The 71,526-nt window shown below is 47.3% G+C and overlaps 3 non-coding genes across 3 annotated transcripts; all 3 read left to right on the forward strand.

Annotated features, from left to right (window-relative positions):
• The first annotated feature begins 22,893 nt into the window (after positions 1-22,893).
• Trnai-uau (transfer RNA isoleucine (anticodon UAU)) lies at positions 22,894-22,965 on the forward strand. Its single transcript has one exon. It is a non-coding gene; the product is annotated as a tRNA-Ile (tRNA).
• A 409-nt stretch (positions 22,966-23,374) lies between these two features.
• Trnai-uau (transfer RNA isoleucine (anticodon UAU)) lies at positions 23,375-23,446 on the forward strand. The gene has a single exon. It is a non-coding gene; the product is annotated as a tRNA-Ile (tRNA).
• A 2,832-nt stretch (positions 23,447-26,278) lies between these two features.
• Trnai-uau (transfer RNA isoleucine (anticodon UAU)) lies at positions 26,279-26,350 on the forward strand. Its single transcript has one exon. It is a non-coding gene; the product is annotated as a tRNA-Ile (tRNA).
• Positions 26,351-71,526: the final 45,176 nt, after the last annotated feature.

Consider the following 71,526-nt stretch of genomic DNA (forward strand, 5'->3'; position numbering starts at 1 on the left):
AATATAAATACCCCAGAAAGTGAAGCAGAACACAGTCGCCCAGATAGCCGAATTGGTAAGGCATTCGAGATCTAATCGAAAGGCGTGGGTTCGGTCCCCACTCTGGGCGCGTGTTTTTCTTTCTTTCTTTCTCACGTAATTAATAAAATTTATATTAATGTAACGTCACTAACGGTAAAAAAAAAATAGTCTAACCTTCCCCTATGCCTTCTTTGGCGTTGTAGACGTTCGGCATTTCTTTCTGTATTTCCTAACGAGCCCCTCATTTCCAAACCCTATTATCGCGCGAAAGCTTAGCGAGGGCCTCGCTTCTGGCAGCCTTGATGCCAAGGTAGCATAAGAGGGTTTCCCGCCAGTTGACCGCTCATGACAGGCTGTAGACGTTCGCGTCACGCCCCGGGGGTTGAAAAAGAAGGTCCCCTTCTCCCCGTGTAGTCTGAGTGGCGCTGGCTACCACCCTCAAGCGTCAGATACAGTTGTAGCAAATATAAATACCCCAGAAAGTGAAGCAGAACACAGTCGCCCTGATAGCCGAATTGGTAAGGCATTCGAGATCTAATCGAAAGGCGTGGGTTCGGTCCCCACTCTGGGCGCGTGTTTTTCTTTCTTTCTTTCTCACGTAATTAATAAAAATTATAATAATGTAACGTCACTAACGGTAAAAAAAATATTCTAACCTTCCCCTATGCCTTCTTTGGCGTTGTAGACGTTCGGCATTTCTTTCTGTATTTCCTAACGAGCCCCTCATTTCCAAACCCTATTATCGCGCGAAAGCTTAGCGAGGGCCTCGGTTCTGACAGCCTTGATGCCAAGGTAGCATAAGAGGGTTTCCCGCCAGTTGACCGCTCATGACAGGCTGTAGACGTTCGCGTCACGCCCCGGGGGTTGAAAAAGAAGGTCCCCTTCTCCCCGTGTAGTCTGAGTGGCGCTGGCTACCACCCTCAAGCGTCAGATACAATTGTAGCAAATATAAATACCCCAGAAAGTGAAGCAGAACACAGTCGCCCAGATAGCCGAATTGGTAAGGCATTCGAGATCTAATCGAAAGTCGTGGGTTCGGTCCCCACTCTGGGCGCGTGTTTTTCTTTCTTTCTTTCTCACGTAATTAATAAAAATTATAATAATGTAACGTCACTAACGGTAAAAAAAAAATAGTCTAACCTTCCCCTATGCCTTCTTTGGCGTTGTAGACGTTCTGCATTTCTTTCTGTATTTCCTAACGAGCCCCTCATTTCCAAACCCTATTATCGCGCGAAAGCTTAGCGAGGGCCTTGGTTCTGGCAGCCTTGTTGCCAGGGTAGCATAAGAGGGTTTCCCGCCAGTTGACCGCTCATGACAGGCTGTAGACGTTCGCGTCACGCCCCGGGGGTTGAAAAAGAAGGTCCCCTTCTCCCCGTGTAGTCTGAGTGGCGCTGGCTACCACCCTCAAGCGTCAGATACAGTTGTAGCAAATATAAATACCCCAGAACGTGAAGCAGAACACAGTCGCCCAGATAGCCGAATTGGTAAGGCATTCGAGATCAAATCGAAAGGCGTGGGTTCGGTCCCCACTCTGGGCGCGTGTTTTTCTTTCTTTCTTTCTCACGTAATTAATAAAAATTATAATAATGTAACGTCACTAACGGTAAAAAAAAACAAATAGTCTAACCTTCCCCTATGCCTTCTTTGGCGTTGTAGACTGCCGGCATTTCTTTCTGTATTTCCTAACGAGCCCCTCATTTCCAAACCCTATTATCGCGAGAAAGCTTAGCGAGGGCCTCGGTTCTGGCAGCCTTGATGCCAAGGTAGCATAAGAGGGTTTCCCGCCAGTTGACCGCTCATGACAGGCTGTAGACGTTCGCGTCACGCCCCGGGGGTTGAAAAAGAAGGTCCCCCTCTCCCCGTGTAGTCTGAGTGGCGCTGGCTACCACCCTCAAGCGTCAGATACAGTTTGAGCAAATATAAATACCCCAGAAAGTAAAGCAGAACACAGTCGCCAGAAAGTAAAGCAGAACACAGTCGCCCAGATAGCCGAATTGGTAAGGCATTCGAGATCTAATCGAAAGGCGTGGGTTCGGTCCCCACTCTGGGCGCGTGTTTTTCTTTCTTTCTTTCTCACGTAATAATTAAAAATTATAATAATGTAACGTCACTAACGGTAAAAAAAAATAGTCTAACCTTCCCCTATGCCTTCTTTGGCGTTGTAGACTGCCGGCATTTCTTTCTGTATTTCTTACCGAGCCCCTCATTTCCAAACCCTATTATCGCGCGAAAGCTTAGCGAGGGCCTCGGTTCTGGCAGCCTTGATGCCAAGGTAGCATAAGAGGGTTTCCCGCCAGTTGACCGCTCATGACAGGCTGTAGACGTTCGCGTCACGCCCCGGGGGTTGAAAAAGAAGGTCCCCTTCTCCCCGTGTAGTCTGAGTGGCGCTGGCTACCACCCTCAAGTGTCAGATACAGTTGTAGCAAATATAAATACCCCAGAAAGTGAAGCAGAACACAGTCGCCCAGATAGCCGAATTGGTAAGGCATTCGAGATCTAATCGAAAGGCGTGGGTTCGGTCCCCACTCTGGGCGCGTGTTTTTCTTTCTTTCTTTCTAACGTAATTAATAAAAATTATAATAATGTAATGTCACTAATGGTAAAAAAAAATAGTCTAACCTTCCCCTATGCCTTCTTTGGCGTTGTAGACGTTCGGCATTTCTTTCTGTATTTCCTAACGAGCCCCTCATTTCCAAACCCTATTATCGCGCGAAAGCTTAGCGAGGGCCTCGGTTCTGGCAGCCTTGATGCCAAGGTAGCATAAGAGGGTTTCCCGCCAGTTGACCGCTCATTACAGGCTGTAGACGTTCGCGTCACACCCCGGGGGTTGAAAAAGAAGGTCCCCTTCTCCCCGTGTAGTCTGAGTGGCGCTGGCTACCACCCTCAAGCGTCAGATACAGTTGTAGCAAATATAAATACCCCAGAAAGTGAAGCAGAACACAGTCGCCCAGATAACCGAATTGGTAAGGCATTCGAGATCTAATCGAAAGGCGTGGGTTCGGTCCCCACTCTGGGCGCGTGTTTTTCTTTCGTTCTTTCTCACGTAATTAATAAAAATTAAAATAATGTAACGTCACTAACGGTAAAAAAAATAGTCTAACCTTCCCCTATGCCTTCTTTGGCGTTGTAGACTGCCGGCATTTCTTTCTGTATTTCCTAACGAGCCCCTCATTTCCAAACCCTATGATCGCGCGAAAGCTTAGCGAGGGCCTCGGTTCTGGCAGCCTTGATGCCAAGGTAGCATAAGAGGGTTTCCCGCCAGTTGACCGCTCATGACAGGCTGTAGACGTTCGCGTCACGCCCCGGGGGTTGAAAAAGAAGGTCCCCTTCTCCCCGTGTAGTCTGAGTGGCGCTGGCTACCACCCTCAAGCGTCAGATACAGTTGTAGCAAATATAAATACCCCAGAAAGTGAAGCAGAACACAGTCGCCCAGATAGCCGAATTGGTAAGGCATTCGAGATCTAATCGAAAGGCGTGGGTTCGGTCCCCACTCTGGGCGCGTGTTTTTCTTTCTTTCTTTCTCACGTAATTAATAAAAATTATTATAATGTAACGTCACTAACGGTAAAAAAAAAAACAAAAAGTCTAACCTTCCCCTATGCCTTCTTTGGCGTTGTAGACTGCCGGCATTTCTTTCTGTATTTCCTAACGAGCCCCTCATTTCCAAACCCTATTATCGCGCGAAAGCTTAGCGAGGGCCTCGGTTCTGGCAGCCTTGATGCCAAGGTAACATAAGAGGGTTTCCCGCCAGTTGACCGCTCATGACAGGCTGTAGACGTTCGCGTCACTCCCCGGGGGTTGAAAAAGAAGGTCCCCTTCTCCCCGTGTAGTCTGAGTGGCGCTGGCTACCACCCTAAAGCGTCAGATACAGTTGTAGCTAATATAAATACCCCAGAAAGTGAAGCAGAACACAGTCGCCCAGATAGCCGAATTGGTAAGGCATTCGAGATCTAATCGAAAGGCGTGGGTTCGGTCCCCACTCTGGGCGCGTGTTTTTCTTTCTTTCTTTCTCACGTAATTAATAAAAATTATAATATTGTAACGTCACTAACGGTAAAAAAAAAGTCTAACCTTCCCCTATGCCTTCTTTGGCGTTGTAGACTGCCGGCATTTCTTTCTGTATTTCCTAACGAGCCCCTCATTTCCAAACCCTATTATCACGCGAAAGCTTAGCGAGGGCCTCGGTTCTGGCAGCCTTGATGCCAAGGTAGCATAAGAGGGTTTCCCGCCAGTTGACCGCTCATGACAGGCTGTAGACGTTCGCGTCACGCCCCGGGGGTTGAAAAAGAAGGTCCCCTTCTCCCCGTGTAGTCTGAGTGGCGCTGGCTACCACCCTCAAGCGTCAGATACAGTTGTAGAAAATATAAATACCCCAGAAAGTGAAGCAGAACACAGTCGCCCAGATAGCCGAATTGGTAAGGCATTCGAGATCTAATCGAAAGGCGTGGGTTCGGTCCCCACTCTGGGCGCGTGTTTTTCTTTCTTTCTTTCTCACGTAATTAATAAAAATTATAATAATGTAACGTCACTAACGGTAAAAAAAAATAGTCTTACCTTCCCCTAAGCCTTCTTTGGCGTTGTAGACTGCCGGCATTTCTTTCTGTATTTCCTAACGAGCCCCTCATTTCCAAACCCTATTATCGCGCGAAAGCTTAGCGAGGGCCTCGGTTCTGGCAGCCTTGATGCCAAGGTAGCATAAGAGGGTTTCCCGCCAGTTGACCGCTCATGACAGGCTGTAGACGTTCGCGTCACGCCCCGGGGGTTGAAAAAGAAGGTCCCCTTCTCCCCGTGTAGTCTGAGTGGCGCTGGCTACCACCCTCAAGCGTCAGATACAGTTGTAGCAAATATAAACACCCCAGAAAGTAAAGCAGAACACAGTCGGCAGAAAGTAAAGCAGAACACAGTCGCCCAGATAGCCGAATTGGTAAGGCATTCGAGATCTAATCGAAAGGCGTGGGTTCGGTCCCCACTCTGGGCGCGTGTTTTTCTTTCTTTCTTTCTCACGTAATAATTAAAAATGATAATAATGTAACGTCACTAACGGTAAAAAAAATAGTCTAACCTTCCCCTATGCCTTCTTTGGCGTTGTAGACTGCCGGCATTTCTTTCTGTATTTCCTAACGAGCCCCTCATTTCCAAACCCTATTATCGCGCGAAAGCTTAGCGAGGGCCTCGGTTCTGGCAGCCTTGATGCCAAGGTAGCATAAGAGGGTTTTCCGCCAGTTGACCGCTCATGACAGGCTGTAGACGTTCGCGTCCCGCCCCGGGGGTTGAAAAAGAAGGTCCCCTTCTCCCCGTGTAGTCTGAGTGGCGCTGGCTACCACCCTCAAGCGTCAGATACAGTTGTAGCAAATATAAATACCCCAGAAAGTAAAGCAGAACACAGTCGCCAGAAAGTAAAGCAGAACACAGTCGCCCAGATAGCCGAATTGGTAAGGCATTCGAGATCTAATCGAAAGGCGTGGGTTCGGTCCCCACTCTGGGCGCGTGGTTTTCTTTCTTTCTTTCTCACGTAATTAATAAAAATTATAATAATGTAACGTCACTAACGGTAAAAAAAAAATAGTCTAACCTTCCCCTATGCCTTCTTTGGCGTTGTAGACTGCCGGCATTTCTTTCTGTATTTCCTAACGAGCCCCTCATTTCCAAACCTTTTATCGCGCGAAAGCTTAGCGAGGGCTTCGGTTCTGGCAGCCTTGATGCCAAGGTAGCATAAGAGGCTTTCCCGCCAGTTGACCGCTCATGACAGGCTGTAGACGTTCGCGTCACGCCCCGGGGGTTGAAAAAGAAGGTCCCCTTCTCCTCGTGTAGTCTGAGTGGCGCTGGCTACCACCCTCAAGCGTCAGATACAGTTGTAGCAAATATAAATACCCCAGAAAGTGAAGCAGAACACAGTCGCCCAGATGGCCGAATTGGTAAGGCATTCGAGATCTAATCGAAAGGCGTGGGTTCGGTCCCCACTCTGGGCGCGTGTTTTTCTTTCTTTCTTTCTCACGTAATTATTAAAAATTATAATAATGTAACGTCACTAACGGTAAAAAAAAATAGTCTAACCTTCCCCTATGCCTTCTTTGGCGTTGTAGACTGCCGGCATTTCTTTCTGTATTTCCTAACGAGCCCCTCATTTCCAAACCCTATTATCGCGCGAAAGCTTAGCGAGGGCCTCGGTTCTGGCAGCCTTGATGCCAAGGTAGCATAAGAGGGTTTCCCGCCAGTTGACCGCTCATGACAGGCTGTAGACGTTCGCGTCACGCCCCGGGGGTTGAAAAAGAAGGTCCCCTTCTCCCCGTGTAGTCTGAGTGGCGCTGGCTACCACCCTCAAGGGTCAGATACAGTTGTAGCAAATATAAATACCCCAGAAAGTGAAGCAGAACACAGTCGCCCAGATAGCCGAATTGGTAAGGCATTCGAGATCTAATCGAAAGGCGTGGGTTTGTCCCCACTCTGGGCGCGTGTTTTTTTTCTTTCTTTCTCACGTAATTAATAAAAATTATAATAATGTAATGTCACTAACGGTAAAAAAAAATAGTCTAACCTTCCCCTACGCCTTCTTTGGCGTTGTAGACGTTCGGCATTTCTTTCTGTATTTCCTAACGAGCCCCTCATTTCCAAACCCTATTATCGCGCGAAAGCTTAGCCAGGGCCTCGGTTCTGGCAGCCTTGATGCCAAGGTAGCATAAGAGGGTTTCCCGCCAGTTGACCGCTCATGACAGGCTGTAGACGTTCGCGTCACGCCCCGGGGGTTGAAAAAGAAGGTCCCCTTCTCCCCGTGTAGTCTGAGTGGCGCTGGCTACCACCCTCAAGCGTCAGATACAGTTGTAGCAAATATAAATACCCCAGAAAGTGAAGCAGAACACAGTCGCCCTAATAGCCGAATTGGTAAGGCATTCGAGATCTAATCGAAAGTCGTGGGTTCGGTCCCCACTCTGGGCGCGTGTTTTTCTTTCTTTCTTTCTCACGTAATTAATAAAAATTATAATAATGTAACGTCACTAACGGTAAAAAAAATAGTCTAACCTTCCCCTATGCCTTCTTTGGCGTTGTAGACGTTCGGCATTTCTTTCTGTATTTCCTAACGAGCCCCTCATTTCCAAACCCTATTATCGCGCGAAAGCTTAGCGAGGGCCTCGGTTCTGGCAGCCTTGATGCCAAGGTTGCATAAGAGGGTTTCCCGCCAGTTGACCGCTCATGACAGGCTGTAGACGTTCGCGTCACGCCCCGGGGGTTGAAAAAGAAGGTCCCCTTCTCCCCGTGTAGTCTGAGTGGCGCTGGCTACCACCCTCAAGCGTCAGATACAATTGTAGCAAATATAAATACCCCAGAAAGTGAAGCAGAACACAGTCGCCCAGATAGCCGAATTGGTAAGGCATTCGAGATCTAATCGAAAGTCGTGGGTTCGGTCCCCACTCTGGGCGCGTGTTTTTCTTTCTTTCTTTCTCACGTAATTAATAAAAATTATAATAATGTAACGTCACTAACGGTAAAAAAAAAATAGTCTAACCTTCCCCTATGCCTTCTTTGGCGTTGTAGACGTTCTGCATTTCTTTCTGTATTTCCTAACGAGCCCCTCATTTCCAAACCCTATTATCGCGCGAAAGCTTAGCGAGGGCCTCGGTTCTGGCAGCCTTGTTGCCAGGGTAGCATAAGAGGGTTTCCCGCCAGTTGACCGCTCATGACAGGCTGTAGACGTTCGCGTCACGCCCCGGGGGTTGAAAAAGAAGGTCCCCTTCTCCCCGTGTAGTCTGAGTGGCGCTGGCTACCACCCTCAAGCGTCAGATACAGTTGTAGCAAATATAAATACCCCAGAACGTGAAGCAGAACACAGTCGCCCAGATAGCCGAATTGGTAAGGCATTCGAGATGTAATCGAAAGGCGTGGGTTCGGTCCCCACTCTGGGCGCGTGTTTTTCTTTCTTTCTTTCTCACGTAATTAATAAAAATTATAATAATGTAACGTCACTAACGGTAAAAAAAAACAAATAGTCTAACCTTCCCCTATGCCTTCTTTGGCGTTGTAGACTGCCGGCATTTCTTTCTGTATTTCCTAACGAGCCCCTCATTTCCAAACCCTATTATCGCGAGAAAGCTTAGCGAGGGCCTCGGTTCTGGCAGCCTTGATGCCAAGGTAGGATAAGAGGGTTTCCCGCCAGTTGACCGCTCATGACAGGCTGTAGACGTTCGCGTCACGCCCCGGGGGTTGAAAAAGAAGGTCCCCTTCTCCCCGTGTAGTCTGAGTGGCGCTGGCTACCACCCTCAAGCGTCAGATACAGTTGTAGCAAATATAAATACCCCAGAAAGTAAAGCAGAACACAGTCGCCAGAAAGTAAAGCAGAACACAGTCGCCCAGATAGCCGAATTGGTAAGGCATTCGAGATCTAATCGAAAGGCGTGGGTTCGGTCCCCACTCTGGGCGCGTGTTTTTCTTTCTTTCTTTCTCACGTAATAATTAAAAATTATAATAATGTAACGTCACTAACGGTAAAAAAAAATAGTCTAACCTTCCCCTATGCCTTTTTTGGCGTTGTAGACTGCCGGCATTTCTTTCTGTATTTCCTAACGAGCCCCTCATTTCCAAACCCTATTATCGCGCGAAAGCTTAGCGAGGGCCTCGGTTCTGGCAGCCTTGATGCCAAGGTAGCATAAGAGGGTTTCCCGCCAGTTGACCGCTCATGACAGGCTGTAGACGTTCGCGTCACGCCCCGGGGGTTGAAAAAGAAGGTCCCCTTCTCCCCGTGTAGTCTGAGTGGCGCTGGCTACCACCCTCAAGCGTCAGATACAGTTGTAGCAAATATAAATACCCCAGAAAGTGAAGCAGAACACAGTCGCCCAGATAGCCGAATAGGTAAGGCATTCGAGATTTAATCGAAAGGCGTGGGTTCGGTCCCCACTCTTGGCGCGTGTTTTTCTTTCTTTCTTTCTCACGTAATTAATAAAAATTATAATATTGTAACGTCACTAACGGTAAAAAAAAATAGTCTAACCTTCCCCTATGCCTTCTTTGGCGTTGTAGACTGCCGGCATTTCTTTCTGTATTTCCTAACGAGCCCCTCATTTCCAAACCCTATTATCGCGCGAAAGCTTAGCGAGGGCCTCGGTTCTGGCAGCCTTGATGCCAAGGTAGCATAAGAGGGTTTCCCGCCAGTTGACCGCTCATGACAGGCTGTAGACGTTCGCGTCACGCCCCGGGGGTTGAAAAAGAAGGTCCCCTTCTCCCTGTGTAGTCTGAGTGGCGCTGGCTACCACCCTCAAGCGTCAAATACAGTTGTAGCCAATATAAATACCCCAGAAAGTGAAGCAGAACACAGTCGCCCAGATAGCCGAATTGGTAAGGCATTCGAGATCTAATCGAAAGGCGTGGGTTCGGTCCCCACTCTGGGCGCGTGTTTTTCTTTCTTTCTTTCTCACGTAATTAATAAAAATTATAATAATGTAACGTCACTAACGGTAAAAAAAATAGTCTAACCTTCCCCTATGCCTTCTTTGGCGTTGTAGACTGCCAGCATTTCTTTCTGTATTTCCTAACGAGCCCCTCATTTCCAAACCCTATTATCGCGCGAAAGGTTAGCGAGGGCCTCGGTTCTGGCAGCCTTGATGCCAAGGTAGCATAAGAGGGTTTCCCGCCAGTTGACCGCTCATGACAGGCTGTAGACGTTCGCGTCACGCCCCGGGGGTTGAAAAAGAAGGTCCCCTTCTCCCCGTGTAGTCTGAGTGGCGCTGGCTACCACCCTCAAGCGTCATATACAGTTGAAGCAAATATAAATACCCCAGAAAGTGAAGCAGAACACAGTCGCCCAGATAGCCGAATTGGTAAGGCATTCGAGATCTAATCGAAAGGCGTGGGTTCGGTCCCCACTCTGGGCGCGTGTTTTTCTTTCTTTCTTTCTCACGTAATTAATAAAAATTATAATAATGTAACGTCACTAACGGTAAAAAAAATAGTCTAACCTTCCCCTATGCCTTCTTTGGCGTTGTAGACTGCCAGCATTTCTTTCTGTATTTCCTAACGAGCCCCTCATTTCCAAACCCTATTATCGCGCGAAAGGTTAGCGAGGGCCTCGGTTCTGGCAGCCTTGATGCCAAGGTAGCATAAGAGGGTTTCCCGCCAGTTGACCGCTCATGACAGGCTGTAGACGTTCGCGTCACGCCCCGGGGGTTTAAAAAGAAGGTCCCCTTCTCCCCGTGTAGTCTGAGTGGCGCTGGCTACCACCCTCAAGCGTCAGATACAGTTGTAGCAAATATAAATACCCCAGAAAGTGAAGCAGAACACAGTCGCCCTGATAGCCGAATTGGTAAGGCATTCGAGATCTAATCGAAAGGCGTGGGTTCGGTCCCCACTCTGGGCGCGTGTTTTTCTTTCTTTCTTTCTCACGTAATTAATAAAAATTATAATAATGTAACGTCACTAACGGTAAAAAAAATAGTCTAACCTTCCCCTATGCCTTCTTTGGCGTTGTAGACGTTCGGCATTTCTTTCTGTATTTCCTAACGAGCCCCTCATTTCCAAACCCTATTATCGCGCGAAAGCTTAGCGAGGGCCTCGGTTCTGGCAGCCTTGATGCCAAGGTAGCATAAGAGGGTTTCCCGCCAGTTGACCGCTCATGACAGGCTGTAGACGTTCGCGTCACGCCCCAGGGGTTGAAAAAGAAGGTCCCCTTCTCCCCGTGTAGTCTGAGTGGCGCTGGCTACCACCCTCAAGCGTCAGATACAATTGTAGCAAATATAAATACCCCAGAAAGTGAAGCAGAACACAGTCGCCCAGATAGCCGAATTGGTAAGGCATTCTAGATCTAATCGAAAGTCGTGGGTTCGGTCCCTACTCTGGGCGCGTGTTTTTCTTTCTTTCTTTCTCACGTAATTAATAAAAATATAATAATGTAACGTCACTAACGGTAAAAAAAAAATAGTCTAACCTTCCCCTATGCCTTCTTTGGCGTTGTAGACGTTCTGCATTTCTTTCTGTATTTCCTAACGAGCCCCTCATTTCCAAACCCTATTATCGCGCGAAAGCTTAGCGAGGGCCTCGGTTCTGGCAGCCTTGTTGCCAGGGTAGCATAAGAGGGTTTCCCGCCAGTTGACCGCTCATGACAGGCTGTAGACGTTCGCGTCACGCCCCGGGGGTTGAAAAAGAAGGTCCCCTTCTCCCCGTGTAGTCTGAGTGGCGCTGGCTACCACCCTCAAGCGTCAGATACAGTTGTAGCAAATATAAATACCCCAGAACGTGAAGCAGAACACAGTCGCCCAGATAGCCGAATTGGTACGGCATTCGAGATCTAATCGAAAGGCGTGGGTTCGGTCCCCACTCTGGGCGCGTGTTTTTCTTTCTTTCTTTCTCACGTAATTAATAAAAATTATAATAATGTAACGTCACTAACGGTAAAAAAAAAAACAAATAGTCTAACCTTCCCCTTTGCCTTCTTTGGCGTTGTAGACTGCCGGCATTTCTTTCTGTATTTCCTAACGAGCCCCTCATTTCCAAACCCTATAATCGCGCGAAAGCTTAGCGAGGGCCTCGGTTCTGGCAGCCTTGATGCCAAGGTAGCATAAGAGGGTTTCCCGCCAGTTGACCGCTCATGACAGGCTGTAGACGGTCGCGTCACGCCCCGGGGGTTGAAAAAGAAGGTCCCCTTCTCCCCGTGTAGTCTGAGTGGCGCTGGCTACCACCCTCAAGCGTCAGATACAGTTGTAGCAAATATAAATACCCCAGAAAGTGAAGCAGAACACAGTCGCCCAGATAGCCGAATTGGTAAGGCATTCGAGATCTAATCGAAAGGCGTGGGTTCGGTCCCCACTCTGGGCGCGTGTTTTTCTTTCTTTCTTTCTCACGTAATTAATAAAAATTATAATAATGTAACGTCACTAACGGAAAAAAAAAATAGTCTAACCTTCCCCTATGCCTTCTTTGGCGTTGTAGACTGCCGGCATTTCTTTCTGTATTTCCTAACGAGCCCCTCATTTCCAAACCCTATTATCGCGCGAAAGCTTAGCGAGGGCCTCGGTTCTGGCAGCCTTGATGCCAAGGTAGCATAAGAGGGTTTCCCGACAGTTGACCGCTCATGACAGGCTGTAAACGTTCGCGTCACGCCCCGGGGGTTGAAAAAGAAGGTCCCCTTCTCCCCGTGTAGTCTGAGTGGCGCTGGCTACCACCCTCAAGCGTCAGATACAGTTGTAGCAAATATAAATACCCCAGAAAGTGAAGCAGAACACAGTCGCCCAGATAGCCGAATTGGTAAGGCATTCGAGATCTAATCGAAAGGCGTGGGTTCGGTCCCCACTGTGGGCGCGTGTTTTTCTTTCTTTCTTTCTCACGTAATTAATAAAAATTATAATAATGTAACGTCACTAACGGTAAAAAAAAAAACAAATAGTCTAACCTTCCCCTATGCCTTCTTTGGCGTTGTAGACTGCCGGCATTTCTTTCTGTATTTCCTAACGAGCCCCTCATTTCCAAACCCTATTATCGCGCGAAAGCTTAGCGAGGGCCTCGGTTCTGGCAGCCTTGATGCCAAGGTAGCATAAGAGGGTTTCCCGCCAGTTTACCGCTCATGACAGGCTGTAGACGTTCGCGTCACGCCCCGGGGGTTGAAAAAGAAGGTCCCCTTCTCCCCGTGTAGTCTGAGTGGCGCTGGCTACCACCCTCAAGCGTCAGATACAGTTGTACCAAATATAAATACCCCAGAAAGTGAAGTAGAACACACTCGCCCAGATAGCCGAATTGGTAAGGCATTCGAGATCTAATCGAAAGGCGTGGGTTCGGTCCCCACTCTGGGCGCGTGTTTTTCTTTCTTTCTTTCTCACGTAATTAATAAAAATTATAATAATGTAACGTCACTAACGGTAAAAAAAAATAGTCTAACCTTCCCCTATGCCTTCTTTGGCGTTGTAGACGTTCGGCATTTCTTTCTGTATTTCCTAACGAGCCCCTCATTTCCAAACCCTATTATCGCGCGAAAGCTTAGCGAGGGCCTCGGTTCTGGCAGCCTTGATGCCAAGGTAGCATAAGAGGGTTTCCCGACAGTTGACCGCTCATGACAGGCTGTAAACGTTCGCGTCACGCCCCGGGGGTTGAAAAAGAAGGTCCCCTTCTCCCCGTGTAGTCTGAGTGGCGCTGGCTACCACCCTCAAGCGTCAGATACAGTTGTAGCAAATATAAATACCCCAGAAAGTGAAGCAGAACACAGTCGCCCAGATAGCCGAATTGGTAAGGCATTCGAGATCTAATCGAAAGGCGTGGGTTCGGTCCCCACTGTGGGCGCGTGTTTTTCTTTCTTTCTTTCTCACGTAAATAATAAAAATTATAATAATGTAACGTCACTAACGGTAAAAAAAAAACAAATAGTCTAACCTTCCCCTATGCCTTCTTTGGCGTTGTAGACTGCCGGCGTTTCTTTCTGTATTTCCTAACGAGCCCCTCATTTCCAAACCCTATTATCGCGCGAAAGCTTAGCGAGGGCCTCGGTTCTGGCAGCCTTGATGCCAAGGTAGCATAAGAGGGTTTCCCGCCAGTTTACCGCTCATGACAGGCTGTAGACGTTCGCGTCACGCCCCGGGGGTTGAAAAAGAAGGTCCCCTTCTCCCCGTGTAGTCTGAGTGGCGCTGGCTACCACCCTCAAACGTCAGATACAGTTGTAGCAAATATAAATACCCCAGAAAGTGAAGCAGAACACAGTCGCCCAGATAGCCGAATTGGTAAGGCATTCGAGATCTAATCGAAAGGCGTGGGTTCGGTCCCCACTCTGGGCGCGTGTTTTTCTTTCTTTCTTTCTCACGTAATTAATAAAAATTATAATAATGTAACGTCACTAACGGTAAAAAAAAATAGTCTAACCTTCCCCTATGCCTTCTTTGGCGTTGTAGACGTTCGGCATTTCTTTCTGTATTTCCTAACGAGCCCCTCATTTCCAAACCTATTATCGCGCGAAAGCTTAGCGAGGGCCTCGGTTCTGGCAGCCTTGATGCCAAGGTAGCATAAGAGGGTTTCCCGACAGTTGACCGCTCATGACAGGCTGTAAACGTTCGCGTCACGCCCCGGGGGTTGAAAAAGAAGGTCCCCTTCTCCCCGTGTAGTCTGAGTGGCGCTGGCTACCACCCTCAAGCGTCAGATACAGTTGTAGCAATTATAAATACCCCAGAAAGTGAAGCAGAACACAGTCGCCCAGATAGCCGAATTGGTAAGGCATTCGAGATCTAATCGAAAGGCGTGGGTTCGGTCCCCACTGTGGGCGCGTGTTTTTCTTTCTTTCTTTCTCACGTAATTAATAAAAATTATAATAATGTAACGTCACTAACGGTAAAAAAAAAAACAAATAGTCTAACCTTCCCCTATGCCTTCTTTGGCGTTGTAGACTGGCGGCATTTCTTTCTGTATTTCCTAACGAGCCCCTCATTTCCAAACCCTATTATCGCGCGAAAGCTTAGCGAGGGCCTCGGTTCTGGCAGCCTTGATGCCAAGGTAGCATAAGAGGGTTTCCCGCCAGTTTACCGCTCATGACAGGCTGTAGACGTTCGCGTCACGCCCCGGGGGTTGAAAAAGAAGGTACCCTACTCCCCGTGTAGTCTGAGTGGCGCTGGCTACCACCCTCAAGCGTCAGATACAGTTGTACCAAATATAAATACCCCAGAAAGTGAAGTAGAACACAGTCGCCCAGATAGCCGAATTGGTAAGGCATTCGAGATCTAATCGAAAGGCGTGGGTTCGGTCCCCGCTCTGGGCGCGTGTTTTTCTTTCTTTCTTTCTCACGTAATTAATAAAAATTATAATAATGTAACGTCTATAATGGTAAAAAAATAGTCTAACCTTCCCCTATGCCTTCTTTGGCGTTGTAGACTGCCGGCATTTCTTTCTGTATTTCCTAACGAGCCCCTCATTTCCAAACCCTATTATCGCGCGAAAGCTTAGCGAGGGCCTCGGTTCTGGCAGCCTTGATGCCAAGGTAGCACAAGAGGGTTTCCTGCCAGTTGACCGCTCATGACAGGCTGTAGACGTTCGCGTCACGCCCCGGGGGTTGAAAAAGAAGGTCCCCTTCTCTTCGTGTAGTCTGAGTGGCGCTGGCTACCACCCTCAAGCGTCAGATACAGTTGTAGCAAATATAAATACCCCAGAAAGTGAAGCAGAACACAGTCGCCCAGATAGCCGAATTGGTAAGGCATTCGAGATCTAATCGAAAGGCGTGGGTTCGGTCCCCACTCTGGGCGCGTGTTTTTCTTTCTTTCTTTCTCACGTAATAAAAAAAATTATAATAATGTAACGTCACTAACGGTAAAAAAAAAAATAGTCTAACCTTCCCCTATGCCTTCTTTGGCGTTGTAGACTGCCGGCATTTCTTTCTGTATTTCCTAACGAGCCCCTCATTTCCAAACCCTATTATCGCGCGAAAGCTTAGCGAGGGCCTCGGTTCTGGCAGCCTTGATGCCAAGGTAGCATAAGAGGGTTTCCCGCCAGTTTACCGCTCATGACAGGCTGTAGACGTTCGCGTCACGCCCCGGGGGTTGAAAAAGAAGGTCCCCTTTTCCCCGTGTAGTCTGAGTGGCGCTGGCTACCACCCTCAAACGTCAGATACAGTTGTAGCAAATATAAATACCCCAGAAAGTGAAGCAGAACACAGTCGCCCAGATAGCCGAATTGGTAAGGCATTCGAGATCTAATCGAAAGGCGTGGGTTCGGTCCCCACTCTGGGCGCGTGTTTTTCTTTCTTTCTTTCTCACGTAATTAATAAAAATTATAATAATGTAACGTCACTAACGGTAAAAAAAATAGTCTAACCTTCCCCTATGCCTTCTTTGGTATTGTAGACGTTCGGCATTTCTTTCTGTATTTCCTAACAAGCCCCTCATTTCCAAACCCTATTATCGCGCGAAAGCTTAGCGAGGGCCTCGGTTCTGGCAGCCTTGTTGCCAAGGTAGCATAAGAGGGTTTCCCGCCAGTTGACCGCTCATGACAGGCTGTAGACGTTCGCGTCACGCCCCGGGGGTTGAAAAAGAAGGTCCCCTTCTCCCCGTGTAGTCTGAGTGGCGTTGGCTACCACCCCCAAGCGTCGGATACAGTTGTAGCAAATATAAATACCCCAGAACGTGAAGCAGAACACAGTCGCCCAGATAGCCGAATTGGTAAGGCATTCGAGATCTAATCGAAAGGCGTGGGTTCGGTCCCCACTCTGGGCGCGTGTTTTTCTTTCTTTCTTTCTCACGTAATTAATAACAATTATAATAATGTAACGTCACTAACGGTAAAAAAAACAAAAAGTCTAACCTTCCCCTATGCCTTCTTTGGCGTTGTAGACTGCCGGCATTTCTTTCTGTATTTCCTAACGAGCCCCTCATTTCCAAACCCTATTATCGCGCGAAAGCTTAGCGAGGGCCTCGGTTCTGGCAGCCTTGATGCCAAGGTAGCATAAGAGGGTTTCCCGCGAGTTGACCGCTCATGACAGGCTGTAGACGTTCGCGTCACGCCCCGGGGGTTGAAAAAGAAGGTCCCCTTCTCCCCGTGTAGTCTGAGTGGCGCTGGCTACCACCCTCAAGCGTCAGATACAGTTGTACCAAATATAAATACCCCAGAAAGTGAAGTAGAACACAGTCGCCCAGATAGCCGAATTGGTAAGGCATTCGAGATCTAATCGAAAGGCGTGGGTTCGGTCCCCGCTCTGGGCGCGTGTTTTTCTTTCTTTCTTTCTCACGTAATTAATAAAAATTATAATATTGTAACGTCACTAACGGTAAAAAAATAGTCTAACCTTCCCCTATGCCTTCTTTGGCGTTGTAGACTGCCGGCATTTCTTTCTGTATTTCCTAACGAGCCCCTCATTTCCAAACCCTATTATCGCGCGAAAGCTTAGCGAGGGCCTCGGTTCTGGCAGCCTTGATGCCAAGGTAGCATAAGAGGGTTTCCCGATAGTTGACCGCTCATGACAGGCTGTAAACGTTCGCGTCACGCCCCGGGGGTTGAAAAAGAAGGTCCCCTTCTCCCCGTGTAGTCTGAGTGGCGCTGGCTACCACCCTCAAGCGTCAGATACAGTTGTAGCAAATATAAATACCCCAGAAAGTGAAGCAGAACACAGTCGCCCAGATAGCCGAATTGGTAAGGCATTCGAGATCTAATCGAAAGGCGTGGGTTCGGTCCCCACTGTGGGCGCGTGTTTTTCTTTCTTTCTTTCTCACGTAATTAATAAAAATTATAATAATGTAACGTCACTAACGGTAAAAAAAAACAAATAGTCTAACCTTCCCCTATGCCTTCTTTGGCGTTGTAGACTGCCGGCGTTTCTTTCTGTATTTCCTAACGAGCCCCTCATTTCCAAACCCTATTATCGCGCGAAAGCTTAGCGAGGGCCTCGGTTCTGGCAGCCTTGATGCCAAGGTAGCATAAGAGGGTTTCCCGCCAGTTTACCGCTCATGACAGGCTGTAGACGTTCGCGTCACGCCCCGGGGGTTGAAAAAGAAGGTCCCCTTCTCCCCGTGTAGTCTGAGTGGCGCTGGCTACCACCCTCAAACGTCAGATACAGTTGTAGCAAATATAAATACCCCAGAAAGTGAAGCAGAACACAGTCGCCCAGATAGCCGAATTGGTAAGGCATTCGAGATCTAATCGAAAGGCGTGGGTTCGGTCCCCACTCTGGGCGCGTGTTTTTCTTTCTTTCTTTCTCACGTATTTAATAAAAATTATAATAATGTAACGTCACTAACGGTAAAAAAAAAATAGTCTAACCTTCCCCTATGCCTTCTTGGGCGTTGTAGACGTTCGGCATTTCTTTCTGTATTTCCTAACGAGCCCCTCATTTCCAAACCCTATTATCGCGCGAAAGCTTAGCGAGGGCCTCGGTTCTGGCAGCCTTGATGCCAAGGTAGCATAAGAGGGTTTCCCGACAGTTGACCGCTCATGACAGGCTGTAAACGTTCGCGTCACGCCCCGGGGGTTGAAAAAGAAGGTCCCCTTCTCCCCGTGTAGTCTGAGTGGCGCTGGCTACCACCCTCAAGCGTCAGATACAGTTGTAGCAAATATAAATACCCCAGAAAGTGAAGCAGAACACAGTCGCCCAGATAGCCGAATTGGTAAGGCATTCGAGATCTAATCGAAAGGCGTGGGTTCGGTCCCCACTGTGGGCGCGTGTTTTTCTTTCTTTCTTTCTCACGTAATTAATAAAAATTATAATAATGTAACGTCACTAACGGTAAAAAAAAAACAAATAGTCTAACCTTCCCCTATGCCTTCTTTGGCGTTGTAGACTGCCGGCATTTCTTTCTGTATTTCCTAACGAGCCCCTCATTTCCAAACCCTATTATCGCGCGAAAGCTTAGCGAGGGCCTCGGTTCTGGCAGCCTTGATGCCAAGGTAGCATAAGAGGGTTTCCCGCCAGTTTACCGCTCATGACAGGCTGTAGACGTTCGCGTCACGCCCCGGGGGTTGAAAAAGAAGGTCCCCTTCTCCCCGTGTAGTCTGAGTGGCGCTGGCTACCACCCTCAAGCGTCAGATACAGTTGTACCAAATATAAATACCCCAGAAAGTGAAGTAGAACACACTCGCCCAGATAGCCGAATTGGTAAGGCATTCGAGATCTAATCGAAAGGCGTGGGTTCGGTCCCCACTCTGAGCGCGTGTTTTTCTTTCTTTCTTTCTCACGTAATTAATAAAAATTTTAATAATGTAACGTCACTAACGGTAAAAAAAAATAGTCTAACCTTCCCCTATGCCTTCTTTGGCGTTGTAGACAGCCGGCATTTCTTTCTGTATTTCCTAACGAGCCCCTCATTTCCAAACCCTATTATCGCGCGAAAGCTTAGCGAGGGCCTCGGTTCTGGCAGCCTTGATGCCAAGGTAGCATAAGAGGGTTTCCCGACAGTTGACCGCTCATGACAGGCTGTAAACGTTCGCGTCACGCCCCGGGGGTTGAAAAAGAAGGTCCCCTTCTCCCCGTGTAGTCTGAGTGGCGCTGGCTACCACCCTCAAGCGTCAGATACAGTTGTAGCAAATATAAATACCCCAGAAAGTGAAGCAGAACACAGTCGCCCATATAGCCGAATTGGTAAGGCATTCGAGATCTAATCGAAAGGCGTGGGTTCGGTCCCCACTGTGGGCGCGTGTTTTTCTTTCTTTCTTTCTCACGTAATTAATAAAAATTATAATAATGTAACGTCACTAACGGTAAAAAAAACAAATAGTCTAACCTTCCCCTATGCCTTCTTTGGCGTTGTAGACTGCCGGCGTTTCTTTCTGTATTTCCTAACGAGCCCCTCATTTCCAAACCCTATTATCGCGCGAAAGCTTAGCGAGGGCCTCGGTTCTGGCAGCCTTGATGCCAAGGTAGCATAAGAGGGTTTCCCGCCAGTTTACCGCTCATGACAGGCTGTAGACGTTCGCGTCACGCCCCGGGGGTTGAAAAAGAAGGTCCCCTTCTCCCCGTGTAGTCTGAGTGGCGCTGGCTACCACCCTCAAACGTCAGATACAGTTGTAGCAAATATAAATATCCCAGAAAGTGAAGCAGAACACAGTCGCCCAGATAGCCGAATTGGTAAGGCATTCGAGATCTAATCGAAAGGCGTGGGTTCGGTCCCCACTCTGGGCGCGTGTTTTTCTTTCTTTCTTTCTCACGTAATTAATAAAAATTATAATAATGTAACGTCACTAACGGTAAAAAAAAATAGTCTAACCTTCCCCTATGCCTTCTTTGGCGTTGTAGACATTCGGCATTTCTTTCTGTATTTCCTAACGAGCCCCTCATTTCCAAACCCTATTATCGCGCGAAAGCTTAGCGAGGGCCTCGGTTCTGGCAGCCTTGATGCCAAGGTAGCATAAGAGGGTTTCCCGATAGTTGACCGCTCATGACAGGCTGTAAACGTTCGCGTCACGCCCCGGGGGTTGAAAAAGAAGGTCCCCTTCTCCCCGTCTAGTCTGAGTGGCGCTGGCTACCACCCTCAAGCGTCAGATACAGTTGTAGCAAATATAAATACCCCAGAAAGTGAAGCAGAACACAGTCGCCCAGATAGCCGAATTGGTAAGGCATTCGAGATCTAATCGAAAGGCGTGGGTTCGGTCCCCACTGTGGGCGCGTGTTTTTCTTTCTTTCTTTCTCACGTAATTAATAAAAATTATAATAATGTAACGTCACTAACGGTAAAAAAAAAACAAATAGTCTAACCTTCCCCTATGCCTTCTTTGGCGTTGTAGACTGCCGGCGTTTCTTTCTGTATTTCCTAACGAGCCCCTCATTTCCAAACCCTATTATCGCGCGAAAGCTTAGCGAGGGCCTCGGTTCTGGCAGCCTTGATGCCAAGGTAGCATAAGAGGGTTTCCCGCCAGTTTACCGCTCATGACAGGCTGTAGACGTTCGCGTCACGCCCCGGGGGTTGAAAAAGAAGGTCCCCTTCTCCCCGTGTAGTCTGAGTGGCGCTGGCTACCACCCTCAAGCGTCAGATACAGTTGTACCAAATATAAATACCTCAGAAAGTGAAGTAGAACACACTCGCCCAGATAGCCGAATTGGTAAGGCATTCGAGATCTAATCGAAAGGCGTGGGTTCGGTCCCCACTCTGGGCGCGTGTTTTTCTTTCTTTCTTTCTCACGTAATTAATAAAAATTTTAATAATGTAACGTCACTAACGGTAAAAAAAAAATAGTCTAACCTTCCCCTATGCCTTCTTTGGCGTTGTAGACTGCCGGCGTTTCTTTCTGTATTTCCTAACGAGCCCCTCATTTCCAAACCCTATTATCGCGCGAAAGCTTAGCGAGGGCCTCGGTTCTGGCAGCCTTGATGCCAAGGTAGCATAAGAGGGTTTCCCGCCAGTTTACCGCTCATGACAGGCTGTACACGTTCGCGTCACGCCCCGGGGGTTGAAAAAGAAGGTCCCCTTCTCCCCGTGTAGTCTGAGTGGCGCTGGCTACCACCCTCAAACGTCAGATACAGTTGTAGCAAATTTAAATACCCCACAAAGTGAAGCAGAACACAGTCGCCCAGATAGCCGAATTGGTAAGGCATTCGAGATCTAATCGAAAGGCGTGGGTTCGGTCCACACTCTGGGCGCGTGTTTTTCTTTCTTTCTTTCTCACGTAATTAATAAAAATTATAATAATGTAACGTCACTAACGGTAAAAAAAATAGTCTAACCTTCCCCTATGCCTTCTTTGGCGTTGTAGACGTTCGGCATTTCTTTCTGTATTTCCTAACGAGCCCCTCATTTCCAAACCCTATTATCGCGCGAAAGCTTAGCGAGGGCCTCGGTTCTGGCAGCCTTGATGCCAAGGTAGCATAAGAGGGTTTCCCGACAGTTGACCGCTCATGACAGGCTGTAAACGTTCGCGTCACGCCCCTGGGGTTGAAAAAGAAGGTCCCCTTCTCCCCGTGTAGTCTGAGTGGCGTTGGCTACCACCCTCAAGCGTCAGATACAGTTGTAGCAAATATAAATACCCCAGAACGTGAAGCAGAACACAGTCGCCCAGATAGCCGAATTGGTAAGGCATTCGAGATCTAATCGAAAGGCGTGGGTTCGGTCCCCACTCTGGGCGCGTGTTTTTCTTTCTTTCTTTCTCACGTAATTAATAAAAATTATAATAATGTAACGTCACTAACGGTAAAAAAAACAAAAAGTCTAACCTTCCCCTATGCCTTCTTTGGCGTTGTAGACTGCCGGCATTTCTTTCTGTATTTCCTAACGAGCCCCCCATTTCCAAACCCTATTATCGCGCGAAAGCTTAGCGAGGGCCTCGGTTCTGGCAGCCTTGATGCCAAGGTAGCATAAGAGGGTTTCCCGCGAGTTGACCGCTCATGACAGGCTGTAGACGTTCGCATCACGCCCCGGGGGTTGAAAAAGAAGGTCCCCTTCTCCCCGTGTAGTCTGAGTGGCGCTGGCTACCACCCTCAAGCGTCAGATACAGTTGTACCAAATATAAATACCCCAGAAAGTGAAGTAGAACACAGTCGCCCAGATAGCCGAATTGGTAAGGCATTCGAGATCTAATCGAAAGGCGTGGGTTCGGTCCCCGCTCTGGGCGCGTGTTTTTCTTTCTTTCTTTCTCACGTAATTAATAAAAATTATAATATTGTAACGTCACTAACGGTAAAAAAAATAGCCTAACCTTCCCCTATGCCTTCTTTGGCGTTGTAGACTGCCGGCATTTCTTTCTGTATTTCCTAACGAGCCCCTCATTTCCAAACCCTATTATCGCGCGAAAGCTTAGCGAGGGCCTCGGTTCTGGCAGCCTTGATGCCAAGGTAGCACAAGAGGGTTTCCCGCCAGTTGACCGCTCATGACAGGCTGTAGACGTTCGCGTCACGCCCCGGGGGTTGAAAAAGAAGGTCCCCTTCTCCCCGTGTAGTCTGAGTGGCGCTGGCTACCACCCTCAAGCGTCAGATACAGTTGTAGCAAATATAAATACCCCAGAAAGTGATGCAGAACACAGTCGCCCAGATAGCCGAATTGGTAAGGCATTCGAGATCTAATCGAAAGGCGTGGGTTCGGTCCCCACTCTGGGCGCGTGTTTTTCTTTCTTTCTTTCTCACGTAATTAATAAAAATTATAATAATGTAACGTCACTAACGGTAAAAAAAAACAAATAGTCTAACCTTCCCCTATGCCTTCTTTGGCGTTGTAGACTGCCGGCATTTCTTTCTGTATTTCCTAACGAGCCCCTCATTTCCAAACCCTATTATCGCGCGAAAGCTTAGCGAGGGCCTCGGTTCTGGCAGCCTTGATGCCAAGGTAGCATAAGAGGGTTTCCCGCCAGTTGACCGCTCATGACAGGCTGTAGACGTTCGCGTCACGCCCCGGGGTTTGAAAAAGAAGGTCCCCTTCTCCCCGTGTAGTCTGAGTGGCGCTGGCTACCACCCTCAAGCGTCAGATACAGTTGTAGCAAATATAAATACCCCAGAAAGTGGAGCAGAACACAGTCGCCCAGATAGCCGAATTGGTAAGGCATTCGAGATATAATCGAAAGGCGTGGGTTCGGTCCCCACTCTGGGCGCGTGTTTTTCTTTCTTTCTTTCTCACGTAATAATAAAAATTATAATAATGTAACGTCACTAACGGTAAAAAAAATAGTCTAACCTTCCCCTATGCCTTCTTTGGCGTTGTAGACTGCCGGCATTTCTTTCTGTATTTCCTAACGAGCCCCTCATTTCCAAACCCTATTATCGCGCGAAAGCTTAGCGAGGGCCTCGGTTTTGGCAGCCTTGATGCCAAGGTAGCATAAGAGGGTTTCCCGCCAGTTGACCGCTCATGACAGGCTGTAGACGTTCGCGTCACGCCCCGGGGGTTGAAAAAGAAGGTCCCCTTCTCCCCGTGTAGTCTGAGTGGCGCTGGCTACCACCCTCAAGCGTCAGATACAGTTGTAGCAAATATATATACCCCAGAAAGTGAAGCAGAACACAGTCGCCCAGATAGCCGAATTGGTAAGGCATTCGAGATATAATCGAAAGGCGTGGGTTCGGTCCCCACTGTGGGCGCGTGTTTTTCTTTCTTTCTTTCTCACGTAATTAATAAAAATTATAATAATGGAACGTCACTAACGGTAAAAAAAAACAAATAGTCTAACCTTCCCCTATGCCTTCTTTGGCGTTGTAGACTGCCGGCATTTCTTTCTGTATTTCCTAACGAGCCCCTCATTTCCAAACCCTATTATCGCGCGAAAGCTTAGCGAGGGCCTCGGTTCTGGCAGCCTTGATGCCAAGGTAGCATAAGAGGGTTTCCCGCGAGTTGACCGCTCATGACAGGCTGTAGACGTTCACGTCACGCCCCGGGGGTTGAAAAAGAAGGTCCCCTTCTCCCCGTGTAGTCTGAGTGGCGCTGGCTACCACCCTCAAGCGTCAGATACAGTTGTACCAAATATAAATACCCCAGAAAGTGAAGTAGAACACAGTCGCCCAGATAGCCGAATTGGTAAGGCATTCGAGATCTAATCGAAAGGCGTGGGTTCGGTCCCCGCTCTGGGCGCGTGTTTTTCTTTCTTTCTTTCTCACGTAATTAATAAAAATTATAATATTGTAACGTCACTAACGGTAAAAAAAATAGTCTAACCTTCCCCTATGCCTTCTTTGGCGTTGTAGACTGCCGGCATTTCTTTCTGTATTTCCTAACGAGCCCCTCATTTCCAAACCCTATTATCGCGCGAAAGCTTAGCGAGGGCCTCGGTTCTGGCAGCCTTGATGCGAAGGTAGCACAAGAGGGTTTCCCGCCAGTTGACCGCTCATGACAGGCTGTAGACGTTCGCGTCACGCCCCGGGGGTTGAAAAAGAAGGTCCCCTTCTCCCCGTGTAGTCTGAGTGGCGCTGGCTACCACCCTCAAGCGTCAGATACAGTTGTAGCAAATATAAATACCCCAGAAAGTGAAGCAGAACACAGTCGCCCAGATAGCCGAATTGGTAAGGCATTCGAGATCTAATCGAAAGGCGTGGGTTCGGTCCCCACTCTGGGCGCGTGTTTTTCTTTCTTTCTTTCTCACGTAATAATAAAAATTATAATAATGTAACGTCACTAACGGTAAAAAAAAAGTAGTCTAACCTTCCCCAATGCCTTCTTTGGCGTTGTAGACTGCCGGCATTTCTTTCTGTATTTCCTAACGAGCCCCTCATTTCCAAACCCTATTATCGCGCGAAAGCTTAGCGAGGGCCTCGGTTCTGGCAGCCTTGAAGCCAAGGTAGCATAAGAGGGTTTCCCGCCAGTTGACCGCTCATGACAGGCTGTAGACGTTCGCGTCACGCCCCGGGGGTTGAAAAAGAAGGTCCCCTTCTCCCCGTGTAGTCTGAGTGGCGCTGGCTACCACCCTCAAGCGTCAGATACAGTTGTAGCAAATATATATACCTTAGAAAGTGAAGCAGAACACAGTCGCCCAGATAGCCGAATTGGTAAGGCATTCGAGATCTAATCAAAAGGCGTGGGTTCGGTCCCCACTGTGGGCGCGTGTTTTTCTTTCTTTCTTTCTCACGTAATTAATAAAAATTATAATAATGTAACGTCACTAACGGTAAAAAAAAACAAATAGTCTAACCTTCCCCTATGCCTTCTTTGGCGTTGTAGACTGCCGGCATTTCTTTCTGTATTTCCTAACGAGCCCCTCATTTCCAAACCCTATTATCGCGCGAAAGCTTAGCGAGGGCCTCGGTTCTGGCAGCCTTGATGCCAAGGTAGCATAAGAGGGTTTCCCGCCAGTTGACCGCTCATGACAGGCTGTAGACGTTCGCGTCACGCCCCGGGGTTTGAAAAAGAAGGTCCGCTTCTCCCCGTGTAGTCTGAGTGGCGCTGGCTACCATTCTTTGCGTCAGATACAGTTGTAGCAAATATAAATACCCCAGAAAGTGGAGCAGAACACAGTCGCCCAGATAGCCGAATTGGTAAGGCATTCGAGATCTAATCGAAAGGCGTGGGTTCGGTCCCCACTTTGGGCGCGTGTTTTTCTTTCTTTCTTTCTCACGTAATTAATAAAAATTATAATAATGTAACGTCACTAACGGTAAAAAAAAAGTAGTCTAACCTTCCGCTATGCCTTCTTTGGCGTTGTAGACTGCCGGCATTTCTTTCTGTATTTCCTAACGAGCCCCTCATTTCCAAACCCTATTATCGCGCGAAAGCTTAGCGAGGGCCTCGGTTCTGGCAGCCTTGATGCCAAGGTAGCATAAGAGGGTTTCCCGCCAGTTGACCGCTCATGACAGGCTGTAGACGTTCGCGTCACGCCCCGGGGTTTGAAAAAGAAGGTCCCCTTCTCCTCGTGTAGTCTGAGTGGCGCTGGCTACCACCCTCAAGCGTCAGATACAGTTGTAGCAAATATAAATACCCCAGAAAGTGAAGCAGAACACAGTCGCCCAGATAGCCGAATTGGTAAGGCATTCGAGATCTAATCGAAAGGCGTGGGTTCGGTCCCCACTCTGGGCGCGTGTTTTTCTTTCTTTCTTTCTCACGTAATAATAAAAATTATAATAATGTAACGTCAATAACGGTAAAAAAAAATAGTCTAACCTTCCCCTATGCCTTCTTTGGCGTTGTAGACTGCCGGCATTTCTTTCTGTATTTCCTAACGAGCCCCTCATTTCCAAACCCTATTATCGCGCGAAAGCTTAGCGAGGGCCTCGGTTTTGGCAGCCTTGATGCCAAGGTAGCATAAGAGGGTTTCCCGCCAGTTGACCGCTCATGACAGGCTGTAGACGTTCGCGTCACGCCCCGGGGGTTGAAAAAGAAGGTCCCCTTCTCCCCGTGTAGTCTGAGTGGCGCTGGCTACCACCCTCAAGCGTCAGATACAGTTGTAGCAAATATATATACCCCAGAAAGTGAAGCAGAACACAGTCGCCCAGATAGCCGAATTGGTAAGGCATTCGAGATATAATCGAAAGGCGTGGGTTCGGTCCCCACTGTGGGCGCGTGTTTTTCTTTCTTTCTTTCTCACGTAATTAATAAAAATTATAATAATGTAACGTCACTAACGGTAAAAAAAAACAAATAGTCTAACCTTCCCCTATGCCTTCTTTGGCGTTGTAGACTGCCGGCATTTCTTTCTGTATTTCCTAACGAGCCCCTCATTTCCAAACCCTATTATCGCGCGAAAGCTTAGCGAGGGCCTCGGTTCTGGCAGCCTTGATGCCAAGGTAGCATAAGAGGGTTTCCCGCGAGTTGACCGCTCATGACAGGCTGTAGACGTTCGCGTCACGCCCCGGGGGTTGAAAAAGAAGGTCCCCTTCTCCCCGTGTAGTCTGAGTGGCGCTGGCTACCACCCTCAAGCGTCAGATACAGTTGTACCAAATATAAATACCCCAGAAAGTGAAGTAGAACACAGTCGCCCAGATAGCCGAATTGGTAAGGCATTCGAGATCTAATCGAAAGGCGTGGGTTCGGTCCCCGCTCTGGGCGCGTGTTTTTCTTTCTTTCTTTCTCACGTAATTAATAAAAATTATAATATTGTAACGTCACTAACGGTAAAAAAAATAGTCTAACCTTCCCCTATGCCTTCTTTGGCGTTGTAGACTGCCGGCATTTCTTTCTGTATTTCCTAACGAGCCCCTCATTTCCAAACCCTATTATCGCGCGAAAGCTTAGCGAGGGCCTCGGTTCTGGCAGCCTTGATGCCAAGGTAGCACAAGAGGGTTTCCCGCCAGTTGACCGCTCATGACAGGCTGTAGACGTTCGCGTCACGCCCCGGGGGTTGAAAAAGAAGGTCCCCTTCTCCCCGTGTAGTCTGAGTGGCGCTGGCTACCACCCTCAAGCGTCAGATACAGTTGTAGCAAATATAAATACCCCAGAAAGTGAAGCAGAACACAGTCGCCCAGATAGCCGAATTGGTAAGGCATTCGAGATCTAATCGAAAGGCGTGGGTTCGGTCCCCACTCTGGGCGCGTGTTTTTCTTATTTTTCTTACTCACGTAATAATAAAAATTATAATAATGTAACGTCACTAACGGTAAAAAAAAGTAGTCTAACCTTCCCCTATGCCTTCTTTGGCGTTGTAGACTGCCGGCATTTCTTTCTGTATTTCCTAACGAGCCCCTCATTTCCAAACCCTATTATCGCGCGAAAGCTTAGCGAGGGCCTCGGTTCTGGCAGCCTTGATGCCAAGGTAGCATAAGAGGGTTTCCCGCCAGTTGACCGCTCATGACAGGCTGTAGACGTTCGCGTCACGCCCCGGGGGTTGAAAAAGAAGGTCCCCTTCTCCCCGTGTAGTCTGAGTGGCGCTGGCTACCACCCTCAAGCGTCAGATACAGTTGTAGCAAATATATATACCTTAGAAATAGAAGCAGAACACAGTCGCCCAGATAGCCGAATTGGTAAGGCATTCGAGATCTAATCGAAAGGCGTGGGTTCGGTCCCCACTGTGGGCGCGTGTTTTTCTTTCTTTCTTTCTCACGTAATTAATAAAAATTATAATAATGTAACGTCACTAACGGTAAAAAAAAACAAATAGTCTAACCTTCCCCTATGCCTTCTTTGGCGTTGTAGACTGCCGGCATTTCTTTCTGTATTTCCTAACGAGCCCCTCATTTCCAAACCCTATTATCGCGCGAAAGCTTAGCGAGGGCCTCGGTTCTGGCAGCCTTGATGCCAAGGTAGCATAAGAGGGTTTCCCGCCAGTTGACCGCTCATGACAGGCTGTAGACGTTCGCGTCACGCCCCGGGGTTTGAAAAAGAAGGTCCTCTTCTCCCCGTGTAGTCTGAGTGGCGCTGGCTACCACCCTCAAGCGTCAGATACAGTTGTAGCAAATATAAATACCCCAGAAAGTGGAGCAGAACACAGTCGCCCAGATAGCCGAATTGGTAAGGCATTCGAGATCTAATCGAAAGGCGTGGGTTCGGTCCCCACTTTGGGCGCGTGTTTTTCTTTCTTTCTTTCTCACGTAATTAATAAAAATTATAATAATGTAACGTAACTAACGGTAAAAAAAAACAAATAGTCTAACCTTCCCCTATGCCTTCTTTGGCGTTGTAGACTGCCGGCATTTCTTTCTGTATTTCCTAACGAGCCCCTCATTTCCAAACCCTATTATCGCGCGAAAGCTTAGCGAGGGCCTCGGTTCTGGCAGCCTTCATGCCAAGGTAGCATAAGAGGGTTTCCCGACAGTTGACCGCTCATGACAGGCTGTAAACGTTCGCGTCACGCCCCGGGGGTTGAAAAAGAAGGTCCCCTTCTCCCCGTGTAGTCTGAGTGGCGCTGGCTACCACCCTCAAGCGTCAGATACAGTTGTAGCAAATATAAATACCCCAGAAAGTGAAGCAGAACACAGTCGCCCTGATAGCCGAATTGGTAAGGCATTCGAGATCTAGTCGAAAGGCGTGGGTTCGGTCCCCACTCTGGGCGCGTGTTTTTCTTTCTTTCTTTCTCACGTAATTAATAAAAATTATAATAATGTAACGTCACTAACGGTAAAAAAAAATAGTCTAACCTTCCCCTATGCCTTCTTTGGCGTTGTAGACTGCCGGCATTTCTTTCTGTATTTCCTAACGAGCCCCTCATTTCCAAACCCTATTATCGCGCGAAAGCTTAGCGAGGGCCTCGGTTCTGGCAGCCTTGATGCCAAGGTAGCATAAGAGGGTTTCCCGACAGTTGACCGCTCATGACAGGCTGTAAACGTTCGCGTCACGCCCCGGGGGTTGAAAAAGAAGGTCCCCTTCTCCCCGTGTAGACTGAGTGGCGCTGGCTACCACCCTCAAGCGTCAGATACAGTTGTAGCAAATATAAATACCCCAGAAAGTAAAGCAGAACACAGTCGCCCAGATAGCCGAATTGGTAAGGCATTCGAGATCTAATCGAAAGGCGTGGGTTCGGTCCCCACTGTGGGCGCGTGTTTTTCTTTCTTTCTTTCTCACGTAATTAATAAAAATTATAATAATGTAACGTCACTAACGGTAAAAAAAAACAAATAGTCTAACATTCCCCTATGCCTTCTTTGGCGTTGTAGACTGCCGGCATTTCTTTCTGTATTTCCTAACGAGCCCCTCATTTCCAAACCCTATTATCGCGCGAAAGCTTAGCGAGGGCCTCGGTTCTGGCAGCCTTGATGCCAAGGTAGCATAAGAGGGTTTCCCGCCAGTTTACCGCTCATGACAGGCTGTAGACGTTCGCGTCACGCCCCGGGGGTTGAAAAAGAAGGTCCCCTTCTCCCCGTGTAGTCTGAGTGGCGCTGGCTACCACCCTCAAACGTCAGATACAGTTGTAGCAAATATAAATACCCCAGAAAGTGAAGCAGAACACAGTCGCCCAGATAGCCGAATTGGTAAGGCATTCGAGATCTAATCGAAAGGCGTGGGTTCGGTCCCCACTCTGGGCGCGTGTTTTTCTTTCTTTCTTTCTCACGTAATTAATAAAAATTATAATAATGTAACGTCACTGACGGTAAAAAAAAAATAGTCTAACCTTCCCCTATGCCTTCTTTGGCGTTGTAGACGTTCGGCATTTCTTTCTGTATTTCCTAACGAGCCCCTCATTTCCAAACCCTGTTATCGCGCGAAAGCTTAGCGAGGGCCTCGGTTCTGGCAGCCTTGTTGCCAAGGTAGCATAAGAGGGTTTCCCGCCAGTTGACCGCTCATGACAGGCTGTAGACGTTCGCGTCACGCCCCGGGGGTTGAAAAAGAAGGTCCCCTTCTCCCCGTGTAGTCTGAGTGGCGTTGGCTACCACCCTCAAGCGTCAGATACAGTTGTAGCAAATATAAATACCCCAGAACGTGAAGCAGAACACAGTCGCCCAGATAGCCGAATTGGTAAGGCATTCGAGATCTAATCGAAAGGCGTGGGTTCGGTCCCCGCTCTGGGCGCGTGTTTTTCTTTCTTTCTTTCTCACGTAATTAATAAAAATTATAATAATGTAACGTCACTAACGGTAAAAAAAAATAGTCTAACCTTCCCCTATGCCTTCTTTGGCGTTGTAGACTGCCGGCATTTCTTTCTGTATTTCCTAACGAGCCCCTCATTTCCAAACCCTATTATCGCGCGAAAGCTTAGCGAGGGCCTCGGTTCTGGCAGCCTTGATGCCAAGGTAGCACAAGAGGGTTTCCCGCCAGTTGACCGCTCATGACAGGTTGTAGACGTTCGCGTCACGCCCCGGGGGTTGAAAAAGAAGGTCCCCTTCCCCCCGTGTAGTCTGAGTGGCGCTGGCTACCACCCTCAAGCGTCAGATACAGTTGTAGCCAATATAAATACCCCAGAAAGTGAAGCAGAACACAATCGCCCAGATAGCCGAATTGGTAAGGCATTCGAGATCTAATCGAAAGGCGTGGGTTCGGTCCCCACTCTGGGCGCGTGTTTTTTTTTCTTTCTTTCTCACGTAATTAATAAAAATTATAATAATGTAACATCACTAACGGTAAAAAAAAAATAGTCTAACCTTCCCCTATGCCTTCTTTGGCGTTGTAGACGTTCGGCATTTCTTTCTGTATTTCCTCACGAGCCCCTCATTTCCAAACCCTATTATCGCGCGAAAGCTTAGCGAGGGCCTCGGTTCTGGCAGCCTTGATGCCAAGGTAGCATAAGAGGGTTTCCCGCCAGTTGACCGCTCATGACAGGCTGTAGACGTTCGCGTCACGCCCCGGGGGTTGAAAAAGAAGGTCCCCTTCTCCCCGTGTAGTCTGAGTGGCGCTGGCTACCACCCTCAAACGTCAGATACAGTTGTAGCAAATATAAATACCCCAGAAAGTTAAGCAGAACACAGTCGCCCAGATAGCCGAATTGGTAAGGCATTCGAGATCTAATCGAAAGGTGTGGGTTCGGTCCCCACTCTGGGCGCGTGTTTTTCTTTCTTTCTTTCTCACGTAATTAATAAAAATTATAATAATGTAACGTCACTAACGGTAAAAAAAATAGTCTAACCTTCCCCTATGCCTTCTTTGGCGTTGTAGACGTTCGGCATTTCTTTCTGTATTTCCTAACGAGCCCCTCATTTCCAAACCCTATTATCGCGCGAAAGCTTAGCGAGGGCCTCGGTTCTGGCAGCCTTGATGCCAAGGTAGCATAAGAGGGTTTCCCGCCAGTTGACCGCTCATGACAGGCTGTAGACGTTCGCGTCACGCCCCGGGGGTTGAAAAAGAAGGTCCCCTTCTCCCCGTGTAGTCTGAGTGGCGCTGGCTACCACCCTCAAACGTCAGATACAGTTGTAGCAAATATAAATACCCCAGAAAGTTAAGCAGAACACAGTCGCCCAGATAGCCGATTTGGTAAGGCATTCGAGATCTAATCGAAAGGCGTGGGTTCGGTCCCCACTCTGGGCGCGTGTTTTTCTTTCTTTCTTTCTCACGTAATTAATAAAAATTATAATAATGTAACGTCACTAACGGTAAAAAAAACAAATAGTCTAACCTTCCCCTATGCCTTCTTTGGCGTTGTAGACTGCCGGCATTTCTTTCATTATTTCCTAACGAGCCCCTCATTTCCAAACCCTATTATCGCGCGAAAGCTTAGCGAGGGCCTCGGTTCTGGCAGCCTTGATGCCAAGGTAGCATAAGAGGGTTTCCCGCCAGTTGACCGCTCATGACAGGCTGTAGACGTTCGCGTCATGCCCCGGGGGTTGAAAAGAAGGTCCCCTTCTCCCCGTGTAGTCTGAGTGGCGCTGGCTACCACCCTCAAACGTCAGATACAGTTGTAGCAAATATAAATACCCCAGAAAGTTAAGCAGAACACAGTCGCCCAGATAGCCGAATTGGTAAGGCATTCGAGATCTAATCGAAAGGCGTGGGTTCGGTCCCCACTCTGGGCGCGTGTTTTTCTTTCTTTCTTTCTCACGTAATTAATAAAAATTATAATAATGTAACGTCACTAACGGTAAAAAAACAAATATTCTAACCTTCCCCTATGCCTTCTTTGGCGTTGTAGACTGCCGGCATTTCTTTCTGTATTTCCTAACGAGCCCCTCATTTCCAAACCCTATTATCGCGCGAAAGCTTAGCGATGGCCTCGGTTCTGGCAGCCTTGATGCCAAGGTAGCATAAGAGGGTTTCCCGCCAGTTGACCGCTCATGACAGGCTGTAGACGTTCGCGTCACGCCCCGGGGGTTGAAAAAGAAGGTCCCCTTCTCCCCGTGTAGTCTGAGTGGCGCTGGCTACCACCCTCAAGCGTCAGATACAGTTGTAGCAAATATAAATACCCCAGAAAGTGAAGCAGAACACAGTCGCCCAGATAGCCGAATTGGTAAGGCATTCGAGATCTAATCGAAAGGCGTGGGTTCGGTCCCCACTCTGGGCGCGTGTTTTTCTTTCTTTCTTTCTCACGTAATTAATAAAAATTAAAATAATGTAACGTCACTAACGGTAAAAAAAATAGTCTAACCTTCCCCTATGCCTTCTTTGGCGTTGTAGACTGCCGGCATTTCTTTCTGTATTTCCTAACGAGCCCCTCATTTCCAAACCCTATTATCGCGCGAAAGCTTAGCGAGGGCTTCGGTTCTGGCAGCCTTGATGCCAAGGTAGCATAAGAGGGTTTCCCGCCAGTTGACCACTCATGACAGGCTGTAGACGTTCGCGTCACGCCCCGGGGGTTGAAAAAGAAGGTCCCCTTCTCCCCGTGTAGTCTGAGTGGCGCTGGCTACCACCCTCAAGCGTCAGATACAGTTGTAGCAAATATAAATACCCCAGAAAGTGAAGCAGAACACAGTCGCCCAGATAGCCGAATTGGTAAGGCATTCGAGATCTAATCGAAAGGCGTGGGTTCGGTCCCCACTCTGGGCGCGTGTTTTTCTTTCTTTCTTTCTCACGTAATTAATAAAAATTATAATAATGTAACGTCACTAACGGTAAAAAAAATAGTCTAACCTTCCCCTATGCCTTCTTTGGCGTTGTAGACGTTTGGCATTTCTTTCTGTATTTCCTAACGAGCCCCTCATTTCCAAACCCTATTATCGCGCGAAAGCTTAGCGAGGGCCTCGGTTCTGGCAGCCTTGATGCCAAGGTAGCATAAGAGGGTTTCCCGCCAGTTGACCGCTCATGACAGGCTGTAGACGTTCGCGTCACGCCCCGGGGGTTGAAAAAGAAGGTCCCCTTCTCCCCGTGTAGTCTGAGTGGCGCTGGCTACCACCCTCAAACGTCAGATACAGTTGTAGCAAATATAAATACCCCAGAAAGTTAAGCAGAACACAGTCGCCCAGATAGCCGAATTGGTAAGGCATTCGAGATCTAATCGAAAGGCGTGGGTTCGGTCCCCACTCTGGGCGCGTGTTTTTCTTTCTTTCTTTCTCACGTAATTAATAAAAATTATAATAATGAAACGTCACTAACGGTAAAAAAAATAGTCTAACCTTCCCCTATGCCTTCTTTGGCGTTGTAGACGTTCGGCATTTCTTTCTGTATTTCCTAACGAGCCCCTCATTTCCAAACCCTATTATCGCGCGAAAGCTTAGCGAGGGCCTCGGTTCTGGCAGCCTTGTTGCCAAGGTAGCATAAGAGGGTTTCCCGCCAGTTGACCGCTCATGACAGGCTGTAGACGTTCGCGTCACGCCCCGGGGGTTGAGAAAGAAGGTCCCCTTCTCCCCGTGTAGTCTGAGTGGCGCTGGCTACCACCCTCAAACGTCAGATACAGTTGTAGCAAATATAAATACCCCAGAAAGTTAAGCAGAACACAGTCGCCCAGATAGCCGATTTGGTAAGGCATTCGAGATCTAATCGAAAGGCGTGGGTTCGGTCCCCACTCTGGGCGCGTGTTTTTCTTTCTTTCTTTCTCACGTAATTAATAAAAATTATAATAATGTAACGTCACTAACGGTAAAAAAAAAGAAATAGTCTAACCTTCCCCTATGCCTTCTTTGGCGTTGTAGACTGCCGGCATTTCTTTCTGTATTTCCTAACGAGCCCCTCATTTCCAAACCCTATTATCGCGCGAAAGCTTAGCGAGGGCCTCGGTTCTGGCAGCCTTGATGCCAAGGTAGCATAAGAGGGTTTCCCGCCAGTTGACCGCTCATGACAGGCTGTAGACGTTCGCGTCATGCCCCGGGGGTTGAAAAGAAGGTCCCCTTCTCCCCGTGTAGTCTGAGTGGCGCTGGCTACCACCCTCAAACGTCAGATACAGTTGTAGCAAATATAAATACCCCAGAAAGTTAAGCAGAACACAGTCGCCCAGATAGCCGAATTGGTAAGGCATTCGAGATCTAATCGAAAGGCGTGGGTTCGGTCCCCACTCTGTGCGCGTGTTTTTCTTTCTTTCTTTCTCACGTAATTAATAAAAATTATAATAATGTAACGTCACTAACGGTAAAAAAAATAGTCTAACCTTCCCCTATGCCTTCTTTGGCGTTGTAGACGTTCGGCATTTCTTTCTGTATTTCCTAACGAGCCCCTCATTTCCAAACCCTATTATCGCGCGAAAGCTTAGCGAGGGCCTCGGTTCTGGCAGCCTTGTTGCCAAGGTAGCATAAGAGGGTTTCCCGCCAGTTGACCGCTCATGACAGGCTGTAGACGTTCGCGTCACGCCCCGGGGGTTGAAAAAGAAGGTCCCCTTCTCCACGTGTAGTCTGAGTGGCGCTGGCTACCACCCTCAAGCGTCAGATACAGTTGTAGCAAATATAAATACCCCAGAACGTGAAGCAGAACACAGTCGCCCAGATAGCCGAATTGGTAAGGCATTCGAGATCTAATCGAAAGGCGTGGGTTCGGTCCCCACTCTGGGCGCGTGTTTTTCTTTCTTTCTTTCTCACGTAATTAATAAAAATTATAATAATGTAACGTCACTAACGGTAAAAAAAACAAATAGTCTAACCTTCCCCTATGCCTTCTTTGGCGTTGTAGACTGCCGGCATTTCTTTCTGTATTTCCTAACGAGCCCCTCATTTCCAAACCCTATTATCGCGCGAAAGCTTAGCGATGGCCTCGGTTCTGGCAGCCTTGATGCCAAGGTAGCATAAGAGGGTTTCCCGCCAGTTGACCGCTCATGACAGGCTGTAGACGTTCGCGTCACGCCCCGGGGGTTGAAAAAGAAGGTCCCCTTCTCCCCGTGTAGTCTGAGTGGCGCTGGCTACCACCCTCAAGCGTCAGATACAGTTGTAGCAAATATAAATACCCCAGAAAGTGAAGCAGAACACAGTCGCCCAGATAGCCGAATTGGTAAGGCATTCGAGATCTAATCGAAAGGCGTGGGTTCGGTCCCCACTCTGGGCGCGTGTTTTTCTTTCTTTCTTTCTCACGTAATTAATAAAAATTATAATAATGTAACGTCACTAACGGTAAAAAAAATAGTCTAACCTTCCCCTATGCCTTCTTTGGCGTTGTAGACTGCCGGCATTTCTTTCTGTATTTCCTAACGAGCCCCTCATTTCCAAACCCTATTATCGCGCGAAAGCTTAGCGAGGGCCTCGGTTCTGGCAGCCTTGATGCCAAGGTAGCATAAGAGGGTTTCCCGCCAGTTGACCGCTCATGACAGGCTGTAGACGTTCGCGTCACGCCCCGGGGGTTGAAAAAGAAAGTCCCCTTCTCCCCGTGTGGTCTGAGTGGCGCTGGCTACCACCCTCAAGCGTCAGATACAGTTGTAGCAAATATAAATACCCCAGAAAGTGAAGCAGAACACAGTCGCCCAGATAGCCGAATTGGTAAGGCATTCGAGATCTAATCGAAAGGCGTGGGTTCGGTCCCCACTCTGGGCGCGTGTTTTTCTTTCTTTCTTTCTCACGTAATTAATAAAAATTATAATAATGTAACGTCACTAACGGTAAAAAAAATAGTCTAACCTTCCCCTATGCCTTCTTTGGCGTTGTAGACGTTTGGCATTTCTTTCTGTATTTCCTAACGAGCCCCTCATTTCCAAACCCTATTATCGCGCGAAAGCTTAGCGAGGGCCTCGGTTCTGGCAGCCTTGATGCCAAGGTAGCATAAGAGGGTTTCCCGCCAGTTGACCGCTCATGACAGGCTGTAGACGTTCGCGTCACGCCCCGGGGGTTGAAAAAGAAGGTCCCCTTCTCCCCGTGTAGTCTGAGTGGCGCTGGCTACCACCCTCAAACGTCAGATACAGTTGTAGCAAATATAAATACCCCAGAAAGTTAAGCAGAACACAGTCGCCCAGATAGCCGAATTGGTAAGGCATTCGAGATCTAATCGAAAGGCGTGGGTTCGGTCCCCACTCTGGGCGCGTGTTTTTCTTTCTTTCTTTCTCACGTAATTAATAAAAATTATAATAATGAAACGTCACTAACGGTAAAAAAAATAGTCTAACCTTCCCCTATGCCTTCTTTGGCGTTGTAGACGTTCGGCATTTCTTTCTGTATTTCCTAACGAGCCCCTCATTTCCAAACCCTATTATCGCGCGAAAGCTTAGCGAGGGCCTCGGTTCTGGCAGCCTTGTTGCCAAGGTAGCATAAGAGGGTTTCCCGCCAGTTGACCGCTCATGACAGGCTGTAGACGTTCGCGTCACGCCCCGGGGGTTGAAAAAGAAGGTCCCCTTCTCCCCGTGTAGTCTGAGTGGCGCTGGCTACCACCCTCAAGCGTCAGATACAGTTGTAGCAAATATAAATACCCCAGAACGTGAAGCAGAACACAGTCGCCCAGATAGCCGAATTGGTAAGGCATTCGAGATCTAATCGAAAGGCGTGGGTTCGGTCCCCACTCTGGGCGCGTGTTTTTCTTTCTTTCTTTCTCACGTAATTAATAAAAATTATAATAATGTAACGTCACTAACGGTAAAAAAAAAACAAATAGTCTAACCTTCCCCTATGCCTTCTTTGGCGTTGTAGACTGCCGGCATTTCTTTCTGTATTTCCTAACGAGCCCCTCATTTCCAAACCCTATTATCGCGCGAAAGCTTAGCGAGGGCCTCGGTTCTGGCAGCCTTGATGCCAAGGTAGCATAAGAGGGTTTCCCGCCAGTTGACCGCTCATGACAGGCTGTAGACGTTCGCGTCACGCCCCGGGGGTTGAAAAAGAAGGTCCCCTTCTCCCCGTGTAGTCTGAGTGGCGCTGGCTACCACCCTCAAGCGTCAGATACAGTTGTAGCAAATATAAATACCCCAGAAAGTGAAGCAGAACACAGTCGCCCAGATAGCCGAATTGGTAAGGCATTCGAGATCTAATCAAAAGGCGTGGGTTCGGTCCCCACTCTGGGCGCGTGTTTTTCTTTCTTTCTTTCTCACGTAATTAATAAAAATTATAATAATGTAACGTCACTAACGGTAAAAAAAATAGTCTAACCTTCCCCTATGCCTTCTTTGGCGTTGTAGACTGCCGGCATTTCTTTCTGTATTTCCTAACGAGCCCCTCATTTCCAAACCCTATTATCGCGCGAAAGCTTAGCGAGGGCCTCGGTTCTGGCAGCCTTGATGCCAAGGTAGCATAAGAGGGTTTCCCGCCAGTTGACCGCTCATGACAGGCTGTAGACGTTCGCGTCACGCCCCGGGGGTTGAAAAGAAGGTCCCCTTCTCCCCGTGTAGTCTGAGTGGCGCTGGCTACCACCCTCGAGCGTCAGATACAGTTGTAGCAAATATAAATACCCCAGAAAGTGAAGCAGAACACAGTCGCCCAGATAGCCGAATTGGTAAGGCATTCGAGATCTAATCGAAAGGTGTGGGTTCGGTCCCCACTGTGGGCGCGTGTTTTTCTTTCTTTCTTTCTCACGTAATTAATAAAAATTATAATAATGTAACGTCACTAACGGTAAAAAAAAAACAAATAGTCTAACCTTCCCCTATGCCTTCTTTGGCGTTGTAGACTGCCGGCATTTCTTTCTGTATTTCCTAACGAGCCCCTCATTTCCAAACCCTACTATCGCGCGAAAGCTTAGCGAGGGCCTCGGTTCTGGCAGCCTTGATGCCAAGGTAGCATAAGAGGGTTTCCCGCCAGTTGACCGCTCATGACAGGCTGTTGACGTTCGCGTCACGCCCCGGGGGTTGAAAAAGAAGGTCCCCTTCTCCCCGTGTAGTCTGAGTGGCGCTGGCTACCACCCTCAAGCGTCAGATACAGTTGTAGCAAATATAAATACCCCAGAAAGTGAAGTAGAACACAGTCGCCCAGATAGCCGAATTGGTAAGGCATTCGAGATCTAATCGAAAGGCGTGGGTTCGGTCCCCACTCTGAGCGCGTGTTTTTCTTTCTTTCTTTCTCACGTAATTAATAAAAATTATAATAATGTAACGTCACTAACGGTAAAAAAAATAGTCTAACCTTCCCCTATGCCTTCTTTGGCGTTGTAGACTGCCGGCATTTCTTTCTGTATTTCCTAACGAGCCCCTCATTTCCAAACCCTATTATCGCGCGAAAGCTTAGCGAGGGCCTCGGTTCTGGCAGCCTTGATGCCAAGGTAGCATAAGAGGGTTTCCCGCCAGTTGACCGCTCATGACAGGCTGTAGACGTTCGCGTCACGCCCAGGGGGTTGAAAAAGAAGGTCCCCTTCTCCCCGTGTAGTCTGAGTGGCGCTGGCTACCACCCTCAAGCGTCAGATACAGTTGTAGCAAATATAAATACCCCAGAAAGTGAAGCAGAACACAGTCGCCCAGATAGCCGAATTGGTAAGGCATTCGAGATCTAATCGAAAGGCGTGGGTTCGGTCCCCACTGTGGGCGCGTGTTTTTCTTTCTTTCTTTCTCACGTAATTAATAAAAATTATAATAATGTAACGTCACTAACGGTAAAAAAAAAAAGTCTAACCTTCCCTTATGCCTTCTTTGGCGTTGTAGACTGCCGGCATTTCTTTCTGTATTTCCTAACGAGCCCCTCATTTCCAAACCCTATTATCGCGCGAAAGCTTAGCGAGGGCCTCGGTTCTGGCAGCCTTGATGCCAAGGTAGCATAAGAGGGTTTCCCGCGAGTTGACCGCTCATGACAGGCTGTAGACGTTCGCGTCACGCCCCGGGGGTTGAAAAAGAAGGTCCCCTTCTCCCCGTGTAGTCTGAGTGGCGCTGGCTACCACCCTCAAGCGTCAGATACAGTTGTACCAAATATAAATACCCCAGAAAGTGAAGTAGAACACAGTCGCCCAGATAGCCGAATTGGTAAGGCATTCGAGATCTAATCGAAAGGCGTGGGTTCGGTCCCCGCTCTGGGCGCGTGTTTTTCTTTCTTTCTTTCTCACGTAATTAATAAAAATTATAATATTGTAACGTCACTAACGGTAAAAAAAATAGTCTAACCTTCCCCTATGCCTTCTTTGGCGTTGTAGACTGCCGGCATTTCTTTCTGTATTTCCTAACGAGCCCCTCATTTCCAAACCCTATTATCGCGCGAAAGCTTAGCGAGGGCCTCGGTTCTGGCAGCCTTGATGCCAAGGTAGCACAAGAGGGTTTCCCGCCAGTTGACCGCTCATGACAGGCTGTAGACGTTCGCGTCACGCCCCGGGGGTTGAAAAAGAAGGTCCCCTTCTCCCCGTGTAGTCTGAGTGGCGCTGGCTACCACCCTCAAGCGTCAGATACAGTTGTAGCAAATATAAATACCCCAGAAAGTGAAGCAGAACACAGTCGCCCAGATAGCCGAATTGGTAAGGCATTCGAGATCTAATCGAAAGGCGTGGGTTCGGTCCCCACTCTGGGCGCGTGTTTTTCTTTCTTTCTTTCTCACGTAATAATAAAAATTATAATAATGTAACGTCACTAACGGTAAAAAAAAGTAGTCTAACCTTCCCCTATGCCTTCTTTGGCGTTGTAGACTGCCGGCATTTCTTTCTGTATTTCCTAACGAGCCCCTCATTTCCAAACCCTATTATCGCGCGAAAGCTTAGCGAGGGCCTCGGTTCTGGCAGCCTTGATGCCAAGGTAGCATAAGAGGGTTTCCCGCCAGTTGACCGCTCATGACAGGCTGTAGACGTTCGCGTCACGCCCCGGGGGTTGAAAAAGAAGGTCCCCTTCTCCCCGTGTAGTCTGAGTGGCGCTGGCTACCACCCTCAAGCGTCAGATACAGTTGTAGCAAATATATATACCTTAGAAATAGAAGCAGAACACAGTCGCCCAGATAGCCGAATTGGTAAGGCATTCGAGATCTAATCGAAAGGCGTGGGTTCGGTCCCCACTGTGGGCGCGTGTTTTTCTTTCTTTCTTTCTCACGTAATTAATAAAAATTATAATAATGTAACGTCACTAACGGTAAAAAAAAACAAATAGTCTAACCTTCCCCTATGCCTTCTTTGGCGTTGTAGACTGCCGGCATTTCTTTCTGTATTTCCTAACGAGCCCCTCATTTCCAAACCCTATTATCGCGCGAAAGCTTAGCGAGGGCCTCGGTTCTGGCAGCCTTGATGCCAAGGTAGCATAAGAGGGTTTCCCGCCAGTTGACCGCTCATGACAGGCTGTAGACGTTCGCGTCACGCCCCGGGGTTTGAAAAAGAAGGTCCCCTTCTCCCCGTGTAGTCTGAGTGGCGCTGGCTACCACCCTCAAGCGTCAGATACAGTTGTAGCAAATATAAATACCCCAGAAAGTGGAGCAGAACACAGTCGCCCAGATAGCCGAATTGGTAAGGCATTCGAGATCTAATCGAAAGGCGTGGGTTCGGTCCCCACTTTGGGCGCGTGTTTTTCTTTCTTTCTTTCTCACGTAATTAATAAAAATTATAATAATGTAACGTAACTAACGGTAAAAAAAAACAAATAGTCTAACCTTCCCCTATGCCTTCTTTGGCGTTGTAGACTGCCGGCATTTCTTTCTGTATTTCCTAACGAGCCCCTCATTTCCAAACCCTATTATCGCGCGAAAGCTTAGCGAGGGCCTCGGTTCTGGCAGCCTTCATGCCAAGGTAGCATAAGAGGGTTTCCCGACAGTTGACCGCTCATGACAGGCTGTAAACGTTCGCGTCACGCCCCGGGGGTTGAAAAAGAAGGTCCCCTTCTCCCCGTGTAGTCTGAGTGGCGCTGGCTACCACCCTCAAGCGTCAGATACAGTTGTAGCAAATATAAATACCCCAGAAAGTGAAGCAGAACACAGTCGCCCTGATAGCCGAATTGGTAAGGCATTCGAGATCTAGTCGAAAGGCGTGGGTTCGGTCCCCACTCTGGGCGCGTGTTTTTCTTTCTTTCTTTCTCACGTAATTAATAAAAATTATAATAATGTAACGTCACTAACGGTAAAAAAAAATAGTCTAACCTTCCCCTATGCCTTCTTTGGCGTTGTAGACTGCCGGCATTTCTTTCTGTATTTCCTAACGAGCCCCTCATTTCCAAACCCTATTATCGCGCGAAAGCTTAGCGAGGGCCTCGGTTCTGGCAGCCTTGATGCCAAGGTAGCATAAGAGGGTTTCCCGACAGTTGACCGCTCATGACAGGCTGTAAACGTTCGCGTCACGCCCCGGGGGTTGAAAAAGAAGGTCCCCTTCTCCCCGTGTAGACTGAGTGGCGCTGGCTACCACCCTCAAGCGTCAGATACAGTTGTAGCAAATATAAATACCCCAGAAAGTAAAGCAGAACACAGTCGCCCAGATAGCCGAATTGGTAAGGCATTCGAGATCTAATCGAAAGGCGTGGGTTCGGTCCCCACTGTGGGCGCGTGTTTTTCTTTCTTTCTTTCTCACGTAATTAATAAAAATTATAATAATGTAACGTCACTAACGGTAAAAAAAAACAAATAGTCTAACCTTCCCCTATGCCTTCTTTGGCGTTGTAGACTGCCGGCATTTCTTTCTGTATTTCCTAACGAGCCCCTCATTTCCAAACCCTATTATCGCGCGAAAGCTTAGCGAGGGCCTCGGTTCTGGCAGCCTTGATGCCAAGGTAGCATAAGAGGGTTTCCCGCCAGTTGACCGCTCATGACAGGCTGTAGACGTTCGCGTCACGCCCCGGGGGTTGAAAAAGAAGGTCCCCTTCTCCCCGCGTAGTCTGAGTGGCGCTGGCTACCACCCTCAAACGTCAGATACAGTTGTAGCAAATATAAATACCCCAGAAAGTGAAGCAGAACACAGTCGCCCAGATAGCCGAATTGGTAAGGCATTCGAGATCTAATCGAAAGGCGTGGGTTCGGTCCCCACTCTGGGCGCGTGTTTTTCTTTCTTTCTTTCTCACGTAATTAATAAAAATTATAATAATGTAACGTCACTGACGGTAAAAAAAAAATAGTCTAACCTTCCCCTATGCCTTCTTTGGCGTTGTAGACGTTCGGCATTTCTTTCTGTATTTCCTAACGAGCCCCTCATTTCCAAACCCTGTTATCGCGCGAAAGCTTAGCGAGGGCCTCGGTTCTGGCAGCCTTGTTGCCAAGGTAGCATAAGAGGGTTTCCCGCCAGTTGACCGCTCATGACAGGCTGTAGACGTTCGCGTCACGCCCCGGGGGTTGAAAAAGAAGGTCCCCTTCTCCCCGTGTAGTCTGAGTGGCGTTGGCTACATCCCTCAAGCGTCAGATACAGTTGTAGCAAATATAAATACCCCAGAACGTGAAGCAGAACACAGTCGCCCAGATAGCCGAATTGGTAAGGCATTCGAGATCTAATCGAAAGGCGTGGGTTCGGTCCCCGCTCTGGGCGCGTGTTTTTCTTTCTTTCTTTCTCACGTAATTAATAAAAATTATAATAATGTAACGTCACTAACGGTAAAAAAAAATAGTCTAACCTTCCCCTATGCCTTCTTTGGCGTTGTAGACTGCCGGCATTTCTTTCTGTATTTCCTAACGAGCCCCTCATTTCCAAACCCTATTATCGCGCGAAAGCTTAGCGAGGGCCTCGGTTCTGGCAGCCTTGATGCCAAGGTAGCACAAGAGGGTTTCCCGCCAGTTGACCGCTCATGACAGGTTGTAGACGTTCGGGTCACGCCCCGGGGGTTGAAAAAGAAGGTCCCCTTCCCCCCGTGTAGTCTGAGTGGCGCTGGCTACCACCCTCAAGCGTCAGATACAGTTGTAGCCAATATAAATACCCCAGAAAGTGAAGCAGAACACAATCGCCCAGATAGCCGAATTGGTAAGGCATTCGAGATCTAATCGAAAGGCGTGGGTTCGGTCCCCACTCTGGGCGCGTGTTTTTTTTTCTTTCTTTCTCACGTAATTAATAAAAATTATAATAATGTAACGTCACTAACGGTAAAAAAAAAATAGTCTAACCTTCCCCTATGCCTTCTTTGGCGTTGTAGACGTTCGGCATTTCTTTCTGTATTTCCTAACGAGCCCCTCATTTCCAAACCCTATTATCGCGCGAAAGCTTAGCGAGGGCCTCGGTTCTGGCAGCCTTGATGCCAAGGTAGCATAAGAGGGTTTCCCGCCAGTTGACCGCTCATGACAGGCTGTAGACGTTCGCGTCACGCCCCGGGGGTTGAAAAAGAAGGTCCCCTTCTCCCCGTGTAGTCTGAGTGGCGCTGGCTACCACCCTCAAACGTCAGATACAGTTGTAGCAAATATAAATACCCCAGAAAGTTAAGCAGAACACAGTCGCCCAGATAGCCGAATTGGTAAGGCATTCGAGATCTAATCGAAAGGTGTGGGTTCGGTCCCCACTCTGGGCGCGTGTTTTTCTTTCTTTCTTTCTCACGTAATTAATAAAAATTATAATAATGTAACGTCACTAACGGTAAAAAAAAATAGTCTAACCTTCCCCTATGCCTTCTTTGGCGTTGTAGACGTTCGGCATTTCTTTCTGTATTTCCTAACGAGCCCCTCATTTCCAAACCCTATTATCGCGCGAAAGCTTAGCGAGGGCCTCGTTTCTGGCAGCCTTGATGCCAAGGTAGCATAAGAGGGTTTCCCGCCAGTTGACCGCTCATGACAGGCTGTAGACGTTCGCGTCACGCCCCGGGGGTTGAAAAAGAAGGTCCCCTTCTCCCCGTGTAGTCTGAGTGGCGCTGGCTACCACCCTCAAACGTCAGATACAGTTGTAGCAAATATAAATACCCCAGAAAGTTAAGCAGAACACAGTCGCCCAGATAGCCGATTTGGTAAGGCATTCGAGATCTAATCGAAAGGCGTGGGTTCGGTCCCCACTCTGGGCGCGTGTTTTTCTTTCTTTCTTTCTCACGTAATTAATAAAAATTATAATAATGTAACGTCACTAACGGTAAAAAAAAACAAATAGTCTAACCTTCCCCTATGCCTTCTTTGGCGTTGTAGACTGCCGGCATTTCTTTCTGTATTTCCTAACGAGCCCCTCATTTCCAAACCCTATTATCGCGCGAAAGCTTAGCGAGGGCCTCGGTTCTGGCAGCCTTGATGCCAAGGTAGCATAAGAGGGTTTCCCGCCAGTTGACCGCTCATGACAGGCTGTAGACGTTCGCGTCATGCCCCGGGGGTTGAAAAGAAGGTCCCCTTCTCCCCGTGTAGTCTGAGTGGCGCTGGCTACCACCCTCAAACGTCAGATACAGTTGTAGCAAATATAAATACCCCAGAAAGTTAAGCAGAACACAGTCGCCCAGATAGCCGAATTGGTAAGGCATTCGAGATCTAATCGAAAGGCGTGGGTTCGGTCCCCACTCTGGGCGCGTGTTTTTCTTTCTTTCTTTCTCACGTAATTAATAAAAATTATAATAATGTAACGTCACTAACGGTAAAAAAAATAGTCTAACCTTCCCCTATGCCTTCTTTGGCGTTGTAGACTGCCGGCATTTCTTTCTGTATTTCCTAACGAGCCCCTCATTTCCAAACCCTATTATCGCGCGAAAGCTTAGCGAGGGCTTCGGTTCTGGCAGCCTTGATGCCAAGGTAGCATAAGAGGGTTTCCCGCCAGTTGACCGCTCATGACAGGCTGTAGACGTTCGCGTCACGCCCCGGGGGTTGAAAAAGAAGGGCCCCTTCTCCCCGTGTAGTCTGAGTGGCGCTGGCTACCACCCTCAAGCGTCAGATACAGTTGTAGCAAATATAAATACCCCAGAAAGTGAAGCAGAACACAGTCGCCCAGATAGCCGAATTGGTAAGGCATTCGAGATCTAATCGAAAGGCGTGGGTTCGGTCCCCACTCTGGGCGCGTGTTTTTCTTTCTTTCTTTCTCACGTAATTAATAAAAATTATAATAATGTAACGTCACTAACGGTAAAAAAAATAGTCTAACCTTCCCCTATGCCTTCTTTGGCGTTGTAGACGTTTGGCATTTCTTTCTGTATTTCCTAACGAGCCCCTCATTTCCAAACCCTATTATCGCGCGAAAGCTTAGCGAGGGCCTCGGTTCTGGCAGCCTTGATGCCAAGGTAGCATAAGAGGGTTTCCCGCCAGTTGACCGCTCATGACAGGCTGTAGACGTTCGCGTCACGCCCCGGGGGTTGAAAAAGAAGGTCCCCTTCTCCCCGTGTAGTCTGAGTGGCGCTGGCTACCACCCTCAAACGTCAGATACAGTTGTAGCAAATATAAATACCCCAGAAAGTTAAGCAGAACACAGTCGCCCAGATAGCCGAATTGGTAAGGCATTCGAGATCTAATCGAAAGGCGTGGGTTCGGTCCCCACTCTGGGCGCGTGTTTTTCTTTCTTTCTCACGTAATTAATAAAAATTATAATAATGAAACGTCACTAATGGTAAAAAAAATAGTCTAACCTTCCCCTATGCCTTCTTTGGCGTTGTAGACGTTCGGCATTTCTTTCTGTATTTCCTAACGAGCCCCTCATTTCCAAACCCTATTATCGCGCGAAAGCTTAGCGAGGGCCTCGGTTCTGGCAGCCTTGTTGCCAAGGTAGCATAAGAGGGTTTCCCGCCAGTTGACCGCTCATGACAGGCTGTAGACGTTCGCGTCACGCCCCGGGGGTTGAGAAAGAAGGTCCCCTTCTCCCCGTGTAGTCTGAGTGGCGCTGGCTACCACCCTCAAACGTCAGATACAGTTGTAGCAAATATAAATACCCCAGAAAGTTAAGCAGAACACAGTCGCCCAGATAGCCGATTTGGTAAGGCATTCGAGATCTAATCGAAAGGCGTGGGTTCGGTCCCCACTCTGGGCGCGTGTTTTTCTTTCTTTCTTTCTCACGTAATTAATAAAAATTATAATAATGTAACGTCACTAACGGTAAAAAAAAAGAAATAGTCTAACCTTCCCCTATGCCTTCTTTGGCGTTGTAGACTGCCGGCATTTCTTTCTGTATTTCCTAACGAGCCCCTCATTTCCAAACCCTATTATCGCGCGAAAGCTTAGCGAGGGCCTCGGTTCTGGCAGCCTTGATGCCAAGGTAGCATAAGAGGGTTTCCCGCCAGTTGACCGCTCATGACAGGCTGTAGACGTTCGCGTCATGCCCCGGGGGTTGAAAAGAAGGTCCCCTTCTCCCCGTGTAGTCTGAGTGGCGCTGGCTACCACCCTCAAACGTCAGATACAGTTGTAGCAAATATAAATACCCCAGAAAGTTAAGCAGAACACAGTCGCCCAGATAGCCGAATTGGTAAGGCATTCGAGATCTAATCGAAAGGCGTGGGTTCGGTCCCCACTCTGTGCGCGTGTTTTTCTTTCTTTCTTTCTCACGTAATTAATAAAAATTATAATAATGTAACGTCACTAACGGTAAAAAAAAAAGTCTAACCTTCCCTCATGCCTTCTTTGGCGTTGTAGACTGCCGGCATTTCTTTCTGTATTTCCTAACGAGCCCCTCATTTCCAAACCCTATTATCGCGCGAAAGCTTAGCGAGGGCCTCGGTTCTGGCAGCCTTGTTGCCAAGGTAGCATAAGAGGGTTTCCCGCCAGTTGACCGCTCATGACAGGCTGTAGACGTTCGCGTCACGCCCCGGGGGTTGAAAAAGAAGGTCCCCTTCTCCACGTGTAGTCTGAGTGGCGCTGGCTACCACCCTCAAGCGTCAGATACAGTTGTAGCAAATATAAATACCCCAGAACGTGAAGCAGAACACAGTCGCCCAGATAGCCGAATTGGTAAGGCATTCGAGATCTAATCGAAAGGCGTGGGTTCGGTCCCCACTCTGGGCGCGTGTTTTTCTTTCTTTCTTTCTCACGTAATTAATATAAATTATAATAATGTAACGTCACTAACGGTAAAAAAAACAAATAGTCTAACCTTCCCCTATGCCTTCTTTGGCGTTGTAGACTGCCGGCATTTCTTTCTGTATTTCCTAACGAGCCCCTCATTTCCAAACCCTATTATCGCGCGAAAGCTTAGCGATGGCCTCGGTTCTGGCAGCCTTGATGCCAAGGTAGCATAAGAGGGTTTCCCGCCAGTTGACCGCTCATGACAGGCTGTAGACGTTCGCGTCACGCCCCGGGGGTTGAAAAAGAAGGTCCCCTTCTCCCCGTGTAGTCTGAGTGGCGCTGGCTACCACCCTCAAGCGTCAGATACAGTTGTAGCAAATATAAATACCCCAGAAAGTGAAGCAGAACACAGTCGCCCAGATAGCCGAATTGGTAAGGCATTCGAGATCTAATCGAAAGGCGTGGGTTCGGTCCCCACTCTGGGCGCGTGTTTTTCTTTCTTTCTTTCTCACGTAATTAATAAAAATTATAATAATGTAACGTCACTAACGGTAAAAAAAATAGTCTAACCTTCCCCTATGCCTTCTTTGGCGTTGTAGACTGCCGGCATTTCTTTCTGTATTTCCTAACGAGCCCCTCATTTCCAAACCCTATTATCGCGCGAAAGCTTAGCGAGGGCCTCGGTTCTGGCAGCCTTGATGCCAAGGTAGCATAAGAGGGTTTCCCGCCAGTTGACCGCTCATGACAGGCTGTAGACGTTCGCGTCACGCCCCGGGGGTTGAAAAAGAAGGTCCCCTTCTCCCCGTGTAGTCTGAGTGGCGCTGGCTACCACCCTCAAGCGTCAGATACAGTTGTAGCAAATATAAATACCCCAGAAAGTGAAGCAGAACACAGTCGCCCAGATAGCCGAATTGGTAAGGCATTCGAGATCTAATCGAAAGGCGTGGGTTCGGTCCCCACTCTGGGCGCGTGTTTTTCTTTCTTTCTTTCTCACGTAATTAATAAAAATTATAATAATGTAACGTCACTAACGGTAAAAAAAATAGTCTAACCTTCCCCTATGCCTTCTTTGGCGTTGTAGACGTTTGGCATTTCTTTCTGTATTTCCTAACGAGCCCCTCATTTCCAAACCCTATTATCGCGCGAAAGCTTAGCGAGGGCCTCGGTTCTGGCAGCCTTGATGCCAAGGTAGCATAAGAGGGTTTCCCGCCAGTTGACCGCTCATGACAGGCTGTAGACGTTCGCGTCACGCCCCGGGGGTTGAAAAAGAAGGTCCCCTTCTCCCCGTGTAGTCTGAATGGCGCTGGCTACCACCCTCAAACGTCAGATACAGTTGTAGCAAATATAAATACCCCAGAAAGTTAAGCAGAACACAGTCGCCCAGATAGCCGAATTGGTAAGGCATTCGAGATCTAATCGAAAGGCGTGGGTTCGGTCCCCACTCTGGGCGCGTGTTTTTCTTTCTTTCTTTCTCACGTAATTAATAAAAATTATAATAATGAAACGTCACTAACGGTAAAAAAAATAGTCTAACCTTCCCCTATGCCTTCTTTGGCGTTGTAGACGTTCGGCATTTCTTTCTGTATTTCCTAACGAGCCCCTCATTTCCAAACCCTATTATCGCGCGAAAGCTTAGCGAGGGCCTCGGTTCTGGCAGCCTTGTTGCCAAGGTAGCATAAGAGGGTTTCCCGCCAGTTGACCGCTCATGACAGGCTGTAGACGTTCGCGTCACGCCCCGGGGGTTGAAAAAGAAGGTCCCCTTCTCCCCGTGTAGTCTGAGTGGCGCTGGCTACCACCCTCAAGCGTCAGATACAGTTGTAGCAAATATAAATACCCCAGAACGTGAAGCAGAACACAGTCGCCCAGATAGCCGAATTGGTAAGGCATTCGAGATCTAATCGAAAGGCGTGGGTTCGGTCCCCACTCTGGGCGCGTGTTTTTCTTTCTTTCTTTCTCACGTAATTAATAAAAATTATAATAATGTAACGTCACTAACGGTAAAAAAAAACAAATAGTCTAACCTTCCCCTATGCCTTCTTTGGCGTTGTAGACTGCCGGCATTTCTTTCTGTATTTCCTAACGAGCCCCTCATTTCCAAACCCTATTATCGCGCGAAAGCTTAGCGAGGGCCTCGGTTCTGGCAGCCTTGATGCCAAGGTAGCATAAGAGGGTTTCCCGCCAGTTGGCCGCTCATGACAGGCTGTAGACGTTCGCGTCACGCACCGGGGGTTGAAAAAGAAGGTCCCCTTCTCACCGTGTAGTCTGAGTGGCGCTGGCTACCACCCTCAAGCGTCAGATACAGTTGTAGCAAATATAAATACCCCAGAAAGTGAAGCAGAACACAGTCGCCCAGATAGCCGAATTGGTAAGGCATTCGAGATCTAATCAAAAGGCGTGGGTTCGGTCCCCACTCTGGGCGCGTGTTTTTCTTTCTTTCTTTCTCACGTAATTAATAAAAATTATAATAATGTAACGTCACTAACGGTAAAAAAAATAGTCTAACCTTCCCCTATGCCTTCTTTGGCGTTGTAGACTGCCGGCATTTCTTTCTGTATTTCCTAACGAGCCCCTCATTTCCAAACCCTATTATCGCGCGAAAGCTTAGCGAGGGCCTCGGTTCTGGCAGCCTTGATGCCAAGGTAGCATAAGAGGGTTTCCCGCCAGTTGACCATTCATGACAGGCTGTAGACGTTCGCGTCACGCCCCGGGGGTTGAAAAGAAGGTCCCCTTCTCCCCGTGTAGTCTGAGTGGCGCTGGCTACCACCCTCGAGCGTCAGATACAGTTGTAGCAAATATAAATACCCCAGAAAGTGAAGCAGAACACAGTCGCCCAGATAGCCGAATTGGTAAGGCATTCGAGATCTAATCGAAAGGTGTGGGTTCGGTCCCCACTGTGGGCGCGTGTTTTTCTTTCTTTCTTTCTCACGTAATTAATAAAAATTATAATAATGTAACGTCACTAACGGTAAAAAAAAAACAAATAGTCTAACCTTCCCCTATGCCTTCTTTGGCGTTGTAGACTGCCGGCATTTCTTTCTGTATTTCCTAACGAGCCCCTCATTTCCAAACCCTACTATCGCGCGAAAGCTTAGCGAGGGCCTCGGTTCTGGCAGCCTTGATGCCAAGGTAGCATAAGAGGGTTTCCCGCCAGTTGACCGCTCATGACAGGCTGTTGACGTTCGCGTCACGCCCCGGGGGTTGAAAAAGAAGGTCCCCTTCTCCCCGTGTAGTCTGAGTGGCGCTGGCTACCACCCTCAAGCGTCAGATACAGTTGTAGCAAATATAAATACCCCAGAAAGTGAAGTAGAACACAGTCGCCCAGATAACCGAATTGGTAAGGCATTCGAGATCTAATCGAAAGGCGTGGGTTCGGTCCCCACTCTGAGCGCGTGTTTTTCTTTCTTTCTTTCTCACGTAATTAATAAAAATTATAATAATGTAACGTCACTAACGGTAAAAAAAATAGTCTAACCTTCCCCTATGCCTTCTTTGGCGTTGTAGACTGCCGGCATTTCTTTCTGTATTTCCTAACGAGCCCCTCATTTCCAAACCCTATTATCGCGCGAAAGCTTAGCGAGGGCCTCGGTTCTGGCAGCCTTGATGCCAAGGTAGCATAAGAGGGTTTCCCGCCAGTTGACCGCTCATGACAGGCTGTAGACGTTCGCGTCACGCCCAGGGGGTTGAAAAAGAAGGTCCCCTTCTCCCCGTGTAGTCTGAGTGGCGCTGGCTACCACCCTCAAGCGTCAGATACAGTTGTAGCAAATATAAATACCCCAGAAAGTGAAGCAGAACACAGTCGCCCAGATAGCCGAATTGGTAAGGCATTCGAGATCTAATCGAAAGGCGTGGGTTCGGTCCCCACTGTGGGCGCGTGTTTTTCTTTCTTTCTTTCTTTCTCACGTAATTAATAAAAATTATAATAATGTAACGTCACTAACGGTAAAAAAAAAAAGTCTAACCTTCCCTTATGCCTTCTTTGGCGTTGTAGACTGCCGGCATTTCTTTCTGTATTTCCTAACGAGCCCCTCATTTCCAAACCCTATTATCGCGCGAAAGCTTAGCGAGGGCCTCGGTTCTGGCAGCCTTGATGCCAAGGTAGCATAAGAGGGTTTCCCGCCAGTTGACCGCTCATGACAGGCTGTAGACGTTCGCGTCACGCCCCGGGGGTTGAAAAAGAAGGTCCCCATCTCCCCGTGTAGTCTGAGTGGCGCTGGCTACCACCCTCAAGCGTCAGATACAGTTGTAGCACATATAAATACCCCAGAAAGTGAAGCAGAACACAGTCGCCCAGATAGCCGAATTGGTAAGGCATTCGAGATCTAATCGAAAGGCGTGGGTTCGGTCCCCACTCTGGGCGCGTGTTTTTCTTTCTTTCTTTCTCACGTAATTAATAAAAATTATAATAATGTAACGTCACTAACGGTAAAACAAAATAGTCTAACCTTCCCCTATGCCTTCTTTGGCGTTGTAGACTGCCGGCATTTCTTTCTGTATTTCCTAACGAGCCCCTTATTTCCAAACCCTATATATATATATATATATATATATATATATATATATATATATATATATATATATATATATATATATATATATATATATATATATATATATATATATATATACATACGCACCAAAGACAACATCAGAAACTCATTCCAAAAACATGCATTGAAAATCCAGTCTGAATTACACCACTCTACGAGTACATTAAAGTACATTATCCCGAGTTGAGAGAGCTCTGTTGTCTCCAGTTTGAACTTGGTGTAACCCCGCCTTCGGTGCGGGCTCACCCAATTCAATATAAAACTTTTATTGATAGTTATTTATCGCACCTGCTAAAAAACACCTGCTCTTTGCAATGTCGTTTAGGCACAATATCTTCTTCAAGCTATCAGCTCCAACACAATCACATCATCACTCTGACAATGGTAGGTCACTCTATTCCTTGCATAAGGTCCTGCCAAATTCCCGGACTGCATATCCATGAGTCACTAAATCAAGCTAATCTTGATACAACCGTTAGAGTTTGCCATCAGCTTACCCATCTAGTGCGCTGCATTGTCAAGAAACACGCGGGGTTACACGATGGTGATGTAAGGCAGCTCGTACATGTGTATGGAACCAGCGTCGAAGGCACGGAAACGGAGAGAAGAAATACAGAGGACAGCCGCTGGTCTAACAACTGTTTTAATAGGTAGAAAGGAATATATAAAGATATGCATAAGGAACCACGACACAAAAAAATGAAAATCAAAAGAGAAAAAAACAAAACAAAAAACCCCAAAACACTGCACATAGTTGTGCTACCGAAGCAAACTTTATTAAAAGCGAAGTGATATGCGCGTAAAAGCATCAATCACGACCCCCGTCGATTAGGAAACTCTTTGAGTGAAGCGGCACACTCGCTTGGATAACGCTCGTGTGCTCCCTTTCCGCAATGGGGAAAGCTTCTACAACTTCGCGTGTGATCTGCCGACCGTGTTCAAAGCAAATGTCAGTGCCTTGTAAATTCGGTGAGCAGCCACATTTGATGCAGTGTGATTACAAATGAGAGCTAGCGGGAGACTTCAATGATAAATGATGCCTACCTAAGCAACACTTAAGCAACGGCCCGTTTGGCCCACATGCGTTCGCCCGTATGACAAGAAAATGCTATAAACAACTAAAGTCACATCTAAATTAATAAAGCCACATAAACAACTAAAGCCACATAAAAACTAAAGCCACATCCTACGACTTTTTTATAAGGTTTACGCTTCGCCCTATTATCTACTCTTGCGCAAACAGAACGAAGCTTATTGCGGGCTGTTATAGTGACCTGCACACCATACCGCAATCGTATTTTCTTTAGCATATGCGTAAAGCCATGAAGGTGGGGAATGACAGCAACGTTTCTTTGTCTATTAGCGCGAACTTCTACATCGACATTCTTATTCCTCATTCTAAACAATTTCACGAGTTTTCCACATGCCCAAGTTAACAGGGCTTCCAGGAATTCTACCAGCATTATTTCCCCGTTTGGCCTTCAAAGCTAATTCCCATTTTATGAACACATGAATTTGTGACGGCAGTGCGGAAACACGATAAAGAGATGGAATTCTTCAATAGCTTTGAATGACCAGACGAATATTGCAGCAGTGCCTTAACAGACCGTGGGGCGGACATCCAAAAAGTGTGGCCTCTGGTAAACTGAACAGGGCAGTCTAAATACTGAATGCAGCCTTCTTTCGTGTTTCGACCGTAAAGTTAAGGCCAAGAACTCTTAACGAAAACATCTTTGGAATGTCTACCGTAGACATGACGCCGGAAGCTGTGTCAGCAATATCCAAGGTATCGTCTACATAACAAAAAACTTTCTTCGCCGTACCGCTTAAATCATTCTCTAGGAAGCGGTCAAATTTTCCAAGGAAGATTCTTCTTAAAATTGGGGCCACTTGTGAAATAATACACACACCGGACATATGCACAAGCACCTCAACGTTGTGATATTTAACCAACGAATTTAAATAAAAACACAATAGCCTAATTAACAACGGGACGGTAATCCCGCTCGCATTCCTAAAATTCATTTCATCATTCTCTAAAGTAATACACCCTTTAACAACTGACATAAAGTGAACATGAGGAAGCGAGCAAAACAAACCTTCTACATCCATACTAATGGTAGTGGTATCTGAAATGTTATGCGTATTAAGATATTCTGCTACAGCAAGTGAAATGGGGACAAGAAAAGCATCTTCCACGTGCAAATCCGATAAACACTTCTGAAGAAAATCAGAAACACAATATTGCCACGTTTCTCGCTGAGTAATAATGACAGGAAAAGGAATGCTACGCTTGTGCGTTTCAGCGGTGAAGAAAACATCAAGGTGTAGCTGGTTGGCCCTCTTGACATTCTGAGCCAATTTGTTGAAATTAATATCAGTAAACATAGATCTAGCTTCCTTTTCTTTGCAAGCAAGTCAACATTAGTTTGTCGAAGGATTTTCTCGACCGCGGCTAAGGCCTTCTCACCTAAAAGAACATCCTATATAACTATGAAGGAACCCTTCTTGTGAGACTCTAGCACAGGTAGCTCATTAGATACAAGTTGATCAACTACTGAAAACATAGGGGAACATGCCACAGGTATGATGCCCGGTAGTCCAACAGCATCCCTGGAATCATTAGTCCACCTATAACTTTGAAGTTCAACAACTCGAGAACTGACTTCCCTGGCCAACGTCATCGTCTCTGGATGTCGCTGATGTGGCTGAAAAACTTTAGTCCCATATGCAGGAATTTCTGGTGAACCTCCGGTAGTTGAACACCGCCCAGTGTGAGAGCACACACATGTGGTGAAGGGGCCTTCTTCCATTTTGGAGTGTGTTTCTTCACTCAAAAGAGTTTGCTTATCTGCAGCATTCGCGATTTATCTTTTCTCGCGCATATTCGTTCGCTTTTGGTACATTTTAATTTGGTAGCACCTCTATACGCAGTGCTTTTTGTGTTTCTATGTGTGTTCTTTTGCTTTTTTTGCTTTTTGTTTGTTTGTTATGTGGTTTCTGATGCATATATGTTTTCCTTTCTACCTAATAAAACTTACGTGTTAGACCACTGGCTGTCCTGTTATTTCTTCTCTCCGCCTGCGTGCCTTCGACGCTGGTTCTGTTTAAGATGTCGTTTCAACTCGCCCAACTTGCCACGCTACTGCTGCTCGTGCATGCCTTAGCTCATAGTAAAATTTTTTGTACGATTCTCTGTTTCTCTCTGACTTGTCACCAAAGACAGCAGATTGAGGTTGCACTTCATACACTGTATAAGACCGCCTTGAATGTTCCCGTAATTACGTCCACTCATAACCAATACTCTACGGGGCTGTTTTTGCCCCAAGGGAGATGTTATACAACAACATAAGGACCTCCAAATGGCGCGTCTTTCTGGCACAAAGAAAGGACACTGGATCATTCACCATGTTGCTCTTAAACCTATTGAGCTCGCTATCATCACCCATTCTGCACCGCTTCCAGATAACCTGAGGATAGCTCCCATCCCAAAAAACGTTGCAGCTTATACCAATCCAGGGACACATCGTGCTCGCTTTGTCAATCATGTCCATCCTCTTGATTCCAGTATCGTCTGCACGGATGCACCACGGGCGCAAATCTGAGCAGCCACCTATTCTATCGAAAGTGGCTATCAAGTAGTCACAGCCAACATTGGTCCCTTCACTAATCTCCGACCTGCAGTGACTCTGGAGGGCCTCCAAAAATACATCAGTATTCATGACCTCTCCTTAGCACCCCCTAACCCCTGAGGACGTATCATATACACTGATTGAATGCGAGATATCCGCGCCATCCACATGGGTAGGATTGCTGAAGAAGTATTGTAGGATCTCCCCAAACCTTTAACAAAGATACGTTTCCACGCTAACACACTGAGGTGAAATAAGTGGTCACGCTGAAATCCTCTTTAAGACTTCCTGTTTCAGACAAATCCTTAACCACCGCCCATGTACGGATTCCTCGATGCACAAAGTAAAATGCCCTCGTTACACCAGTTCGTTCCTTTCTCTACTGTCTCCAACACTCCCCCGCCTGCCCTAATTGTCTTTAACCACAAGCTAATTTAGAACACTGCATTTTCCCCTACGTCATTGCAATTCAATCCCCACATTTTCCACACCCCCCTCCTTCAAGGTGGCGGACTTCGCTAGTCTCGAACCAGCTCATGGACCAGTTGGCGTTGGTGAATCTGACCAGAGATTGGCGACGCTGAATGTTGGGTTTGAATAAAGGGTTTTCCTCCTCCTCCTCTTAAAGTTTGTTTTGGCTAATTTATAATACACACGAGCATCCATTCCTTTCCTATAACCACATACCTGCTGTAGGAGCCAGTGCATCGACAGGAGCCGGCAATTCGTAATTGTGTGCAACATGATGGTAAACTAATTAATACAAGTAACAAATGACGAAACACTTGTAGAAACCATTAGTGGAGTGGTATGTTGGCAAACTCAGTAAGCGCTGAGATAAGATGCGAGTGCCCAAGTAAAACATCAGGTATTGTATACGTTACTATAAATTATCTGGTGTTTGAGCTAAGTTTGCCTTGACTGGCTTGGGCAGTGGGTAGTGGTTTGCGGAAAAACGCGTCGTGGTGAAGCCACTTTTATCCACTGGCTCTAGTGAGGATAATGAAGATGCCCATGAAGAATATTGAACACACCCAGTATGGGGAAATAAGAAGAGATAAAGTGTTGTCATTACGCCTGTAGGATAAAATAGTTATATTGTTGATGTTTGCCGTCCGCATGTTCTCCGGGATGCGAGTACAAGTGTAGCGCTATATCAGGCAAACATGAGAATGAATCAGCGTTGTAGCTCCTTTCAGGCCACAGGGCAGGAACGAACCCTCACTTTCTCCAGGGGTTAATGTTTTTGCAGCATTAATAGGGAGCGCGCTGTTCGCTGCGCGAAAAAGATGGAAGCCAGTAAAAACATAAGCATTCCCAAAACAACGCGAAACTACGTTACATGACATATAACCTATAATTGCTTTCCAGTGATCCTAATAATAATGGAGAAGTTTTGTTTTTGTCGAACGGTAGATTTTGCGTTTCGTTTCGGTCATGGCGGTTTGATTTTTGGAGACGTGTTGTAATATTTGTTTTTGGGTCCCTGGTATTTAAGTTTGGCCGTCTTTCTTTTCACTCAAGTCAATCTTCGTGTGCCCCCTTGTTTTCGGAAGAAGCTGTTTGTTGTTATTTTTTTACAAACCATGCCTATTTTTAAACTACCCATCACCTAATCAGTGTGATTGCCATGAAAAATCTCGGGAACAAAGCTTTTCGAGAATTTGGGGCACACTAATCGGAAACGGGTATGCGCCCGGACCACATTTTCCGCATATAAAATTTACGTTACGTTATTCGTATGTAGGTGTTTCCAAACAACAAGGACGACGTGTATTTCGCCCGTGCGAATATTCTTTGTCTTCTTTTTTGCTACAGCTGAGGTCATAGGATAACCGGCTACTAAAAGCAATAATTAACAAGTGTGGTGTAGAGTGCGACGTGGTTGAGCGCACCGTAATCTCTTACGTCGGAGCAAGAGGTCACATCACAGCAGTCATCATCATCGCTCTGGCGCGCTGCATGCCGGGACGCGCAGGAAAAATCTGAAACCGGGACGGGCCCGTGCTTCCAGCCATTATCATTACTACGGGTGGCGCCATCGATGAATGAAAGGGGGAAAGGGAACTCATGAACCAGAGGGCCTTCTTTGGTAAAACTTACCTTCCAGTAGGCACTATCTGTCGAACTGTCGGCAAGATACAGTGTTTTATAAGTACTTTATAAATAAATATATAATTCCATGTATATGTGATAGGCGACGTGGTAGGAACGCTCAGTTGGAGGCTGTGGAAGGATATTTGCTCCGCCGCTCGACCGGAACTGAACGTTGGTCCCTGCAGTTGCGAGCTCGACGTATATCCTATTGCTCCACACATGCAAGTTATTACTTTCATCCGAAACGTTGGAGGTGATATTTGCGCTGTGCCGTTGCCGCAGCCACTGCCATTGGTAGGCCGCGCTTGAAGTGAGGAAATAAGTGACTGATGTGATATGGCGGAGCTTTGACTCCCACACCCCTCCCAGCATGCGTTACAGTCTACCGCAGCACTGTTGCCATGGCCGCCCTCGCTGTTTGTTTTTCTGCGGCGTGCTGTTAATTGAGTGCCTACTTTTCTATTGCTGAGGTAGGGTTTCGTATCGCCGCAGATACATTTCATTTTTGTTGCAGCGCCATTGCCACGGACGACGCCGTGGTTAGGTCTCACTGCATGCCAGGGAAATCAGCGGCTAATTTTAAAATGCGGAGGTTGGCTTTGACATGGCCGCGGACACGTGTTCTTGTTCACTCATCGTCTCTAGGGTGATGTGCATGCTAAAGCATGGCCGTTTCCTTGCCGGCCTGCTTTTTAATTTTTCAGAGCACGTTCACCAAAAAAAAAAAATAATACCCTCGCGATTTCATCACGCAGCTGGAAAAGCCGTCTGCACACGTCATAGAGTAAGATAGACGATATTAGGTCAAGAAACGCTTGTAATGTCTACGTTCGGGGCAAACAGCGCGAGCGGCTGTTTCAGTCACTTAGACATAAACACCGCTCTCCCCCTTTCCTGAACCCTTTGTTGTTTTTTTGATTGCCTTATTGCCCGTTGAGTTATCCACATGGTGACAGAAAGAGATATCCTTTCCTACAGTGTTGTTTTAGGCTCAGAGAATTCGGAAGTAGTTGATCGTAATGAATCTTATCAAACAATGACATTAACGACGTATATAGCGGAAATGACACTGCTTAACGGACATATATATTGTTGCGAACCGGGGTACGTGGTCGAAGTGGACCGTGGTTGGTGTCGTGACGGGGCAGTTATGATGACGAAGTTGGAGGAGAAGAAAACGCTATGTACATGTATTTACATCTCGATCTCAGAGAACAAGCAGTGCGCTCCTGCGCGGGAGATAATAAATAGGCGCGTTGGGCCCGTTTCCTTTCACCCTTTTTCTCGGCTGACGTCATGACGCATCAGTCACAAAAATCATGGCGCTGATAGTAGAGTCTCTCCCCCACAAACGCACACGCGCACACGCACGGGCTCCCGCTCACGCACGCACACGCGTAGGCACACGCACACGCACTTTCACACGTGCACGCACGCACGCACGCACACACACACACACACACCACACACCCACACGCACATACGCACAATCACGCACGCATGCGTGTAGTGGTATCACAACCTTAAAAATCAATTTCAGGCCATGTTAAAAGAAAAGGGTTTTTACATAAGTAAATGATTTTCAAGGACTGAACCTATTAAGAAAGAAATGTAGTTGAACCCACATTGATAGCAATCGCTAAAACGCGAAAGTAAAATGTGCCATCACATGAACATTTAAGAGCTTATTTTGCATCGATAGGAAGTCACATCGCTATTTATATTTCTTCGGTACAACACCATCAGACGCATCAACATTAGACACTGGCTTTCACGCGCCGGTAAACCGCGTAAACCCGAATGAAACCGCACGCGCTCGCAAACCATGCGAAGGAAACTGTACGGGTTGGCAGTGAATCGTTTGGTGAACTCACTGTCCGCTGCAGCGAAAGAGCATGATTTGCGTCGCTGTCTTGTAGGTGTGCTTGGCGAGCGACGACCTGCTCGCGCATCGCTTTGGCAAATGCACCACTACCGCGTACGCGCTCTGTGAAGAGTACGGCAGATGGCTGCGTTGCGACAAGCTCAGCTAGCGCAAACTATCGGCGCTGATTAGTATCATGATGCTCTACTTTGTTTCATCTCTCTCAGATGGCAGCACCACCTAAATGGAGCAGATTATATTAATGGTATATGGTGCGTACATAAAAACGCCTGCTCTTCAGCTGACAGCGCAGCGGGTAAAACGTCTGTCACATCTTGTTGTGGCGACGGAGACCCAGGCTCGAATCCTCGCGCCGCCACGTGAACAGGATTTCTTCTGGCGATGTCGTTTCTGTGACGGATATGACACCAGTCAGATATTGGTAAACCTAGTATAAAACCCCTTCGGGTTAGAATTGACAAAAAAAGAGCGCGACTTAGACAACGACAGTAAAGAAGGACGATGGGACTTTGCCCAACAGATGTGTTTAATGAAGTTACTTTCGAGTTAAAAACGTTAGAGTAAATTTGGGATTTATGTCAACATCCAAGTTATCTTCCATAGACGTCATATCAAACTTTGGTGCCAGAGGTGGCGCTTACTACCACACCATCATTGGAAATCAAAAGCTGTCTTTTATTTCATGCCAAGATACATATTTTAAGAAGATGTATCCCGTGCAGATGGGAACAGTGCAAAATGCAACTGATGAGTGCAACGCGAACACAAAGTAGTTGACCGAGGGGTGGGAATTAGGAGGAAGGTGTGATGAGGTGAATGTGAAATGAGCAGGACTGGACTGTCGTTGAGACTTCTTGCTACCTCGTTCCAATAAAGGGAGCATTACATTTGCGCAGTCTATGATTCCAAAGAATGTGGGTGTCGTTCAAGCTTACCCGGATAGAAGATTGTCACCTGGTGGGCAACTATTGCCAAGAGGACGGGAATGAAGCCACCGTGATCATCTCGAAAACAATAGCAGACCTGACTTCATCTTGCTATGCTATACAGCTAAAGTGACGCTAAATGAGTTGGCGTTCAAGTGCAACATCAAAGTAACCGCGTACGCAGCTGAATGTCAAACTTGGCTACTTAATTTAGGCGAATCATCTATTCAAAGCAAAGTCGGACCACCCAGAAAGAATCCCGCTTATCATTGAACATATTTTGTGCTAGGAAGAACAACACTTTCAGCGGCAACATCAGTATATGTCTATAAGCGTCCCAATGCCTGATCCGCTACGGGATAGGCCACAGTTAAAGCTTTATTTTTTTGGTACCACCTCAAGCCCATCGCCGTCGATTAGTTTCGACGAATACGCGTGCTTCCTAAATCAGTAGATAACAGACACGAATGGAATAAATAACTTGCGGCTACACCTTTCGTAGTACCTAAACAAATGGTATGAATTGCGAAGAGCAAGGAATAATGTCAAACCTTGTACCGACTGGTGATCGAGCTTCCATTGCAGATTCAACTTGAACCCTGTTGAGTGATAGGATAATCCCATCTCCTTCAAACACAAAGGGTGGACGTTGGTGTATTGCTTGTACGAGAAGGGGACTGTTGCACATTGCCATCCCGAACTTCCCAAAGTTCCCTCAACCACTCGTCATCAATGACACGACAAAGGCCCTCCGACGCCAGATTCTTCCATAGGTATTACCAGGAAGGGAGAACTTGCGCTAAGGGACGTTTGCGTCAATCCTCTACAATCGGTAGGCCAGATGCAACGTTACGACCATGCTCGAAAGCCAATATTTTCCGTCGGCACTAGTAGTGGCACTCATCAGCTCAAAACCAATTAAAACAGCGTGCCCAGCGCACCCCGCGACCTTAAGCGAGACTGTATACCTAATTAAATCTGAATACAATTTGCTGCATGCCCAAATGTATTTCATCGGGTAATAAAGAATTATTCGCGTGGCACAGGAGCATCAGCTAGAATCATGAGTACTCGACTTGTCTCGCCAGATGACATATGTTCTCATAGAGTTGTCCAGGTAAGTTGTAACGGTGGGAGGGTTTGAGTGCTTGATACGTTTATGGGCGTTGATGTCGAGTACCAGAAAACCAAAGTGCTTGTAGAAGCATTACTGGTACAATACGCCAACTTGAATTTTATTCTAGCCTGTCCTGACATGAAGAGATTGAGAATCAACATTTCGTGGAAGGATGGGGTGCTCGTTGACCATCCCACTATGACGATATGCGCACAGACAAAGCCGCCACTGAGGCTGGTCACGGATAGCGTGCACGTCTAATTACGATACTGCGAACTGCTGTGCGTGGTCGCTTATGCACCAGTCGCAACAGTCATCGTGGTACCGTTTAAATTGGCCGATGTTACTTCTGTACAGAAAAGCTAACTTGCAAAATCTGCTCAAGTTTCGCTTTATCTGACTGACGTATAAGCATTTTTGTCATCTATCACGACCCTTAGAAGAACGACGCTACATGTAGGTTGTTCCCGGAATTCAGTTTTGTGAATCCTCAGACTGCCCTGTTCGCTTACCGAATGCCAAGAATAGACAACATGAAGAGTACAACAGGTCGTTGCCCTTCATCGTCTGGAATAGATCTCTAGAAATAGTATGGGAAAGTCTCACATCAGAAGGAAAAATCCACTTCACTGCTTTTGTAACACATTTTGGCTCATATGAGTACAGGAGGCAGTGTGATTCCAAAAAATAATGACTGCCATCCTTCAAGACTTCACTGGAAAATTTTGTGGAATGTACATCGAAAGTACGGCAATCTATTGCAGGTGTGAGATGAGCACGTATCACACCGCTCAGAAGTGCTTGCCGGCCTTAGTGAAGCTAAACTCAAGAATAATCTCAATACGAGAGAGTTCTGAAAACATTGGGTTGTTTTTCCGAGAAGGAGGCCGCCACCAAAAGAAGAATCCATGAAGCAATTCCTACAGCTACCAATTATTATGCATCACAGTCTGACTTAAGAGTTTATTGAATTGTTCTTTAGTTTGCACTTCAACGAGAATCTCCCCTGATGTTAGCTTCTTCGCCTAGTAATTTGCGCCAACTACACTCTCTGTGAACTTAGCTACCGAAAAGACTGATTTGCTGGTGATTGGTGCATCTTTCTCAACAGACTGTATTTTCAGAAAACGAGTAAAGTTTTCAGGTCTTGTAAACGATTGAGCAGAAAGTGGTGGGAAAGCAATTACTTCGGTGCGAGGCATCTTCAGGGCTTGATCATTTGGTTTCAAGGGTTGAGAATATACCATACGCTATAGTATACAGCAGGAAAAGGGGGTACTTTCTTCTCGAGCCTTACCCTGTTAGCTAGAGAGGTACCGGCGCTCCCTGCCTGGTAAACAGACAAGGAGACCACCCGCCAGAGCTTGATCTTTGCTCCGACAGCCACCGTTTGAGGTTTCTACCCTTTACCTTAAAATGCATTACCATGGTCGGTTACGGCGTGCGTATGGGCGCTCGGGGTTCACGGTATCGCCACTACCTTCACCAAGATTTCTGAAGGTGCCCAGTGCGGGGTAAAATAAATGTTGCTCGGCACGTGCCATGCTTACTGTCTGGCAGAGTTCGCATGTGTGTGGGGAGCTTTATATTTCAATGGAAAGCATTATCAGTACTCTGCTAGACGTGTGTACGAAAGAGGCAGGGAATTCCACCGCAGCCACTGTAGAAAAAAGGACGCACAACTGGCCCGTTTGCATTATTGGTTGACGTCTCATCTGTATATTTAACATGCATGTCCTCTGTAAATATTGTGATTCAGTTGTTGAGTTAGCATCTTTGTATACGGCGATATGATTGTTCGAACATGTGTTTACCACTATTGTGTGCTCGAAGTACAAATATGTCGAATATAGCTTCTGTGACTTAGGTGGAAAGGGAGTGTTTAGTGTTGTGAACTGATGTACTGGTCGACGGGGAAAAGACATATTTTTCGTGGAAAAATGCTTAAGGGGGGGATATTGTCATGAAATGAAGAGAAAGACGAAGTGGATAAACGTCACACGTTCTTCGGGTACGTTTCAAACACCTACAGCACCATCATCATCAGCGTCGTTCGGGGTCCTTGACCCGCCACTTACAAGCCGGCCAATGAAAAGCTGCCAGCGACAGCGGAGGGTGGCAGAGAGGCGAGCAAGAGTAGAACATGGAGAGAGAAGAAAGACTCCGAAGTGTGGAGCGAGACCGGGATACGCGGCGGTCGGGCGACCACACCCGTTCCGTTCCCTAAGAGGTCCTCCTCAACTGCAACATCCAGAACTTCAGCACCGCAAGAACATCATCTCGCCGTGCGTCGGTAGAGGACAGCGATGCCCCAGAAGAGCTGCGTTCGCGACAACGGTGCAACGGGACCTCGGTGCGCACGCTACCACCCCGGCCTCTACACGCCATCTGGACCTCTAAAAAAACAGTATAATGACCACAAAATTCTGTCAATTAGTAGAGGTTAGAGGCAGGAATCATATCATGAAATACAAATAACGTAGAGATCAGTTTTTTTTCTTCCGGTAGCTTCTTATGCCTGACGCTCGTCGTAAAACCTCGTGCATAATTCGTAATGCTTATGAAGTGGCCAGGACTGAGACAGAGCGGCGTTACCTCGCAGGCATTCAAATGGCGAGTGGGTGTCCCGTCGCGTCTCTACAAAAAAGAGCGATTAGAAATGCCATGAGACTACGACACGACGAGTTCATCCGCAGCCACTTTCCTCGCAGGCAGCAGAACACACTACATACATAACTACTAAATATTCTGTTCGGCCTTCTAAGCTACAACGAGGAAGTAAGAGTGACTCTACGTTGAGAAGTAATACCGGGGTGAAACAACCTGGAACTGATTTGGTATAAAATGCACAATAGGGCTCCGCCCAGGTATCTTGGTGGCCTGTGGCTCCAAGTGAACTAACACATTAACTTTGAGGAGGGCCGTTTGAGGCAGAGACGATCGGGATGGCGAAGATGGTCGCCCTGGAAGGGCCACGAGGCACTGTGCAAGGCGTCCGGTGGACACAAAAATTCTTTAGCCAGAATGGTAATAAACCGATTCTTTTTTATACAGAAAATTTGCAGTGTCTTTCTGCTTGAAGGCTTCCTGTAACTGTTATTAATGCTGATCTTGTGCAGCCTTCTCATGCGGTTTATGTCGTAAAGTGAACGGAAGCATAAAAGGGCACTGTGACAAGGCTTTGTTGCTGACGACCTTCGGTGTTTATGAGCCTCGGAGAATTCTACTACTGTGTCCCACAAAGGAAATGCGAAATGGTTCGACGGAAAGCGGCTGGTCATTCTTTCAGTCTTTAATCTAGTCCGTCACAATAGTCAAGTTTGTGTTTAGCAAAAGCTCTACCATTCTAAAAAAAGTCAATATTTTCGGCTTTCAGGCATACACATGATTTGTTGCCTTCTGTTTCATGTCGCAAAATAGCATCGCACTAACCGTATAAACTTAATGTCTCAAATCCCTTGCCGCGAGAATTTCTGAAACTATTTATCTGGAACGGGGGCGCGACACCGCATTCCGCAGTATGCTGACGCCGCTCCTAACGTTTCAGGTCCTGGCGTGCTGGCTGCCCGCGAGCATGCACGCACTCCAACCTGCGCCGTTCGTGCTCGCCCCTGCCGAGCTTTTCCCTTCCCTGCGGTCGCCTGCCGACGCTCGGAAATGCAGCACCTGGCCACCTCCACCCGTGCACCAGCCTCCGCTGACCAGCCCCGCATGACTTCTTCCCAGCTCTGTGACGTCAGCCTCCCGAATTCCACAAGCCTACTTAAACTCCGGAAAGCCACCAAAAGCCCGGGGCACTGCACCGCATTCCGCAGTATGCTGACGCCGCTCGTAACGTTTCAGGTCGGTTACTCAAGAATTTAGTAGCAGCAATCGTTTTCTTGCGGTGGTGCCGTGCCCCTGCGATTTTACCTGGCGAAAGCTCTTGAACCTGTGCTGTGACAAGTGTGCCCTGCAGCTAGCTAGTGCACTGATCCTACTCTTATCAGGCGATGTTGAGCAAACTCCCGGCCCCTTTACCGATGCTAGAAAAGAAATACACTCTATTTTGTCGACTTTCCAAGCCGACTTGGAAGCCCATAAGGCCACTCAACAAAACCAGTCAAAACTAATTTCCATCTTGTCAGATCATATTTCCGCTTTCAATGCTGCCTCATCCAAACCCCCTCTCCCCCACCCACACCCCACAAAAACCAAAAGCTTGAGAAAGATATAGAAACCCTCCAAGCCACCATTAACCGCACCAACAACCGCATGCGTCGCAACATCCTAGTTTTCTTCGGACTCAACGACAACCCAAAAGAAACTTGGAAAGGATCCGAGCACTCTATTCAAACCTTTTGTTCTCAGCGATTAGGCCTACAACTCGACACAAACAACATTGAGCGAGCCCACATATTTGGTAAAATCACGCTGAACAAAAACCGTCCGGTCGTTATTAGGCTTGGCCACTTTAAAACCAAGGAAAATATCCTGGCATGTGGACGCAAACTCAAGGGCACCGACTTTGCTATTCGGGAAAACTTCGCCCCTGCGACGCGCATTGCCCGTTCTAAATTGCTGAAGTTTATCCATCCCCAGGCATGTGCATTCCTGCGTAATGTCGGCAAACTTCACATTGGTAGCAATTGCTAGTCATATGATCCCCTCTCGGACAGCGTTGTTGAGAGCAATCGACCCGTTCGCAACACAATGAGCAGTGTAGAAGGTAGAACAATTGATAAGGAATGACGGCCTCTGACATCACCCATCACCACTAACAGAACCTTCCGACCTTCTTATTTTCAGTTAAACATTGCTTATACTAACATTAGAGGCATAATCCCAAAACGCGACCAGCTACACTGTTTCATCGACGACATTGACGCCGACGTTGTTGCGCTAACAGAAACGTGGCTTCACAGAAATATCTTTGATGCGGAAATACTTCCGCAAGCATGAATTTAGGCTTTTTCGCCGGGATCGAGATGAGAGAAGGGGAGGGGGCATCCTTGTCGCCGTCATGAATACATTATCATCATTCCTTATTACCCACGAAGTAAACATAGAACTAACATGAATTTGCATATCATCTCCATCGTCCAAATCAGTCTTCCGTGTCTGCTACCGGCCTCCAGACAGTTCCCCTTCATTCAGTGATCACCTTCGAATAGGCTAAAATATCTTTTCCAATTATCACACGTGAATATCAGGCTCGAAGTATCGGCCTTCCTGACTTCGTTATCATCGCGTCCCACCAGGAATTACCATTCTGCAAAGTTCACGCCTATCACAGCGCGCACTAACAATTTTAAGTATTCTTTTTTTCCTCGCATTATAACCGATTGGAATAACCTCCCGCATAAAATTCTTTCATCCGATAATGTGCTGAAATCTACTGATCAAATATTTCACTTGTAAATTTTGTATTAATAATTCACACGGTTTTTCAAAATAATTTTGTATTGTCCTGTTTATTCTTTTTACCTCGCTAAAGATTGTATAATTGGTCTAACGGCACTGTAACACCCCCACTCCTGCTTGGGCCCATTTGTGGCCTGCAGTATTGTTTAAATAAATAAATAAATAAATAAATAAATAAATAAATAAATAAATAAATAAATAAATGCAAATAAAAGTAGATTTCATCATTCCCCCGTTTATCTATTGGGTGATTTTGGCTACCCCCAAAAAAGTTGGTCTATACTCTCGGCTTCTGGTAGTACGGAACTCAATCAATTTCTCGATGTAACTTTAGACTTCAACCTTCATCAGTACATCACATGCCCTACTAGGGTTGACAACACCCTAGATCTTCCACTCACATCAAGCCCAGATGACATCTCGAATGTGACTGCTCACCGAGGCCTCAGTGACCACAACGTACTCCACATTTCCTTAGCCTCACCTGTGACGGAAAAATCCCCTAAGATGCAGTTATTCACCGACTACAAAATGGCTAATTTCGAAGCGATAAACTCCGGGCTTGCTCACTTCCTTGAGAACTTTCAAAGCATCCAGTTGACCAACTCTCTCAACGCTAACTGCGAGCTTTTGAAGACTACGCTGAATAACCTTAAAAATAGGTACATACCCTCCCTACTTATTACCACAGATTCCAACAACCCATGGTTTAACAAACACCTCAAAGCCCTGCTGAACCAGAAGAAACGTCTTTATCAGCGAGCCAAATCTAACAACAACCCTTAGGCATAGGATAACTACTGCATTAGTTCCAAACAGTACCTCAACGAAGTGGCTGCTGCTAAGCGCCAATTTTTCTCCACAGACCTGCTATCAATGCTCCAAACTAATCCTAACAAATTTTGGTGTACCCTGTCCTTAAAATCTCAACCCAGCCAAATAGAACTAGTCAATTCAGATGGTAATCCGTGAAGTCCAGACCAGCCTGCTTCAACATTTATTAAATATTTCGCGTCGGGTTTTGCGGACGATCCTACCACTTTCCCCCTACCAGTCTCGCATCCTTCGCCCCAGCCACTGCCTGAAATACTAATCTCTCCTGAGGGCATATCTGAATTGATTAAACTCTCTCAAGCTCTCCTCCCCCGCCGGTTGTGACCTTATCATTTGCAAACTACCTAAAGGTCCCATAAAAATGTCTAGCGAGATCCTCTGCATAACATTCACTCAATCATTAAAACAGGTGACATACCAGACGACTGAAAAAAAAAACTATTCCTACCTTCACGTCAGTTGATCGTGCAATTGCCTGCAATTATCGTCCGATTTCACTAGACTCTATTAACTTCTTTTACCCGCATCAACATGGTTTCCGCAAACTACTATCTTCCGAAACCCCGCTAGCAGAGTTCACCCATGACGTTCTCCACGAAATAGATAACAACCTCCAAGTGGATGCCATCTTTCTGGACTTCGCCACAGCATTTGACGGTGTCACACATGATCTACTACTAGCTAAGCTATCCGTCCTGGGTCTCCCCCCTAACCTTATCTCTTGATCAAACATTTCTTAGAAAACAGGAAACAATTCACCACCGCCAATAACTGCCACTGTCCACTCGCCGATGTTTTGTCGGGTGTCCCCCAGGGTGCCTGTTTACCCCTCTCCTCTTCCTTATCTACATCAATGACCTTCCATGCAACCTAATAGCAAAATTAAGACTCTTTTCGGACGACTGCGTTTTTTTTTCGGCTATCCACAGCCCGGAAAGGTCTGAAAACCTCCAGCAAGACCTCAATACGATTTCATCTTGGTGCGACTCCTCACTCACGCCTTTAAATCTAGCTAAATGCAGGCTGTTGTCATTAACACGCAAAAAGAGCCTTCCTTCTTAACCCTACAAAACTAATTCTATTCCTGTCGACCGGACGTCAACCTACAAATATCGCGGTGTTTACATGACTTCCTCTCTGTCCTGGACTAAACATGTGGAAACAATCTGCGCAGACGCCTCACGGGCTCTCGGCTACTTACGTAGGAACCTAAAATCGGCGTCTCCGGACATAAAAAACTAGCTTACCTCACATTCATCAGACCGAAACTCGAATACGCGTCTTCCATTTGGAACCCTTCACAAGCCAACCTTACAAACAAATGAGAAGCTGTCCAGAACCGAGCTGCCCACTTTATATGTAATTAATAATCTAACAACATTAGCGTGAGTGCCCTTAAACGCTCATTTTCCCTCCCTTCGCTAGCTTCGCGTCGAACCATCTCTCGTCTTTGCTTACTCCATTGTCTCTTTTACCACCCACAACCGAGGCAACCCTTGCTAAAACCTCCTCCGAGAACGGCATTCCGCCTAAACCACAGCCTCCCAATAGAGCGCATCGCTGGTCGCACTTCAGCTATGAATAACTCCTTTTTTCCACATTCCATCATACTTTGGAACACGTTGCCTAACAAAATCGATACCTGTTCAAACCGCACAACCTTTCGTGCTAAACGTAATCGCTACATACAATATTTCCCTTCTCTATTTTGCCGCTCGCCAATCACGCCCACTCCACCCTTCAAAATTATGTACTCCGTAAATTATCCTTCTGTTGCTCCATCTTGAAAACGAATGCATATGAGTCTGCCCTGCTGCGCTAGCTCCTCTTTTATTGTATATGATCAACTTTGTGTAAGCTTACCCTGTCTTTCAGCTTGCCTCAGTGTACCATGTAAGCCGGTAAAACGCTTGTGTATAACAGCGATTTCAACTTCAACCAGCTACATCCGAAAACTGCCGAAACATACTTGTTCCAGACATGTCGGAGGCAAAAGCGAAGGGCTAAGACTTCAGAATTCCGCAGTAGTTTTATTCAAATCGGGCTTTGGCGGTGGAGGATAGGGTTGAGAGTACGAACGCTGTGTTATAGACAAGCCTTTTACCGGCTATACGTACATTTTTTTTTTCTTTTGAAATTTTGTAACGATTTTTGCTGTGCCTTGTGTTTTTATAACCTCTTATTATTGCCCCCCCTTGTGTAATGACTTCGGGCCTTTGAGGTGACAATAAATGAAATAAAATGAAATGAGAAAAATCAGAAGATTCAGCCGTCATGGTTGCGGCACTACCGATAACTACATTTTAGAGTGCGTAGAAATCAAAAGAAAACGATAATCTCTTTCAAGTGTTAGAACCTTCGTTCAGGAATAAGCTTTCCTCCTGACTTCAAGCCTGCTGCAAAAAACGCCTAAAAGTAGTAACTGTTCGAAAAGGAGAGTTTATTTCTGTAATTATGAAAGTTTGCATGATTGCATTTTCCCGCGCCTCGATTAAGAAAAGTGGGACGATGCTATCACCCACTCGGATAATATTTGTTCAAATTTCTAAAGGTTGGTAATACCTCAGTAAAACCAGCGACGTTGAACAGAAAGTGTACAAGGCGTACCCATGACCGCTCAATGGGATAGGAGAATTCATTTAAATTGAAGAAGGAAAGGCAAATTACGAAGTGGTACGGAAGTTTTCAGTGGGGCAGAATCTGCTATATTCTTCGACCACTGAGAGAAAACGTGCGGCGCAGCTCTCTTCCGGAGAGACTTTTCCGGTCGCGCTGCAGGCAACAAACCTGAATTTAAAAATTATAAGTAAACCTTGATGTTCAAGGAAGTCGATTTCTATTTTGAGGTGAGTACCAAATTGTTGTTTTATTTAAATTATGACATGTTCTTGTGCGTTTGGGTTCTAAGTATTTACAAACGTAAAAGTAACAGTAGAAGAACTATGGCTGCTGAAAAAATGGCTCCAATAACTCTCCTCGGGCCATGACCTATCTTCCACCATTCCAGAAAAGTATTAAGTATCTTAGAAAAAAAACGTAGAGTCCTGAAACGTAGACATTACAAGCCTTTGTAAAATAATATTGGCTACCTTACCCTCTTACGTTTACAGACGGCTTTTCCTTCCGATTGAAGACGTTGCGAGGCGATCCATTTCTTTTTCTTCTGTTGAATATAGTCGAGTAAAATACAACAACAGGTCGGCGCGGTAACACTCATATATCAACATGCACATCGTCCTAGCAACAATGGGTAGAGAAGAAGAAGTGTGTCCACCGGTGTGAAAGCCAAACTCAGCAAACGTCAACCAAGCCATTTATCTCCCGACATGCAGTGATGCCTATCAACTGGGGCGTACGTGACTCTGGCGCTGAGGTAAATATAAAATGTCTGGGCGGTGATGTGAAGCCCCCACGTCAGTAATTTTATATTTAGCGCCCACCCACCAATATACCGCGCGAACAATTAACAGCAGCGTCTGAAGCCACGGGGCTGCGTTAAATAGTAGCGTTTGTCTGCGGCGGTACCACACCGAAAGCTCCGGCATTTTAAATTAGAGGCTCCTTTCCCGGCATGTAGAGCGGCCTGATAATGGCAGTGGCCGTGGCACCAGCGAAGCGCAAAGATCATCTCCTACTGCTTGAAAAAAAAAACGATACCCGGTGTGTGTGGAGCAATGAGATAGACGTCGAAGTCGCAGCGTGACAGAGCCAGGCTCGACCCTAGCCTGGCGGGGAAGCAATGTTCTTTTCTCAGCGTGTCCTCGTAGTGAGCAGTCCCCCTACGTCATCGGTTACGTGATAGGTTAAGTAATCAGTTAAGATGCAGTTATTCGAAAACTGTACCTTGCTGACACTAAATCAGATGGCGTCAGTGAGAAGAAAAGCCTCCCACTCGTTCGTAGACGGCGTCACTCGTACTGATGATGAGGG

The sequence above is a fragment of the Haemaphysalis longicornis genome, unplaced genomic scaffold, assembly GCF_048455015.1.
Source record: "Haemaphysalis longicornis isolate Haplotype H1 unplaced genomic scaffold, Haemaphysalis longicornis Haplotype H1 scaffold_14, whole genome shotgun sequence".
NCBI lineage: Eukaryota > Metazoa > Arthropoda > Arachnida > Ixodida > Ixodidae > Haemaphysalis > Haemaphysalis longicornis.